This window comes from Lissotriton vulgaris, unplaced genomic scaffold (genome assembly GCF_964263255.1).
Source record: "Lissotriton vulgaris unplaced genomic scaffold, aLisVul1.2 SCAFFOLD_2259, whole genome shotgun sequence".
NCBI classification, from domain to species: Eukaryota; Metazoa; Chordata; class Amphibia; order Caudata; family Salamandridae; genus Lissotriton; species Lissotriton vulgaris.
The window spans coordinates 224,818-296,906 of record NW_028249431.1 but is presented as its reverse complement, the minus strand read 5'-3'; the positions used below and the strand labels follow the sequence as shown (position 1 = coordinate 296,906).

Below are 72,089 nucleotides of genomic sequence, written 5' to 3'. Positions count from 1 at the left end.
CTAGTGTTAGTTAAAAGTGTCCATCTGACTGCGCTTTGGCAGGAAGGAAGACTATTGAAACTTTTCCCTAGCAATTGTTGCAAACTTATAAAATGTATTTATTATGTATGCTTCATTTGTTAAAAACTGGCATGGTCAGGTTTTTAGAATGCGTTAGGGTGATGCAAACTCATGCCATCATAACTGACCAATCAACATACAGGTTTTCCTGAAATGCAACATTTTGTGTAGTCTGCCAAAATTTTGTGTATAAAAACTGACAGGGGCTGGCTTTCTCAGCTCAGCTGGCTTCTAGGCTCATTAGGGGGTGTGTGAGCTCTTGAAGAGAAGGAACAGATTAGGCCAGACAGCCTATGGGTTAGGTACGAGATCGTCACGGGTGCATGGGCGTCCGAGGAGAGTCAGGGGGAGGGTTCTTGCTTCCACGTCATATCTTGGCACTGCAGGCGCATTCCTTTGAGGTCTTGTGAAGGAGGGGCTATCTCACTCCCTGCTTGCTCTTTAGACACAGACAGATGCAGAAGAACAGCTGATTAAATAGAATTAGATGCTAAACTTTCAGTTATGCTTTACTAATTAATTAGGTCTGAAATGATTTATTTGTCTTATGCATTTATTTCTCTTTATGGGAGATTTGTTTGCAAACTATTTGATTTTTGATTAGCCTTGCAAGACTATTTTTCTTAGAAACTCCTTAAGAATTTTGAATGACATTTTGCGCCACATTTTCTATCCTATATGTAATGGTTATATGCAGACTGTAAAATGTTCTGTATTAATGCTATTTTTTCTGTTTTCCAAATTCTGTAACCTGATTGATATTTTACTAATGAATAAAGGGTCAGAGAAAACTTAACTTTTGACTAGAAAATAAAACCCTTTAAATACTCAACAACTCTCTTTATTGGCTTAAAATAATAATTGCATTTTTGACTGTTCATGATTATTAAAGTCTCCTGAAGGTAATACATGGTGTGAAGGGCCCAACACCTTTTGAGCGGTAAATTAGAGGTAGCATGAGGGTTTTGCATTGAGAAATTACCAGAAGAAATTACCGCTCCATCAGTGGCACCGGGTCATGAGCTGGAGTGGGCAGATTAATGGGTAGAGTTCTGGGTTAGGGGTCTGGAGTGATGAGTGATGGATGGGGGGGTGGTGGTGGTTTTGTGATGAGTCTGAGTAGGCTGGATATTTGGAAAGGTTGCATTTGTTGATAGATGATTCCCATTAGAAAGGGGGTTCCATCTTTTCCTAAGGTGATTGTGAGATCAGCATGATTGTTCCAATGCTAAATAGTGTGATTAAGGGGGGACAGGTCGTGGACCTCCCAGGTGAACTTAAAGGCGGTGAAGTGCGCAATCTCATCGGTGCACTTTAAAGCGAGTTCCATTGGAAAGAAATTATTTAAACCCTTTTAAATCATTTTGATGTGCTCATAGAACAAGGCTCGGATTAGGGAGTGGCCGTGCAGAGCGGGCAATCAATCAGAAGAACATGTGATAGTGGGAGAGTGTGGAGAACCACAGAAGGTGGAGTTCCAGAGGGACCAACTTAGGAAGGACAGATGAGAGTCTTGATGGACAGCGGGAAAATAATGTGAGAAGCACAGGGGCTTTTGGCAGGTGAGGACTATCTAGATTAAATTGACTCTAATATCTGGATTATATACACAGATGTAAAAAGTTCTCATGTAACAGGAATTCAAATTAACTTCATTTTAGGACAACAGATAAGAAACAGTAACTTCTTGCAAATGATTAAGAGACATTACTGTGCATCACTTTTTGTTTATTTTTTGTTGCTGCAATGAGACATAATCTCATTCATTTATTTCATCTCCCGCCATAAATAGGATCCCATAAATTAATAATTTACAACTCTTAAAATGGTTTAACACATTAGGCAAAATAGGTTACATCTACTTTTTTTATCAAGTATGAAATTAAATTAATGATGAATAGAAAACAAATTATAGAATAAATGCGAGAATACATTAAATTAAATAAACTGTTGAACTATTTTTAAACAACTGCAGTATCATTGAGGAGTACAGTTTCATCCTTGAAATTGACACATAAAAAACGTTGGCTGAACATTTGCCCTACTTTTGCATCACACTACTGTGTGCTCACATACAAAAACACCTTTTTTTTCCAAAGAAACATTTGACATAGGGTCAGCCATACTGTTGTCTTATATTACATTTTGCCATCAGATTGACACATTACTGCAGAAAATCGACAGGAAGCACAAGGTCGATTGATAGCGTGGGTACGTGACCTGGATGTTTGAAAGTCTCATGGACAAGAATTCAAATGGCCCATAATTGCCCACCGAAACAAAGTTCATTGTGGAGAAGATACACACCTGGCCTACGTGTATTTAAAGTCCTGTCACGCCATCTAGAGATTCTGGTGACACACTCAAAGCAAGGGATTTCAGTCCCCAGATATGACAGTATTGGTACAGATTGTTTACGGGCTTGTTAGTGCTTGACATAAATAAAAAAAACGGAATCACGTGTGTGTTTTGCTACCTGCTTCAAGATTTGGTGTTGCTGTTTTTACATTATTATTTGTGTCAATTTCCTTTCATCTAAGGGATAATAAATTTCGGTCTGGCCTCCTAATCGACCTGTACATTAAAGCTGATATAACAAAAATCTATTATTATGTGTCTCCAATTTTTATGAAGCATATTGGAATTCCGCCTCCCACCCTCACTCACCCTATCCGTGCACTATTTCCGCAGCTTTTATTGGCCATTGTTCTTTGCCCACTTCCTACACTTACGAGAATATTGTTTTCCTGACGCTGACCACTTAGCGGACCATCATTGTATCGGCCGTGACGCAGGTGCAGCCCACCACGACTAACTTTTTTTCCAGCATGAAAGTGGAGCTGTTATTTTCCTTCTTTTCTCTCCGCAGGACCCAAACCAGCTGCTTTATTGCGACTGGGTTATAATGCTCGGGGATTTCATACTCGGGGATTTTGCAGTAATCTTCGCATTCGACATTAGGAATAGGCGGTTCGTACTTCTTGTTGTCTGTCCTGTAACCAAACAATCGAGGCATTAGTGCAGTTTGTGGACCATCCTTCATCAACACCTGTTACCAAATTCAAAGAAGAAAATACCACAGGACCCCTGACTGAAATGAAGCAAGAATGGGGGGCTAAACTATCTCCACGAACATGCTTCTATCTAAAAAGACTGACAGCAAAGGGTAACCACTGAGGACCTACCAGTACCTAACCAAATATGCTTTGCATAGGGCACATTTTTTAGGCTTACAACAGGGCGGTTGAAGAAAAGGCAGAGGGTGGTGGTGATAGTCATGGTGGACAAGGAGGTGGAGAAGAAAGATGAGGGTATTTGGGCCATTAGGAAGGATCCATGAAATGGATTGGATTGGTTGTTCTTGATAAAGTAGGTTTGAGACCCCTGAAGACTGCTCAATAAACAATTTATCATCATTTTACGAGTCGAAGAAAGAAGCCCCCCAACCAGTTATGCTTGACTCACGTGCATCATTTCTGGTGTTCTGCAGTTGCGCACCACACTTTCACAGGCACCCACAGGAAGAAGGCTGGTTCTTCAGACCCATGACCATGCACTGTGAGCTTTCCATGCATTCTACCCTATCTGATTCCAGGGCTACGCAGGTCACAAATCAAACTGAGAAGACAATAAGTGAGTTTGTGAACCTTCCCCTGCAATGCTAAAGGCGAACCAAAACTCTAAGCGAACTAGGTTGAAGGCAATTTTTGGATGGAGTGCTTGAAACAGTATTAAAAAGTGACTTAAAAAGACAGTAGAGTGCACTGGCTTCTTCCGGAGCATCACCTTAGGATTAAACTTCAGCCCACTCTCTAACAACATCCTAAAAGATAGCTAATGTTCAGTTGTCAGCTTTAAAATAACTACAGAGGTCTCCAATAGAGGTTTATTTAGTGGTTAACTTTGCCACTACCATCAAAACGTGCCTACTTAAACTGGTGTTTTGAACTCTAAATAAAGGTGTTGTGTTTTTTTATTTCCTCGAAGGAGCATTGTCCCTTTAAAGGCATTGCAGCCATTCTGTTCAATACTGTTATAGTGTGAAAATTCAGTTCAAAGCTTTCACGTTCTTTAAAAAGCTTAGGGCCATATGTAGGTAGCCCATTTGCGCTCGCAAATGCTGAAATTCACAGAATTTCAGCATTTGCGATCGCAATTAGGGCAGTGTGCTACGTAGCACACAAAAACCCATATGCATAATAAGGAATCGTAAAATTTGCGATTCCTTATTTTGCAATTGCATTTAAGGAATCGCAAATTGCGATTCCTTAAATGCAATGTTGGAAGCACCCAAGTTGTGCGAATTGTGGCTTAAGGAATCGCAAAATACCACCAACTTCAGGTTGTTGGTAAATTGCGATTTCTTCGAAAAGTTCACTTTTTGGCATTTTTCAAAGAGCCATGTATGTGGGCCACATGTGCACACATGTTAATTCCAGGGGTGTAACAGGGTGTCCTATTGACACCCTTGCAACCCTGAAATTGCATTCTCAATTTGCGATTCTCTAATTGAGAATGGCAAATTGAGAATGTCTTCCAATTCATTCCTATGGGCCTTCTACCCCATAGGAATGAATGAGAAGGTATTCCTTATTTGCGAAATTCAATTTGCGATTAGCAAATAAGGAATAATTGGGAGTTGCAAAAAATATGCTAATTCTCCCTACATTTTGTTTTGCGATTCTTTAATTGCGATTCCCAAAAAATTGCAATTTGAGAATTGCAAAACAAAAATTACCTACATATGCCCCTACATTGTCTAGGAATTTGAGGGTGATTTGAGGACACTCCAAGCCAAACCTGAATGAGAATTAGCATATCTGTAGTCTCAACTCAACTGCAAAATTATGAGCACCTGCACAACATGATGACGTGGGCCATCTGACTGTAAAAGTGTGCAATTATGCATCATTTACAGGGAGGAGGGACAGTACCTCAAAATGGACAAAACTTTACCTTTTATACATGATATTCTTAACGTCAAACAAATGCGAACCCACCGGTAAAATTACAGCGAAAGGATGAAATTGCATGATAAAACCATTTTAGCAATTGTTTTTCGTCACATGGACTATAACTTTGACAAATCATTGCAGCTCACACTTCATTGACCTTTGCTAACAGAACAACTATTCTTATAGACCCCTATGGAGACTGCAATACCATTATATCTGTGAACTCCATCCCACTTTAATTTTAAATTTCAACCGTGTAAGTAGTGTTAAATATCTTTTAGAGCTGCAAGACTGGAAGACAGGGCAGCTGTCCTATCTTAAGAGATGCTGCTCCCCTGAAATTAATCCTTTGACCAATTAGTGTGCTTCCTTTCTATTTTACAAGAAGAGAAGCTGACCAATCAGAAGAGCTACCTCAACAGTTACTAATAAGAGAGAATGACCAACCAGAGGCCTCTCCTATCTAGTATATAATGGGCGGGATAGTCAGTATGCACTTGGGACATTGTCCCCCACTGTAGTAATGTTAGATCTATCACAAATGAAAGCATGATTTAAGAACCTGATTTGGAGAGAGGGTAAATATGTAAAGAGGAATTGCAATTTGTATGCAGAGTTCACAAAGTAGGGCTTTGATATAATTTTACAGTGGTGGAGGAAACAAAAATACATATAACAAAATAATCCTGAAGAAAATAATATTCATGTTTAAATAATAATATATATGAAATCGGAAATAAGTTTGCAATTAACTAGAACCCCAAGCCACCTAGAAGAAGTACATTGTCCATGTCATGAATTGACATTCACTTCAGGTATCTATGTAAAACTGAAGAAATGCATTATCGATTCCCCATTTCCAAGAAACAATCATCACAAGTTTTCTTTTATTATCTCTGTCACCTTGAATCCTTGTCCATTTCGGATGTAGGGTTTTAAGTCTCGCCCATAAACACTTTGTAGGTCGCATCTGGTTCACCTTATCTCCCACCCCCAAAATTCATGATTATTGTTCTCTTGGTAATGTAGTCATGATTATGGTATGTAGGTGATGGGCAGGGATTTTTTATATAATGCCCAGTTCATGCAACAGAAACGAGGGATCATTTGTTAATATAAATACATTGAGGAGTGAACTCACCTGACGGTCCATGGACAGACGGAGCGGTTTATAAAATCCCCCCTGTAACTCTTCGCATCCTTAGGGTCTGTTAAGTTGATCCTCACTGGGAAGAGCACGTCAGAATTAACGGTGGTACTTCTGCCCTTCCTCAGGCGTCCTCTTCTGGTTTCTGCCGCTGCCACAAGGGCCACCAACACCACGACCAGGAGGGCCAATGTCTTGAGAAAGAAATGAAGATTTGAAAACATAAGTTAAGGAGTTATAGACATTTACAGCACGGTTCTAGCAAGCAATGAACACTTCATGTCATTACTTAGTGTCTCCATGTACTATGTGCATTGTGGTCAGAGAGTGGAAGCACAACTGGTAACACTGCACATCCTCAGACTTCTGAAACACTAATAACCACTCATTCTACTAGTATATATCTTAAGACTCACTGTATAATTGTTAATTTTTGCATTGTTTTAGAGAAGAAACTCACAAGTATGCAGTAGATGTGCTTGAATGCATACATTTATATTTCATATTAACAAGTAATCATTTATTCTATAATGTTGTACTAATAAATTACAGATGTAGGGAGGTAATGGCATTGAAAAGGCAGAACGAGTGAATACAATTGTGCAGAGAAACAGATTTTTTGCAGTTCAATGTCAACCAGAGGCAGAAGAAGTGGGTTACAGAGATTAAAAAAGGTAACAAGAGGAATGAGGGTCTAAGTGGCTTCGGTTTTGACAATGTTACCACTTTCTTATTTGAGAAGAGAGCACAAGACTGATTTACAAACATCTCTTTAAAGGTCGTGAATCTGCTCCTTGTAACATTCCTCTAATCTTTGAAGTAGACAAAGAAACCATGAAAAGCAACAGGTTTCTGTGGGTGCTCTTACTACATCACATTACACTTCCACTCCAGGAAATGTGCAGGTGCAGATGTAACTTCTTTTTCTCAATGGCGAAACTCATTTTCCTTCATAGAACCCTCTTTACCTTACACCCCATTTAATACCGGTGTGTTTTTGTCCCTTCCCCACCTTGGCAAGCACCTATCAGTACTTTTTGCAGGAGTAGTATTCCAGGACCCTGCCAAAAGGAAGACGGGATGGAAAACCTTCATGAATGGCCACAGAGTTCCACATATGAGGATCTTCTCAAGAGTCCGTCATCACCCCTTGCCTTGTGCAGCACACAATGAAGTTGCAATTTTTTTTAATGATTGTTTATGTGCAGGTAGGGTCACTTTCCTGTACATAAGCAATCATTCGTGGTGATTTGCTGTTTCTATGTGTGCTGTACAATACAGCACACACACAAACTGCAAAAATGAGAAGAAATTAAACATTTCTCCTCGTTTCGCAATGTTAAGACAAGGTTATTTTTGGCCTTAATTTTGGGACTGCCCCATATTTACGGCACCCTTGTAAATAGGGGGAAGCGTCAATATCGATGGGTGTTGAGGTGGAATGCCCACCGCAACACCCATTGCCCCCCCCTTTCATGCTAAGTGTAGAGTGAAGGAGGGCCTTATTGACAAGGCGACGTTAAGCCACCTTATGTGGCTTAACGCTGCCTTTTTAATAAGGAAAAGGGTTTTTCGCCACTGGAATGTCACAAAAAGTGATGTCCCTGTGACGATAAGCCCTTGTCAATATGTCCCTGAATTTTCCGTAGAAATACACAACTTATACCCAAATAATACCCAATTAAACCCCAATTAAAACATACTCCTGGCTCTTAACAAGTGGGTGGAGCCAAAGACCCTCTCTAGTGATGCTCACATAATTGTCTGGCTGCGCTGTCAAGCCACACCATAAAAACATAGATAAAGGAGTAGATTTTCTGAAAGGGAGTGTAAGACAGCACAACAACAAATGTTGTTGCGCTTCATTGCGCTGGGGGAATGAGAGCAGCACAGAGCTATATCCAGTAAGACATGGTGCTACTGCTCTCTTCTTCAGCACTCATGCACAAACATAATGTCTAGCATAGGATTTGTACTAGAAAGGGACTCTACCGCTACAAAATACTAAGCCTGCACAAACTTTAAAACCTTTCACTCATCGGATACATGCTTTACATTGCAGATCACATACAATGTCTGGAAAGTTAGGAGAAATTAAAAGATTTCTCCTACTTAGCTCCTGCTTGAAGGAAGTGTTGGCACAGAGTCCTGTCTAACAAATTGAGTACATAGGGCTTTGCATGGCAAGCTGTGAGTTGTAGCTTGATAACACTCAAATATCAGCAGTGCTAGTGCTATGCCCCTTTTTGCTGTGTTGCAAAGCAAGGCAATGCCTTATATGAGTTACTTCAATGGCTTCTTTCCATCCCAAAATGTTTTCCAAAGCCAATTGACTGCCCAGCTTCCTGTTTGCCTCAACACCATGAAGGTCTGAACTGCCACTTCACCCAACTATTGATTTCCTATTTTGTCTTGAAAAGCATTAACTCCCAAAAGATCAGTCGATGTGTTCAGATTACTAAAAATATTTCTAAATGCTTCTTTTTTGGGCATTTTGTGTCTCCCTTCCTTCATACAAATGTTAACCTTTAACCTGTGCACTGCCTTTGCATCCGAAGTAGATGTAGACCCCTCTATGCCTTACTGCGACTAAGCTCAAACATACAGTGATTACGATTCTTTAGCATGGCTACCATGACTCCCTCCCCATGTCTACCCCAATCATCATTTCTGGCCCTCATGACTCTCCATTAGAAAGTTCATCATATCAATAAACTACACACAATGTACAAAGATTTGTTCTCTTCCATCAACCATAATACATTCTGAGACTATAGAATGTTTGACCCTGCTAATACCCTCTTAATGACTCCCGAGCCTTGTCACTCACCATCAGCGTTCTTCTCTGAAACCTCATGGTTGGTCGTTTTCTTGTGGTGCTTCTCTTGGCAAAGTATTTCTCTTGTGAGGAGGACACCGGGATAGTGCAGACCTGGCTGCACGGCCTCTTATAAGAGCCAGGTGTCCTCCCACACAAGGCTCACGCAAAGTCACATGCAGTCATAGGATGACACAGATTTTTTGCGCGGATCCATTTACCGATAAACTCCCAACGAGATACTTAAATTTAGAATACTACAAAAAAATGACCTGCCTCTCACCACATAACCCAAAAGCATCACAAGAGCTAGTTAACCTCATTACCTCCATGAACCTTCATTTCCCATCACAAAAAAGCAAAGAATAAAATAAAAAGCAATGTCAGCAGCGAAGTTCCGGCGTACTCTTGGAGAACGCCCCTGGTTGACCTCTCTGAGAACATGGCTGCCCTAGATTCGTACTGTGCATCCAATGTTTGACCACTAGCGTTGGTTTGCACCCCTCAAGTTATGGTACACACCGCCTGCAGACAATGTTCAGAGTATGTCCAAGCAATAAGCCTTCTCACAACTTGATTAAAGCAACTCTTCAAATATAAATATTTACAGAATGCCAAATTTTTTGTTCTTTTTACCACGTATTAGACAATCCAGTTTCACTGTCTAGTTTCAGTTGAGTCTCACATTTACACGTTACTGATCACACAATCTGAGTCTCATTAGTCTAAGGAAACAGCTTTGTTTTTCCTTCAATAGCTAATTATACTATATATTTTTATTGGGTTCACTGTAATTAGGTATTTACTTTTTAGGTCTGGCTCACAGTGCAGCTGTCTGCAAGGAGTCTTGTATCTAACATACATAGCCGGTTTCACCCAGTGTCCTTCAGCCATTGACTTCTTTGTGAAAGCCCTCGTCACCCATTGCTTACGGAGATTGTCAATCCCATTTTGCCTCTGCCCAGAGAAGTATTCATCTCTCACTGCTATGTTATTGGCTGTTCGGAATATCATTCCGCCTCCAAAGAGTGCTTCTATTGCAATAAATGACCGCCTATTTTACACCTGAAAATTGTTATCAAACATCATACTTTTTGCCCCACTTCTTTCTTTCCCACATGTGTTTTGCACATGAAGCAAGATATATGAGGTGTAGTAGCATTGTACTGTAATGCTGCATTCCTTAATTTTAGCACCAGTCTCTGCATATAAAATATAACAGTTGTGTGACTATTCGTGTTGGCTCTGTGTATGTTCTCAGTGCATGAATACCTTCTGCAGTGTTGGTGGTCTAGTCATGAAGCATCTGAAAGTCAGACCTGTTAACTCCCCTAATGCTTGTTTCCTTTTGATGACATAATTTCAGTTGCATTACTGCTTTTAAATAAATAAATGTGATATATGTGTTCACATTTCTTATTGATACAGTTTTAGCCTTTTTTTCAAAACTCGGCTACAGCCCACTTTCTGTAGTTAGACCTTTTGTTTCCAATACATAAAATACAGTTCGAGTGGGTTTTAGGTCAGCCCCCTAATCATTATTGGATGATTTTGAAGTCTAACTCCGTTGTCTGCTCTTGATTCAATGGCTTTCCTCCCTATTCTTCTGTTGTTCCCAAGTGGAGCATTTTGGTCTCATTTTGTTTTCCATCAGAAGGCTGGAGGCCAGCCATTACTTAACATTGTTATCTTGCAATGAACTCATTGTTTTTTCAAAGAAGCAAGCTTGGCTTTATTGTCACTCTCATTGGCTTGTTTCTTACGGGTCACCTGCCATTGGCATTCTTTCTCATCGTGTGTGTGTGTGTGTCTCTCGCCTGGAGCATGGATGCACTGTTTGTGACCTTCCCCTGCTCATTTTTGTAGGTGCTACTTTTTTCTTTGGGCTTAAGCACTCTATCAGAGTGAGGCATTTCTGCTGGCCCCTCATGTACTTCTGCCCCCTCTGTGTACCTCCCTTGTACTGTTGCTTGCCCCCACCCTCTTTCCCTCCTTCCATTGATGTCTGTGTTGTTAGTTGCCCCCACCCGGCCTCCCTCCATTGATGTCTGTTGTTGCTTACCCCCTACCTGCCCTCCCTCCTTCGCATAATGTCCATGTTGATCCATGCCCCAGTCACTCCCTTCCACTCTCTGCAGTTTGTGTGCTTGCTCCCATCCCTCCCTACTACCCTCTGTTGTCCTTGTTGCCCCCAGCTCCTCCCACCCACCCTCCATTGCCTGTATTACCCAACTCACCCTCCATCCCTCCTTGTTGCGTGCTGGCCTGCCCTCCCTCCATAACAAACAAAAAAGAGCGTTTCTTGGGGACCGCTCTGGCCGCGTCATAGCGTTTTTTACCCACCCCCTCCTTTGTCAGTGTTGTCCACCTTAAGCCCTCCCTCTGAGTTATCCTCCATCCCCTCCCACGTGCCCCTCCAGCAACGAAATCAATGCTATGGCGTGACCAGCACTGGACGCGTCATAGGGATTTCTTTTCTATTTCTGCCTTGCTGCACATACGCCTGTCTGCTGTACAACATGGCTAAAAATCATTGACAAGGCCAGTAACCCTGTTACAGATAACACCTGTGTGCTTTCTTTGTGCTTGTTTATTATAGATTGTCTTTGGCACTCCATTGAAGTGCATGTCTTACTTGGCTCTTTCCCCCCACTTCTTTCTGTTCACCACTCACTTCGTTTGAACTCTCCCCTTCCCCTACTTCCACCATGGGGTGGGGAGCATTGGAGGACGGGGAAGTTCATTTATTTATTTGCTTTTAACAAGGTCTCCACACTTGAAAGTGTTGTGAACGCGTGCTTCTAATTGTTTGGCTTGTGCACACTTTAAAAAAAGTTTTTTAACTTTTAATTTACTGGTCTAACATGACCGTCCAGTCCACCATGTTAGATTTGAAAATTAGAAAATGACCGCCTTTCCTCACTTTACATGTGTGCCCATGTATCACAACATTTTTTTTAAACAATTGCTCTGGAGCTGCAAAGTACTAATGGGCTGCTTTTTTTTTCTTGAATGCTTTTTTGTCATTTTCATCCTTTATTTACCATCATGTTAAAATGGTAAATTAAAAATGGTCGATGGATGCAGATGCATAGGAAGATATCTTAGAATTGATTTTGCTTACTAGAAAATTCACCACAAAATAGCCAGCCATGCATTCGACTAAAGGTTTGAGTCCTTTGTTCAGACTGAAAGAAACTCACAACTTTCTTTCTTGTAAAATGTCTCAAACCTCATGCGCTTTGCACTGCTATGAACTAGGGGCCTCATTTATGAAAAGTGACGCATCGCTGCGTGAAAACAGCGATGCGTCACTTTTCATTGCGCCCTCCTTGCGACACCAATGATGCGTCATATTTACATTATGATGCATCATGGCGCAAGGAGTTACAGATACGTCAGTATTTCTGACGTATCTGTAAGCGCAAAAGTGACGCATTGCTGGAGTGTGTCACAAAAGCCCCATGTGAAAGGGCCTGCGTCAGTCCTGCGCCTGCTGCAAGGCATGGGCAAGATTTTGACGCAACGGCGTCCTAAAAGTGATGCAGTGAAATCTTATAGATTTCACTGCGTCACTTCTACAACCCTTTCTTGCGTCAATACGCCCCTTTGCATACATTATACCTGGCACAGGTATAATGTGGTGCAGGGGTTTACAAAGTGATGCATCTACCTAGATGCGTCACTTTGTATATATGGCGCAACAAGGCGCATTTTTTACGCCACTGGTGCGTCACAAAAAGTGACGCACCGGCGGCGTAAAAGTGACGCAAGGGCTCATAAATGAGGCCCCACGTTTTTATCAGTCTTGATTGCAAAAAGTGTTCTTAGGTGAGTAGCAAGTGGGAATGTACGGAAAATCCAAAAATGGTCACTTTGTAGCTACTTGATGAAGCGAGTTTTAAAAATCAAACGCGTTTTGATTCGCGGAGTTAAACTTCCATAATGAATTAATAATATTAATGAGTTTATGCATGATTTGTACTAATTCAACCTAGTTTAAAAATGCATTCACAAACACGAGGGTCTAACATTATGTGCTCTTTTTTTAATTTGCGAGTACGTTGAAAAATAATAAACTAACTTTGTCTATTTGTTTTGTCAACATTAATTGCGGCTGTTTAAATAATGGCATGTGCTTATCTTAAATGTGCTTTCGTCTATGTCGTGTTTTTTATGTGGCAGAGGCTCGTGGGGAATCCTGAGGCTCGTGTGAAGAAGGTTTTTATGACTGCTGCTGATTCGTGCTTAAAGCTAGATAACATAAACTAATGGGTTAACATTAGTAAAGGGGGTGGGTAACAGAACGACTTTCATTACTCAAATTAATTAATGTTTTGTGTTTCTTTGCAAACTAGTTCTTCGAGAAAGAGGCCTAGTTTTTAAAATGGGTGTTTGGAATCCTGTCGTGATGAGCCGAGCACAGCAAAAGAATGAAAAAAGTTTGTCACATTCATAATCGTCAGTAAACAAAATATGAGGAACTGTGCAGGATGTGCTCCGCGTTGAATAACTTCCAAGGACAGGATGCGGCAGAAAAGCCAAGCTGAGGAAGCAGCAAACTGTTTTTTAATAAGTTGTAGGAATAATCTCGGAAGCTAATGTCGCTTGTGAACAATAGACTAAGCCGTTATAGAAAAGCACGATTTTGGAATGAAGAAGCAATGATCTCATGTGGACTGACGGTTTTCAGCCAATCAAAGAGCTGGATGTCTTTAAAAAAGTATTCTTTTATCTAGTTTTAGATAGAGAAAAGGTATAAAACTTGGCCTCTTGGGAGGAGCTTTGCTGGCTCGTTCCTGAATCCTGAAGGGCGTGAGATGCTGTCGGACTATTGACTCACGTAAGGGAAACCTGAACTTATGTCTTTTCTTTTAGGTTCTAATAGGTTTAGTCAGGGAAATAGGTTTATGGAATGAGATTCTTTCTGCTTAAATACTTTTCGTGCTAATTTGTTTTGAACTGACAGTCTAATGTGCCTTTACTTAATAAAATGATTGCTTATTAAATCCTAAATTAAAAAGATTTCTTTATTGAAATGCTCTTTATTTGAAAATAAAGTTAATAAAAGAGATTTTGAAATGACAAGCTGGTCTTGTTTATTCTGAGTCTAGTTACCATCAGTTGATTCATTACCTAGGTGACTTAATTAAAAGTTTCCATATATAAACATGAATATGATAAACTGCAGTTGTATATAAATGTAAATAGTTATATGAATAGTTTCCGATTAATTAGGTCACATGATTCAGTTGGCCAATTCTTGTCTCAGTCATTTATGGGCCTTGTGAAGAGTCTATGATTAATGGTGAGTATCATGGTGTAGTGTAGTACTTTTGAGACAGAATTTCTGCAGGCCCGCTGGATCAATTATCTGGTAGCAGAGTTACGGTTACTATGGTAACTGGCATGCTACATGTAGAAACATAGGATACATGTCTAAAACATGTTAAGTTTGTCCAGTTGTTATATGTAGTCGAAAGGTCTTTTCCAGCAGTGAGAAAAATCCTACTGTGCCGGCAAGAGTAGTGTGACAAGTGAGGTCACACAGTTCATTTGTTCTGTTTCAAAATAGTGGTATTGATATATAACACTAGTGTTGTGGACGTACAGCACAAGTTTAGGGATCTTTAGGTGTGATAGGTTGAATGTATAGTGAGGATTGTCTATGAAATCGTAGCTTTCGAGTATAGGGACAACTGTCCTGTTTTAAAACTTACTGTGAAAAGAGTAGTAGAATTTATCCAAGCTTGAGTGAAGGGTAAGAAAGCATTGTTTCTTATTGGCAAGTGAGGATTTTTATTGGCGGGTTAAAGTCCTACCAAAAATATCACGTATGAATGATTAGGGATTCTTTTGTATGATTGCATTGCGTGTAAAATATTTTGTGAAAATAGCGTACCTCCCACCTCATCTTCAGTAAATTTTTAAGAAGACTGGCTGGATTGATTTTGTCCCATTTAATGGTATAGCCATTAAGAGCCCCCAATTTGATGGGTTGTTCATAATTTATTCTGGGGTTATTTTGTGTAGTAGTGGGAGAGGGTAACACGACAGATAGAGCCAAGGGATAATGGTCACCATATAGGTGATCAAGAGTGTCCCAGAAGGATATTAATGGGGAATGCATCTTTGAGAAAAGAATAAAATCAATAGTGGAGTTTATTTCTCTGCCATGGAAGGATGGTTTGAATGGTCTTGGAGGGAGAGATAAGTCATTTGCAAAGTCTAGGTTAAAGGAAGCCATGAAATTATTTAGTGACTCCCCTATTTTTTAATGTGAGAAATGATTAGAAATGGCATCATCAGGTTCGGTTTCCTGTGTGGGGGAGAAGTCACACATACCCCTTGAGACATTTTGGCAGATATGACAATTAAAGTCGCCCATGAACGCTGTCGCACACTCGCCCCCACATGTTTCTTTAATTGATACAACAACATGGTGTAGGTCATCTAAGACGTTCTCCAAATGCTCTAAGGGCATGTTATTATAAAAATTAATAATTAGCAGTGTCAGGGATGAACCAATGTCCATGACAATTATTTGGTAAGAATCCCTGAGTACCTTTTTCCGAATCCTGTGCCCTACTGCAACACTAATGTATGTACACAGGCCCCCCCTATGTCTACCCTGCTTACTCGCTATCGCTGGTGAGTGGAAGGTCTGGTAACCCAGTAGATGTATCGGAGTAAGCACCCAAGTCTCCTGGAAACACAGGACTGAGTAAGAATTTACCACATCCAGCCAGGCCGGTTGTGCAATTTTTGAGGAAATTCCTGCCAGATTCCAACTAAGGATCTCTAACTTGGCAGATGGTTTCCTATTTTCCACATAGGTAGACAAAGTATTGGTGATGTTTTTGCCGGTCTATTGGGGACGATGTATTTACTAAGAACATTTTATTTACCCCCTTTACCATCCCTTTCACTGGATTCCTACAACCCAAATGGCCCTTTGTGGGGGATACTTTAGAAATTATACCAGATGTTTTCTCCCCACACGGGTAATCTACTTTCGTTGGGGAGAGTCATTCTATGTCGTCCAGACCATAGAGTGGCTCGTAGTGATTATAACAGAGGAAATTCCAAGAGGGAGTTAATGGTGGAAAGCATTGACCATAGCCCGCAGATTCATATCTAGGAGTCGGGGTGAATCTATTTTCCCACATATTCTCTCTATCGTAGTAGGGGTTATAAGGTGGAAGTATGTTTTCCCTCACTCCATACCTTGAAGGATACATGTTTTGGGTTGGTCTTCTGTGCTGTTGGAAGGAGAAATTGTCAAAATGTGGTTTAGGTTGGTATGGTTTTGGGGGCATTAAAGCTTCAGGATAAAAATATGATAGTGATTTAGGTGTAATCGGGCCCTATTAAAATCTGAAAACCAATCCCTGATATGTGTGGTAACTCTAGGGTCTTTAAATGTAATAATTATTACGTCCCCCTCTATATCTTTGGGGCGTATGCCCAACCAGTTTGTTCTTCTCACCATGATGATATCGCCATTTAAGTGAGGTGGTAGTGGCCTGTTGTTTTTAAGCCACAATAGGACCTTATTTTTAAGACTAGTGTGATTTTCATATGCTCCTGAAGATGGTAATGGCGGAACTCCCGTTAGAACAGTGACATTTTGTGAAGCAGCTGGGGGTAAGTCCACATTTCTTTCACGTGGCGGTCTTTTAAATTTAGGATCAGTCTTATTCATGCCCAAATTGGTTTTTGTGTTCCCCTTCTTGCTGAATCCATAAGGGAATTTATTTGTGCAGACTGTGCCCGTGTGTTTAGAGTCGGTTTGGATTGAACAAATGGAGCTTTGGTTGCTGGCCTCAAAGTATCTGAAGATGTTTGTTTAGTTAGAGTTTTTGAATCCTTTATGGTTTTGTCCTCTTTGGTCATTTTCAACGCTTTAGACATTTTCTCACCATCTTTTGAATTTGGGACGTTAACTGAGTCCTTACTAGTTGAAATGTTTTGAGTAGAACATCCTAAGAGGGTATCCAATTGGATTCCTATTCTCTTCACTCTCTCTACTATTGGAATTATTAACGCTTTCACTAGATGTTCCATTGCGTCAACAAAATCTTTTATAGATGGTGGAACTTGAGAGGTCAGAGTGTTTCTAGCTACATTTGGTGCCCTTCTACTATTTGAAGTAGTTCTTTCCTAAGTGAGTCCTTGGAGGGCATTAGTTTGTATGCTAAAGTGTCTGCCTGGGCCAGGCCTCTTTTTCTACGCTTTTTTGGAGCCGATCGGATAGTTCCCTGTTTCCTTTTAGAATGGTTAGAGGGGGTCGAAGGTTTAGCTAACGTAGGTATGGGAGGCACTGGATGGGATTGTATTCGCTGTTCAACTTCCGCGGCTATTGGTACTTCCATTATGCATAGACTTGCATCCTCGGAGGCCTTAGGTGATTTAGGGGTTACAAGGTCAATGATTGGATTACTACTAGGGAGGGGTAGCTCAGGTTGGTATGAGGCAGATGTATCGTTTTTGGGGGGCGAACTAGGCTGGAATATTAGGGGGATATTGTCCGTATTAAACAACTCAGCGTCTGTGTTTTCCAGGGTTAGATTTTCTGAATGGACCTCAGGAGTAACTTTAGAACAAGAGTCTAGTGCAGTGTTTTTAAGATGCTCAATGGATAGTCGGCGAGCGACACGGCGCTCTGCCATTGCTAAGTCTCTATCGACTTCAGCAGTGGTTCTGAAAAAGAATTTATCCAAAGGACCCAAGATGGAAACCCCTGCTGTAGGAGTAAGGGCATCCGCAACAGTCATAGCCATGATTGGTTTTTTTTTCAAGATGGTTCGATGTAAATAACCAATACCCAAGTGCGGGGCTGCTCACGTTAAGGGGATGGCCAAGCTGAGCCTTGTCTGGCCTTGGAGGGCCGTAGAGGGCCCGACCTTTGCCCGGGCTGCGCTCCGGGCGTCCGGCTCACGTCCCGCGACGCTGAGGGCTCGCTGGATTTGTAGCCCCTCCTGGCGCGTCTAGCGCGCCAGGGAACGCGCCGCCGCAAAGGCTGCCGGGATGTGAAGTCCCGGAGCGGCGGCGCGGCTGGTGGCGGCGGTAGCTGTGGTCGTTTGGTGCGGATCTTCAGGCTGCCAACTCCTCTTGTGCCTCGATCCTAGATTTCACTCAGGTATGGATTTTGGTCCCCCCCCGCTCCACCGAGGGCTCTCTGGATTTGTAGCCCCTCCTGGCATGTCTAGCGCGTCAGGGAACGCACCGCAGCAAAGGCTGCCAGGATGTGAAGTCCCGGAGCGGCGGAGCGGCTGGTGGCGGCGGTAGCTGTGGTCGTTTGGTGCGGATCCTAAGGCTGCCAACTCCTCTTGTGCCTCGATCCTAGATTTCACTCAGGTATGGATTTTGGTCCCCCCCGCTCCACCGAGGGCTCGCTGGATTTGTAGCCCTTCCTGGCGTGTCTAGCGCGTCAGGGAACGCGCCGCCGCAAAGGCTGCCGGGATGTGAAGTCCCGGAGCGGCTGCGCGGCTTGTGGCGGAGGTAGCTGTGGTCGTTTGGTGCGGATCTTCAGGCTGCCAACTCCTCTTGTGCCTCGATCCTAGATTTCACTCAGGTATGGATTTTGGTCCCCCCCGCTCCACCGAGGGCTCGCTGGATTTGTAGCCCCTCCTGGCACGTCTAGCGCGTCAGGGAACGCGCCGTCGCATAGGCTGCTGAGATGTGAAGTCCCGGAGCGGCGGCGCGGCAGGTGGCGGCGGTAGCTGTGGTCGTTTGGTGCGGATCTTCAGGCTGCCAACTCCTCTTGTGCCTCGATCCTAGATTTCACTCGGGTATGGATTTTGGTCCCCTCCGCTCCACCGAGGGCTCGCTGGATTTGTAGCCCCTCCTGGCGCGTCTACGCGTCAGGGAACACGCTGCCGCAAAGGCTGCCGGGATGTGAAGTCCCGGAGCAGCGGCGCGGCTGGTGGCGGCGGTAGCTGTGGTCGTTTGGTGCGGATCTTCAGGCTGCCAACTCCTCTTGTGCCTCGATCCTAGATTTCACTCAGGTATGGATTTTGGTCCCCCCCGCTCCACCGAGGGCTCGCTGCATTTGTAGCCCTTCCTGGCGCGTCTAGCGCGTCAGGGAATGCGCCCCCGCAAAGGCTGCTGGGATGTGAAGTCCCGGAGCGGCGGCGCGGCTGGTGGCGGAGGTAGCTGTGGTCGTTTGGTGCGGATCTTCAGGCTGCCAACTCCTCTTGTGCCTCGATCCTAGATTTCACTCAGGTATGGATTTTGGTCCCCCCCGCTCCACCGAGGGCTCGCTGGATTTGTAGCCCCTCCTGGCACGTCTAGCGCGTCAGGGAACGCGCCGCCGCAAAGGCTGCTGAGATGTGAAGTCCCGGAGCGGCGGCGTGGCTGGTGGCGGCGGTAGCTGTGGTCATTTGGTGCGGATCTTCAGCCTGCCAACTCCTCTTGTGCCTCTATCCTAGATTTCACTCAGGTATGGATTTTTTGTAAAGAAGACATGTATTAATCGAAACGTTATTTTCACTAATTGCAAAGCCAAAAAATGTTTTCTGTTTAACAAAATAAATGATGAAAATGAAAAGTAAATAACTTTTATAACACATTCATTGTTTGCTAAAAGGTTACATGCAAGTCGAAATTAAGTAGCGAACTTTAAGGGTCAGCATTGGCAGTGCAGTAAGGGTCCGGTGATAAACTCATCACCTATCTTGTTATTTGATTACTAGGGGAATAGTATCCTCTTCCCTCTCTGCACGCCCAGTAGAAAACGACAGAATTATTGAACTTTGGATTCAATTTCGCAAAAGCTTAGAGTGCACAGTACAACCCTTTCAGATTTGTCAAACCAACTGTACAGCATAATCAAATGACTTTGACCAGTTTCTCGATTCAACCGTATTTAGAGCCTCATTAGGATGGCGGACGGACCTGCGTCCGTCCGCCACCCCCGAGGTGGAGGGACTATCCGCAGGTGCAGCGGCAGTCCCTCAGGTGCAATTAGGAGGTGACCGCCACCCTGGCGGTCACATCCTGTATCTTTAACCTTGCGGCGGGTGCTGCTTGAAGCAGTAGCCGCCGCAAGGTTAAAAATGCATGTTTAACATTTACATGCACAAAGCGGCAGGCACCACGCGGTGCCTGCCGCTTTGTGCATGTAAATGCTGGGGGTACCATAGGTACCCCCCATGTGCACCCCCAACCCCCGACACCCTGGGGGCCCGCAACAGGCCCCCAAATACCAAAGACCACATGCTTTTCCACGGCAGAAAAGCCGCAGTGGAAAAGTATGTGACGATGCACATCCTAATTTGGCTGACGGTGTCTTGCAGACACCGCCACCAAATGGACCTCCACACCCCGCAGATCAGCGGCGGACGGACCTGCCGTCCGCCGCTGGTCCCACCGCAAACCCACTGCCATCCTAATCTGGCGGTGGGTGTATTCTGTGGCCGCGGCAGTGAATCCGCCACCGCCTGCCCGGAGGATGCGGATTCACCGCCATCCTAATGAGGCCCTAAATTAGCTTTCTTAATCCCCAGCATAGGTTTGTATTGACGCGCTTCAGGCTTGATATTTTTCATCGGTCGACAAGCTTTCCAACTATTAACAACTGGTCACGACAATTAATGTACTGCCCTTGAGATGTCTGAACAATGACCATACATGCACTATTTTTTTGCAAATTTCATAAAGATCTGGGTATTTCCTTTATCAAGCCTTTACATTTTAGACAATGTAGGCTGGCGTATTTATATCTACAATTACTTCCAAATTGTATTCATGTGTGGTATTAGCTATATTGGTGATGTTGATTTGATTTGGAAAACTATAGTAGATGTCAATCATGTGATGTAATTTTCTTCCAGTTTCCATAACTACAGATAAACAAAAGTATTTACATCACTTTCTGTTGTACGAAGGCGAGTGCGTTAAATACTTATTGACAGCGGATTCAGGGGCATATTACCAAGCAGTAGCGATAATTATCGCTATTGCTTGGTTAGCGGAAAAATTATATTGCCGCACACCGACGATTTTTACCGCTGAGATACCTTGATATTATCAAGGTTTATCTCAAAAAGCGGTAAAAATCCTGTGAAATGCATGAATATCGCTGGAAAATCAGCGATATTCATGCATTGTCGTGACAATGCTCTTAGCCATGTTATCCACCTACCTTTGGATAACATGGCTAAGAACTGCTTTTGGCAAGCGTTCGCTTTTGGAGATATTCACGCTTAGCGCGAATATTTCCAAAAGTATATAATAGAAGATAGCGATGTTAGCAACTGTTTCTTTAGCGATAATTATCGCTGACATGCAAAGTGGGCCCCAAGATGATCACTATCTCCTTAAAGCTGTCGCTAACTGGTGTTAGCGACAGCTAGGTAATAGGGCGATAAAATTATCGCCGCTTTAGCGGGAAAAATTCCTGCTAAAGCGGCGATAGGGCCCTTAGTTTCTTCTCTCTGTAAACAGTAAGAAGCAGCAGTTTTCTCTCAACGGCGCTGGCGTATCAAACTGCCTGTATGCTACATAATCTCTACCTGCTGCATGAGTGTGCCCCCACTAATTTATTAGTATTCATGGCAATGCTTCATACATCTCTAAATTACTTCCATGACTCATTGCAACGACACAATGCCTATATTGCTCTGCAAGATCTTATATTGATTCCATCTCTGCCAGACGCCCTGTGCTGCTCAAACCTATCACTACAACCCTGCGTAAAGCCATCTCACTATTTCAATCCCGGCTGAGTAGTCTATCCCTGTATTACTTTGTTTGGTGACCGTGATCCCACTCTCTGCGCTGCTCCCGACAGTACCGGACACGCTACTGTGCTGCGATTCCACCATACCTGGCAAGTAGAGGTGTGCGAGCCACTGAAAGTTCGAGCAAGACGCGAGTCTGAAGCCTGGCTCTGGTTCAGCTCAACGTCCTGTTGGACCCTCGAGCCCAAAACGAGACGACCTTTCATGTGGCTTCTGCGTCTCTCCCTCCAAGTTACTTCCAGAGGTATCGACTAGGGACCCTGGTTCTAGTCTCAGAGTCGGCTCAACATCCTGTGATTTTGGTCATATCACTTAATCCCCTCATGCCTATTAACAATAAATGTGACCATGTGGAAATGTAACTGGGGCTCATGTAAAGAGCATCATTTTTGCATTCTCTAACAAACTACAGAAAAATGGACAGATGTGAAAACAGTCTAAACATAAGGAAAGATATTTGGAAGCTCATTCACTAGCTGATCTGTAAAATGTGAAACCAGAAATAATTTTACCTTCTCTGCTGAAATTGTGTGATTTTAGGCAAGTTACTACACAGTAGAAAGGTAAGCATGATTGAGCTATTATCTCTCACAGTACTCAAAACATATGTGTGCAAAAGGTCAGTTTAAATGCACGTTTTACATAAAAGTTTAGAATCTAATGCATGACAGCAAACCCCATAGATGACATGTTCTTCCAACTTCACCTGTATGTCTCCAACAAATCACACAAGTCTGAATGCCTCAAGTCCACACCAGTGGCACCAGTGTGTACTGCAAATATTAAGTAACTACATTAAGAATAAAAATACCATCTATTTGACAAGTGAGGAATACACAGTCAATAGGATGAAGGAAAATTGCGCTATGACTGTCCAAGCTATTATCGATGTGACTGAAGAGGACCAGGTGAGAGTCGCTCGCGATCCCGGGAACAGAAATGGTCCACTGTTATATCCTTGTTTTACTTGTTGCCTCGTTGCTTGCCCACCCGCCTCTCTCACCAGCGTTAACCATTTTGTTGATAGTTTTTTTTTTTTTGTAACCTGGAAGAGATCTGGGGGCATATTATCAAGGGGGTTTATCTCCGCTTTTTTGGCTTTAAAAGCCAAGAAAGCGGAGATAAAATTATCTCCCTATTACCTAGCTGCCGCTAACACCAGTTAGCGACAGCTAGTAGGAGATAGCGACCATCTTGGGCCCCACTTTGCATGTCAGTGATATTTATCACTAATGACATGCAAAGTGGGCGTGCCAAGATGTTAGCGACTGAAAACAGTCGCTAACATCGCTATCTCCTATTACCAACTTTTGGAGATATTCGCGCTAAGCGGGAATATCTCCAAAAGCTAACACCTGCCCTGAGCAGTTCTTAGCCATGTTATCCAATGGGAGGTGGATAACATAGCTAAGAGCATTAGCTCGGTAATGCATGAATATCGCTGACTTTTCAGCGATATTCATGCATTGCGGCGATTTTTATCGCATTTGCGATAAACCTTGGTAATACCAAGGTTTATTTGCGGTAAAAATCGCCGCAGCCCAGCGGTAAATATTTGTCTCTAACCAAGCAATAGCGATAATTATCGCTATTGCTTGGTAATATGCCCCTTAGTGATTTGCCCAGAATCACAAGATGTTGGCCGTCATGGCAAAAACACTGACAAAGGCAATTGCTTGCATTGGTGAAACATATTGACTTTGCAAAGGCGTGATTACTTTTTCCCTGTAGGGATCCGCAACCCAAAAGATATTGCTTATTTTAATCAGTTGGTGCGATTGGACAAACTATTTAAGCTTCTCCATCGATATTGTCAGTCCGCTGCCACCTTTTCGGATCATGGTATTTCCGGCGACGGATTCTCGGTCCTCGACTCGAGAGTTGCCTTTCAGATCCCTGTTACCTTCAGATCCCCTTCCTTGTACTCCAAGGCACTGACTACCCCACCTTCCCTTCCTGCACACTCTCCCACCAGAGGTGGCCTAGACAATGAAGTCTAGGACCCGGCTCAAGCCACTGAAGTTTAGAGCCCGGCTCGAGCCAGATGCCTGGCTGTGGTTCTGCTCAATGACCTTTTGAACGTTCAAGGTGAGAACGAGTGGAGCATTAATGTGGCTTCTTCTCAGAGGTCTAACCTGAAAGGAGAGGAGGGAGGTTTAGACAGGCTGACCATAGAGACGCTATAGATTGCTGTGACCTCTGGGGCCACAGTGTTTTACTAATTCGTGCCAGTGCTTCTCCAGAGGAGTTGAGGTCTCTCCTTGAAGTCCTTCTCTTTGCTAAATCCAGGGAGGGTCAGCTGGAGGCAGCAATGTTATCTGCATAAAAATTGAGTGTACTGGGTCTAGATTGGTTTAAGGTATAACTCATTTATTAGCACTGTGTTCTGTGCCCGCCCTGCAAAAACTAAGTAGGGGTCAGTGTCCTTTTGCTGTTAATGGGGGAAGAGATGAGCTATCCATCCACAGGATGATTTGCACGCTGTGAAACACCAGTTCAAAACCGGCTTCCCGCTTGACTAAATTGTGTGATCCTAGACAACTAATTGACTGTACTGTGCCTCTCTTTCATGTACAACTACACATCTCTTGCATGTACTTAAATAGACTGCAATGCTACACCATCTATAATAATACAGGCGTATGCAGATGGCACAGGAGAATTAAACAGCCAACTTATCTCTTGGTTCACTGAGAACATCTTTTTCAGGGCTCTTGTTTACAAACTATAATTTCTAATAAATAATATTCTATGCAATGCTTTAATATATTATCCTAAAGTGAAATGCTTCCATGTGGTAAGGGATACATATTTTTGGAATTTTGAAGGCTTATCATATTTCTAGAGTACATTTGTTGCCCGAATTACGTGGCAAATAATTTACTGGCTCGGCTCGTGATGTGGGTCTTAGAGCCAATCCTGAGCCTCGGCACATTCCTGGCTTGGTTCTCAAATTTAGCTTTATGGCTTGCCCATCTCTTACTCCCGCCCTCACTTTTATCTGTCGTTATTTACCTACATCAGAGTTGAGAGGCTTTAACTAGAAGCAAGTAGTACATGGGTCCTCTACCTGCTGCTTCCTACTTCCGGGGTTTCAGACTCCTGTCAGATCCCCTTCTTGACATCACAGCCTCTGTCACTTCCTCTGCCTTAGTCATATAATGTTGTTGGATGGTGTCAACATGTTCTAAGCACTACATCCAGGCGCTAGTGATCTGTTCAGCTGCTGCATCCTACCACTGCCCCCACTGCTTATCTTCACCCTTGATCTGATGGAGCTCAGAGAATAAGGTGACACATGATGGGAGCAGACAGATCCGATGGGGCATCCCAGGCTGAGATGAGGAAAGGAAGACCTGATGGTCAAAAACTGCTGGTTAGTGTGGTGCTCTTTGTTGCATCTCAGAAGGTGGATCAGCTGGTAATGAAGCAAGAAATGTGTGCTAGAACACACTAGAGAGGATGAGTGTTAATAGATGGGCCAGGTCAGTGTGTGGCTGAACAGAAAGGGCAACACGGGCATAATGACACAGTGATTAGACAATGCTGGTTGACGGGGTAGGGTGGTGAATGGGGGCACGCTTGGGAGGGTAGTGGTGTTAGGGACTGCGGTTGTTAAAGGGAGACTCTGAGTAGGCTAACTGGCTTAAGTGGATGTGATTCGAAAAAGTGGCTTGTGTGATGATGCATCCTAAGAACTGTGGTGAGTGATATAGTTAAGAAGGCTGGATAGTCGGCCAGGCTAGAGTCAGACAGAGCCGCTATGCCATCTGTGGTTAGACGAAGGTGAGTGTTTGCCAGGGAGGGTTGGTGATGGATTTCAGATCAGTCTGGTTGGTCAGAATGGACTGGTTCACTGGAGAGCATCACAGGATGTTGAGTAAAGGGAACAGGGCTGAAGAAGTTCGTATGGGGAGTGTGGGTCATTTGATGGCTCTGGGTGGGTCATGTAGTGACTGCTAGAGAGGCTGAAAGGGGTGTGGGACGGAATGAATAGGGTATATGAAAATGAGGAAGAGAGGTGAGAGAAGCGTCATGGGTTACAAAGAGTACATTAATGAGGCAAATTTGGGAGAGATGGATCTGGGATCTGATTAGTGGGTGATGAATGTGAGTGGTTGTTGAAACTGTGCAAGGTGGGAATGGTTGTGAAGCAAAGTAGAGATACTCAGAATCCCAGGTCAACTGCTGAACTATAATCACTTGATCAAAGTTATAATCTTTGCCATTATGCTTTAGTAGTGTGTGAAAAATCCTAGATCATTTCTGCAGGAAAATGGCAATACCTTCAAAAACATAGGGTGATACCTCGAAGAGAATGACACTTCAACTTTTTCAAATGCCATACCTACTGCTAAAAACATGCAAATCCACTGGAAAAATAGGGTGGAAATTAAAATATATACAGATAGTGACATCGAGTAATGAGTCGAAGTCGGTAGATTGATAGGTAGAGTTCTGGTTCATGGCTCAGGGGTGATGCATCCGTGAAGGATGATGCGTAGGGCTAGTGTTTTTCTGATGAGTCTCAATGAGCTGGGTCGTTGCAGAAGATGTGTACATTGGTGGAAATCTTCCAGATCCACATATGAAAGAGTGTTCCTTTTTTCCTTAGATAATTGTGTGATCAGTATGATCAACATGTTTAAGGAGGGACTGGTCGGAGACCTCACAAGTGTACTTAGAGGTGGAGAAGTGCTTGGTTCAAGTAGTGCACTGTGAAGTGAGTTCCATCGGGAAGAAAGGATTTAAACCATATTAAATCCTTATGAGGTGCTCATAGAACAAGGTCCAATTGGGGAGTGGCAATGCAGAGAGGCATATCGATCAAAAGGACATGTCATAGTGGGAGAGTGGGGAGAACCACACAAAGTGGAGTGCTAGATGGACCAACTTAGGAAGAACAGACGAGAGTACTGACGTTCAAAGGGGATGAATGAGGCAAGCACAGGTGAGTGTGGCCGGTGATGACCATCTAGATAGAATTGACCCTAAAATATGGATTATATCATGTAGCAGTATTTTAGATTTTTAGAAGAGAGTGATAAGAAACACTTACTTCGTGCAAATGATTAAGAGACAAAATTGTGCATCAGTTTTTAATTATTTATTGCTACAATGAGAAATATATTTAACATTCATTTTTTTCATCTCCAGCCATAAATAGGATTCAATAAATAAATAACTTACAACTCTTAAAATGGTTAACACATTAGGCAAAATAGGTTACAATATAAAAAATTGTATCAAATATTGTTGTTACCAGTGAAATTAAATTAATGATAAATAGAAAACAAATTAGAGAATAAATACTAGTCTCCATTAAATAAAAGATAATGTAGAATTATCTTTCTGATATTATATATCTGTTTCAAACACCTGAAGTATCATTGAAGAATACAGTTCTGTCCTTGAATTTGACGAATAAAAATATTTGGCTGATAAATTGCCATACCTTTGCATCACAATACTGTGTGTTCAAATAGAAAAACACATATTATGTCTAATGAAACATTTCATATAGAGTTAGACACACTGTTGTCTTATATTACATTTCGACAGAAAGCACAAGGTTGATTGATTGCGGGGGTACGTGACCTGGATATTTGAAAGTCACAAGTACAAGAAATCAAATTGCCCATACTTGCCCTCTGAAGTCAAGGTTCATTGTTTGAGAAGAATCACAACTGGCCTCAATGTATTTAAGTCCTGTCACACTATCTTGAGATACTGCTGACACACCCAAGGCAATGGATTTCAGGAGCCAGAGCCCAGAGATGACATTATTAATGCAGGTTTTATACTGGCTTGTCAATGCTTGAAAAAAGAAAAAAAACGGAATTACTTGTGTGTTGCTTCCTGCTGCAAGATGTGGCGTTGTTGTTTTTACATTACTATTTGTGTCAATTTCCTTTCATCTAAGGGATAATGATTTTTGATTCAGGCCTCTAAACCCACCCGTATATTAAAGCTGATATAACAAACATCTATTTTTTGTGTGTCTCCAATTTTCATGAAGCGTTTTGGAATCCCCCATCCACCCCATCCCCAATGCTTGCACTATTCCTGCAGCTTTTATTGGCCATTGTTCTTTGTCCACTTTCTACACTTTTGAGAACATAATTTTAATGAGGATGTCCATCGTCCATCGTTATGCTGTTGGGCGTGACGCAGGTGCATCCCACTACAACGGTCATTGTTTCCAGTGTAAAGGTGCAGCTTTTCGGTTCTTTCCGCAGGACCAAGATCTGGTGCTTGATTTCGACTGGGTTCAAATCGAAGCCTCCGCAGCTATCAGCGCATACCGCCTGAGATACATGCGTAGGGTACCTCTGGTTGTCTATGTCTGACCTGTAAATAAACAATCAAGTCATTAATGCAGTTTGTGGACCATCCTTCACCAACACCTATTACCATATTCAAAGAAGAAAATAGCACAGGACCACTGACTGAAATGAAGCAAGAATGGGGGGAGGAGTGGGGGGTAAGGAGGGTGGCTAGAGCTACTCTATCTTTAAGAACATGCTTCTATCTAAAAAGATTGGAATTGGAATTGGAAGGCTCTTATATAGCGCATGGCTACTCGGAAGCATCCCAGCGCTTGAAGATAGATAGAAGGTGATGCAGAGATTAGAAAATGGAGAAGACTGGTTTATGGCCTAGGAAACAATGCTGTTTTTAGTTGTTTTCGGAACACCAGCAAGCTGGGTTCTAAACAAAGTGGTAGGGCGTTCCACAGTTTTGCTGCATTTCGGGAGAAGAGGCGGTCCCCAGACCGGGCTTTGTTGGTCCTGGGCGTTATAAGGAGATTTTGATGGTTAGAGCGAAGGTGCCTAGATGGAATGTATGGTCTGATCATATCCTTCAGAATGGGGGGGCCGTTCCCATAGAGAGTTTTATGGACCAGACAAAGAGTCTTAAAATGGATTCGCTCTTTTATTGGGAGCCAGTGTAAGGCCCTTAATGCAGGGGCTGCGGTGGTACGACGGCTGGTTCCGGTGAGTAGCCTTGCTGCGGAGTTTTGAGCTATCTGCAGTTGACGGATGACTGAGGTGGGGGCTCCTAAGTAAAGAGCATTCCCATAGTCCAGCCTGGATAGAATGAGGGACTGGACTATGGTTTTCTTCGCAGTTTCCGGCAGCTGGGGAAGAATTTTCCGGATGGTTTTTATTAGACCGAAGCACGTAGCCACTGTCTTTTTTGCCTGAGTTTTAAAAGAGAGCTTCGTGTCGAGCCAAAACCCTAGGCTTTTTATCTCCGTTTTGGGGGTGGGCCCGGGTCCCATGCAGGAAGGCCACATAGAGGGGGTGTTAGAGGAGGCCTTTCTTCCGAGCAACATCAGCTCGGTTTTTCCTCCATTCAGTTTTAGATGGGAGGCATCCATCCATCCTGCGACTTCACCCAGGCAGCTACAGAGATTGTTTTGAGGGGAGTCTGTCTGGGTGAGGGAGACTACTAGCTGGGTGTCATCAGCGTAGCTCACCAATTGGATTCCGAAGGGGGTTACTACCTCTGCCAAGGGGGCCATATACACATTAAACAGTGTGGGGCTAAGGGAAGAGCCCTGTGGCACCCCACACTGTAATGGTATTGGGAGGGAGCAGTTGGTATCTGAGAAGACCTTGAAGAATCTATTACTGAGAAAAGATTCAAGCCATGCAAGAGCTTTGCCTGTGACTCCAATTCTGTCTAGGCGGGCGAGTAGGACACGGTGATTAACCGTGTCGAAGGCGGCGCTGAGGTCCAGGAGGATAAGACCGCGCTGCCACCTGCGTCCAGAATCCTCCTGGATACCTCAACCACCCTCAGCAAAGCTGTTTCAGTTCCCTGTCCTTTTGGAAACCTGTTTGTGTGGGATGAAGCAGGTTTTGAGACTCCAAATATGATGCCAGTTGTTTGTTGACCCACTTTTCAGCAAGCTTGCTGATACCGGGGAGGAGGGAAATGGGGCGGTAATTAGAGAAGTCATCAGGGTTAAGATTTGTTTTTTTTAACAAGGCCTTTACCATGATAGCCAGCGATGACTTGCCAGCACCTAACCAAATATGCTCTGCATAGGGCACATTTTAGAGTATCACAACAGAGTGGCTACAGAAAGTGCGGAGGGTGAGGGTGGTGGTGGCGGTTATGGTGGACTGGGTAGTGGAGAAGACTGATGAGGGTATTTGGGCCATTAGGAAGGATGGAAGACCGGGGAATGAAAATAATTGGATAAATTGTTCTTGATAAAGTAGGTTTGAGACCCATGAAGACTGCTCATTAAACAATTTATCATAATTGTATCAGTCAAAGAAAGAAATCCCCCAGACTGTGGCAGTTTAGGTTGACCCACATGCATCGTTTTTGGTGTTCTGCAGTTGCGCACCACACTTTCACAGGCACCCAGAGGAACCATGACCATGCACTTTGAGTCTTACATGCATTCTACCCTTTCTGATTCCAGGGCTACCCAGGTCACAAAGAAAACTGACAGGCCAATAAGTAAGTTGGTGAGCCTTCCTGTGCAGTGCTCAAGGCTAACCAACACCCTTAAAGACACTAGTTTGAATGAAATGTTTGGATGGAGAGCTTGAGAACAGTGTTAAAAAGTGACTTAAAAAGAGACTAGCATGCACTGGCTCCTACTCGAGCATCGCCATCGAATGAAACTTCAGTCCATTATCTAACAGGATGCTAAAAGATAGCTCATTTTCTGTCATCAGCTGTAGAAGAACTAGAGGTTGTACAGCAAACGTTTAGTTGCCACCACCATAAAAACGTGCCTACTTGAAATGGGGCTACTAACTCTAATTGAGGTTATTCTTTTTTTTTAAATTTCATTTTTAAAGGGGTTGCAGCTTTTTTGTTTAATGCTCGTATAGTGTGAAAACTCTGTTCAAGGCTTTCATGTTCTTTAAAAAGCTTATTACATTGTCTCAGAATTTGAGGGTGATTTGAGGACACACCAACCCAATCCTGAAGGAGAACCAACACATCTGCAGTCTTAACTCAACTGCAAAATAATTAGCACCTGCACAACATGATGACATGGGCCATTTCACTGAAAATGTGTGCAATTATCGATTATTTACAGAGAGGAGGGACAGTACCTCAAAATATGCAACACTTTACCTTATGTACATGATATTCTTAAGGCCAAACTAATGCGCGCCTACCGGTAAAATTACAGCGGAAGGATGAAATTGTATGATAGCACAATTTTAACAATTGTTTTTTGTCTCATGGATTATAGCCTTGACAAATCATTACAGCTCACACTTCATTGACCTTTGCTTACAGAACAACTACTTATATAGAACCCAATGGAGACTACAATACCATTATATCTGTGAACCCCATCCCACTTTAATTTCAAATTACAATCCTATAAGTAGTGCTAAATATCTTTAAGGGCTGCAAGACTGGAAGCCAGGGCAGCTGTCCTTCCCTAACAGATGATGCTCTTCTGATATTAGTCCTCTGACCAATCAGTGGCACTGCTTTTCTACTTTACAAGCAGAGAGACTGACCTATCCGAAGATAGTAAATAATAAGAAAGACAAGTTTATATGGATGTATGACAGAACCACGCATTCCGTTGTCACTTATAGTTAAAATGCATATTCCTTTACCATTCACAACTTTATATTGACATTTGTAGTAAAGGCATGTGTGGTAAAAGAATATGCATTGTAAAGTCTTGCGTGGTAATGGTTATGTGTGGTAACGATTCCTGTGTTTTAAAGGCCGCGTTATAATGGTAATACCTGATAATAGCCACGTTGCAATGGCTGTTTACCAGTTTATAATGAGAGAGATAGTCATTATGTTGCACGTGGGGCATTGTCCTCTACTGTAGTAATGTTAGTTTTATCACAAATAAAAATATGATTTAATAACCTGATATGGGGATAGGGTAGATATGTAAAAAAAGGAATTACAATGTGTATGCAGAGTTCACAAAGTAGGACTTTGATATCATTTTACATTGGTGGAGGAAACAAAAATATACATAACAAAATAATGCTGAAGAAAAAAATATTCAGATTTAAATAATAATATATATGAAATCTGAAGTAAGTTTGCAATTGACTAGATCCCCAAACCACCTAGCAGAAGTATATTGTCCATGTCGTTAATTGACATTCAATTTCGCTTCCCCATTTCCAAGAAGCAATCAACACAAATTTTCTTTTATTAACTCGGTCACCATGTATCCTTGTATTTCGGAGGGAGGGTTCTAAGTCTCGCCCATATACACTCTGTAGGTCACATCTGGTTCACCATATCTACCACCCCTAAAATTCATGATTATTGTTTTCTTGATAATGTATGCATGATTATGGTTTCTAGGTGATGGGCATGGATTTTTCATATCACTCCAAATTTATGCCTCAGAAACAAGGGGTTATTTGTTGAAAAGGAATACGTTGTGGACTAAACTCACCTGTAAGTCCATGGGCAGATAGATCGGTTTCTAATATCACCCATGAGTTCCGACTGATGCACAGGCACTCTCGAGCTAACCCTCACTTGGTAGTACGTGTCAGACTTGCGGGTGGGACATTTTTCCTTTTGCTCGTGAGCCTGCAGGCCTAGTATTTTTGCGATAACTCCGACACTGGGACTTCTGCCCTTCCTCTGACGTCCTGTTCCAGTTTCGGAGGCTGCTGTGTGGGCCACCACGACCAGAAGGGCCAATGTCTTCAGAAAGAAATTAAGTTGGGGAAATATAAGTCAAGGTGTTGTAGACATTTACGCGTGTGTTTCTAACAAGCGATGAAAACTTAATACCATTACTTAGTGTCTCCATGTACTGTATGTGTTGTGGTCAGAGAGCGGAAACAAAATGGGTAACACTGTACATTCCGGGCTAATAACCAATTACTCCACTATATGGATACTACTAGTATATACCTTACAACTCACTGGATAGTTGGTAATTTGTGCATCGTTTTGGGAAAGGAACTCACATATACGCAGTAGATTTGCTTATATGCATATATGCATATATTTCTATTTCCTATTATGAAATAATCATTTATTCTATAATCTTGTACTGGTAAAATACAGATGCAAGTATGCAATGAGAATGTAAAAGGAAGAACAAGTAAATAAAAAGAAACATAGAAACAGAAAACATTTTGCAGTTCAATGTCAACCACAGGCGGAAGAAGGGGATTACTGAGGTTAAAAAAGGTAACAAGAGGAAATAGGGTCTAAGGGCCATATGTATCATCAACCTGATTTGCGATTCTGAATTAGTGATTTTTTAAAAATCGCTATTTCAGAATAGCAAATTGGGATGTATGTACAAATTCACAATTTTTTTGCGAATTCTTAGTATTCCTTAATTGCGATTTGCAAATTGCGAATCGCAATTAAGGAATACTTTCCCATTCATTTCTATGGGTCAGGAGGCCCATGGGAATGAATGGGAAGTTATTTTCAATTTGCGATTCGCAATTTGAGAATCGCAAATTGAGAATAATTTCAAGGGTGCCGGGGTGTCCAAAGGACACCCTGATGCACCCCTGAAATAAGCATGGGTGCACATGTGGCGCACATACATGCCCTAAGGGCATGTATGTGTGTCACATGGCACACATTGCATTTTTCAAGGAATTCCCAAATTACCACCAACTTGAAGTTGGTGGTAATTTGCGATTCCTTAAGGACAATTTGCATATTTTTTTGCTTCATACATTGCATTTAAGGAATTGCAAAATTAGCGATTCCTTAAATGCAATTGCAAAATAAGGAATCGCAAATTTTGCGAATGCGAATTTGCTTGATACATATGGCCCTAAGTGGTTTCGGTTTTGATGATGTTACCACTTACTTATTTGACAAGCGAGCACAAGACTGATTTACAAATATTTTTTCAAAAGTCGTAAATCTGTTCCTTGTAACATTCCTCATAACTGTGAAGTAGGCAAAGAAACCATGAAAAGCAGCAGATTTTTGTGAGGACTGTTACAGCATTACATTACTCTTTTGCGTATGAGTACCTGTACAGGAAATGCGCATATGTAAATTATTTTTCTTTTTCTCTTTGTAGGGAAACTCATTTTCCTCCAACGAACCCCCTTTACCTTACACGCCCATTTATAACAAGCAAGCACCTATCCAGACATTTTGCAGGGGTAGTATTCTAGGAGCGTGCGAAGTGGAAGACGGGATAGAAATCTTTTGTGAATGGCCACAAAGTTCCACCTTTGAGGATCTTCTCAAGAGTCTCCATGTCTATCAATCCCTAGCGCCAGCTATCACCCCTTTCCTCCTCTTGATGATGGCAGACTTATCCATGCAGACAAGTCCACCAAGTTAGAGTACTTCTACACATGAGTATTTGAATTTCTCTTAGTAAACAAATTGAGTTTATCAGGATTTGCGTTTTTGGAAAACAAATCCAAATGTTTGTGTACCTATGTGTGCACAATATAATAAAACCAACAATGTAATCTTGTTGATTTTAGAATTTCTAAACCCACAACATAGTAAACGAGCATTAGGAATGCCAACAGGTCTGGCTTTGAAGGAAAGGTGTATGGTAGTGTGGAACCTTACCAGTAAGGTGCATGGTATTGTAGATGTATTTGTGTGGAAGCAAAGAACTGTAGAATAATATTGGTTTAGGGTAACAGATGGTTTAGGGGCAGTTGCACTGTCAAGCCTGATCTAAACATTTAGTAGGTTAATGACCGCTCACCTCTCATCTGTGTTTTTGCCAGATGAAAATATCATAAAGTATCTAGTTACTTAAGACACTTTAATAGCATTACAATGTCAAGTGTGTGCCCCTGAAAGTTCTATCACAGGCATCTAGAGGAATAAAATGATTACAGCTGTTAGAGGCCACCTACTTTTCTGTGGTAATAAACAACTTCTGCCTAATCAAAACATACTCCTGGCTCCCCACATGTGGATAGAGCCAAAGCCCCTCTCTAACATAACATGCATTTGTAAAGCACATGTTCACCGAAGGGTATCTTGGCGCTTAATGACAGAGGTTTATTTTTACCTAATGGTACTCTTTTTATCTACTACAGAATGATGAAAGACTGAGTGGACCCCACAGGATTTGAACCTGTTACCATGAGGTCAAACACCGACCCCTTCAGTGGGCACATTAGTCCTCTAACCAACAGACCTGGGATTAGCTCTAGTGATGCTCACATAATTGTTTGACTGGGCTGCAGACTACTATGAGGTAAATTTACTGAAAGGGAGTGCAAGACACCACAGCAACAAAAGTTACTGGATTCATTGCTCCAAAGGGAAGAGAGTAGCACAGAGCTATATCCTGTAAGATATGGTGCTGCTGCTCTCTTCTCTAGCACTGATGCACAAACGTAATGTCTAGCATAGGTTTATTTATTTATTTATTTTCTTATATAGCGAAGGATTCGACCCCCAGAGGGATATCTCCGGGTCGTGTACTAGAAAGGGACTCTACCGCTACAAAATACTAAGCCTAGACAAAGTTTAAATCCTTTCACAAGTTGGACAATCCTTTACATTGCAGCTCACATGTAATTTCTGAAAAGTTAGGAGAAATGAAAAGATTTCTCCTACTTAGCGCCTGCATCAAGGAAGTGCTGGCATAAAGTCCTGTCTAACAATTTAAGTAAATAGAGATTTGCATTGCAAGCTGTGAGTTGTAGTGTGATAACACTCAAATATCACCTGTGGGATGCTCCGTTCATCTATGTATTGCAAAGTAAGGCAATGCGCTACATGTGTTACGTTAAGGGCCTCTTTCCAGCCCCCCAAAAATTCCAAAACAAATTGGCTGCTCGGCTTCCTTTTTGCTTCAACACCATGAGGGCTCGAACTCCCACTTCACCCAACCAACAATTTATTTCCATATTTGTTACTTGAAAAGCCTTAACTGCTAAAAGATCAGTCTTTGGAGTGTTTAGATTTCTAAAGAATGCCTCAAAATGTTTCTGTATGGTATTTTGTGACTCCCTTCTTTCGTACAAATGTTACCTATACGCTGTGTGCACTGTCTTTGCATCAGAAGCAGATGTAGACCCCTCTACGCCTTTCCGTGACTAAGCTCAAACATACAGCAATTACAATTCTTTAGCATGGCTACCATGACTCCCTCCCCATGTCTACTCCAGTCATCATTTCTGTCCCGATCAAACCTCACCACGAGAAAGATCATTATATCAATAAAATGCGCACATTGTACAAAGACTTATTCTCTTCCATCACCCATAACACATGTGAACACTATAGGATGTTTGCCCCTACTGATTCCCTCTTATTGACTCCTGGGCCTTGTCACTCACCATCAGCATTCTTCTCTGAAACTTCATGGTTGGTCGTTTTCTTGTGGTGCTCCTCTTGGCAACGTGCTTCTCTTGTGAGACACGGTGATGGTGCAGACCTGGTGCGCGCCCTCTTATAGGACCCACGTGTCCTCCCACACACAGCTCACTCAAAGTCACATGCAATCACGGCATGACAAAGATTTTCTGCGCTGACCCATTTACCGATAAATGTCCGCCAAGATATTTAATTTTAGAATACGATAAAAAAGACATGCCTCTCACCACATAACCCAAAAGCATCACAAAAGATAGTTAACCTCATTACCTCTATGCGCTTTCATTTCCCATCTCATGAAGGAAAATAAAAAATAAAAAGCAATGTCAGCAGAGAAGATTCAAGCCTTCTCTCAGGACAATGCCCCTGGTTACCCTTTCTAAGAACAAGTCTGATCTAGATTATTCTTTTAATCGCTTGATAATTAGCAAATTTATTTTCATTGTCTACAGTTTCATTTGAGTCTCACATTTACACTATATTGATCACACAATCTAAGTGTTATTACTTGAATACAATAGCTTTGTTGTTCCTTTTAACAGCTAGCTATACTATAAAATTTCATTGTGTTCAGTTTAATTAATTATGAACCTTTTAGGTCTTGCTTGACAGTGTAGCTTTCTGAAAGGTCGATTGTTTCTAATATACAGAGTCAGCTTTGAGTCAGTCTCCTTTAGCCCTTGACTTTTTTGTGAAAGCCCTCTTCAGTGATTGTCAATCATGTTTTGGCTCCAACTAGAAAAATATTTATCTCTTATTGTTATGCTATTGTCTATACCATTCTACCTCCAAGCACTGTTTACATTGTAATGCATGAGGGTCTATTTACATTTTAAAATTATAATCCAGCATCATACTTCTTTCTTTCACACATGCTTTTTGCACATGAGACAAGCTAGATGATGCATAGTAGCATTGTACTCAAATGCAACAGACAGTCTCTGTATTTAAAAATATAACAGATGTCAGGTTCCTACATGTGTGACTATACATGTTGGCTCTGTGTATGTTCTTAGGGCATGCACACCTTCTGGAGTTTTGTCGATCTGGACTGTAGGGAAGTCAACCCTGTTAACATCACCAATGCTTGTTTCCTTTTGATAACATAATTGCAGTTGCATTATTGCTCTTGAAATAAATAAAAGTGATATATATGTTCACATTTGTTAATGATACAATTTTAGCCTCTTATTTTAACCTCGGTTACAGACCACCTTCTTTAGGCAGACCAATTGTTTTCTTTTTTGTTTTTTTGTTGTAAGACTTTATTGGCAGTTGTCAATTACACAATACATCATTCGCATGTTCAAATATCGGTTGCCACGCCATAGTCATTTCGGTGTATACAATTCACAGCACTTTAGCCGACAACCTTCCGGTCCGGCAGCAAGTAAGTATCTTGTGTTCGAGACATTCCTTCAATAGATAAAGAAATCAATTGTCTTACTTTTATCATTTTTTCTTAACCAAACCACAGACTCATTAGAAATAATAAACAATATCACAACATATCTTTATACAGTCAATTGTTCATATCAGTGGGTTTTCCCTATGTACTATTCTAGTGAGCTTCCAAAATCCCCCTCTTTCAAGCCCGTATCCCTCCCAGTATTCCATCAGTGGGTATGTATCAAGCCCCCAACTCATTCTCCTCATCGGAGCTGTTGTCTTCCTCTTCCGGTAGTGTCTCACACAGATCACCCCTATACTTATTCCAAGGTAACCATATCCTGTTCCATTTGCGAGGGTTGGCTCTTATTTTATAAACCGCTCGCTCGGTCACCATCAACCTATCCATGTGTTTGCACCACTGTGCCGACGTCACTGCGTCCGCTGCCCCCCATTTCTGCGCTATATCACGCTTGGCCGCCATCGCTCCTATCGTCACCCACAGCTGCCCCTGTCGTCAGACCAATTGTTTTCAATATATAAAATATACTTTAAGTGGGCTCTGGGTCAGCCCTTTGCTCTTGACTGGAAGATTCTGTTGTCTATATCAGTTGTCTGCTCTTGATTCAAAGCCTTTCTGCCTTGCCCACGAGCTGTTTCTTTTAGCCATTTTGTTTTCTATCACTGGGCTTGAAGCTACCTGTTACTTACCATTGGATGGCTTCACTGTCATTCTCATTTGCTTTCTTCTGATTGGTCATCTGCCATAGGCTTCTTTCCTATTTGTATGTTTGTCCCTCACCTGGAGCATGGATGGAGTACTTTTGTCCTTCCACTTCTCATGTTTATTAGGTGCTATGTTTTTCTTTGGATATAAACACTCCACTAGAGTGCACTACTGCTGCCCCCTCTGTGTCATTTCCTTGTCCAGTTGCTTGCCATTCTTCTGTTGATATCTGTGTTGTTGGGTGCTCCATCTGCTCTAGCTCAGTTGATGTGAGTGTTCTAGGGTGCCCTCTCCCTTCCTTCTTCGAATAATGTCCATGTTGTTTCATTTCCCAACCCCTTCATTCCATCTTCTGTTGTTCCTGTCCTTGCTTCTATCCCCACCCTCCCACCCTCGTTTTCTGTGTTGCATCTGACTCCTCCCTCCCACACTCCAATGCCAGTGTTGCCTCCCAAATCACTCTCCCTCCCTCTTTGTTGCCTGCTGGCTTTTCCTCTCTTTTTAACACAGAAAAAAATGTTTTATGACGTAGCAATATCATAGCACTTTTTTTTTTTACCCAATCCATTGTCAGTGTTGTCCCTCACCGTCCTCCCTCGGTTTGGTATCCCGCACACCCCATGTCCCGCCAGCAAAAAAAAAAAGCAGAATAACACAAACAACGCTGTCCGCGTCATAGTACTTTAAAAAAAAATCAACACGGATTAGAAGCAGCTGAACTGCTCACAACATGGCCAAAACAATATTGACAAAGCCAATAACTCTGTTGCAGATTACGCCTATGTGCTGTGCCAATGATTGTTTAATTAGGATTGTATTTGACACTCTTTGTTTCTTTGTTCTTTCCCCGCTATCCACGCTTTGACCGGATCCGTGCCCTGAATACTCAAGTCTCTTAACCAATCCAAAAGATTAGGGTAGGCAACCGTGTCGAAGGCCACAGATAGATCGAGTAGCACAAGCAAAGCTGCTTTGCCCAGATCGATACTGTCCTGGATACTCTTGGATACTTCAAGGAGGGCAGTCTCCGTGCTTTAGCCAGCTCTGAAGCCAGATTGGGAGTCATGAAATGATTACTAGATTCCAGATAGCTGGAGAGTTGCTTCTGGACTATTTGTTAGAGAGGTAGCAGGGAAATGGATCCAATTTTTTTTAAAACAGCTGGATCAGCATCCGGTTTTATGAGGATCGGCAGAAGATAAGCTGTTTCCACACTGCAGGAGGAATTCCAGATCTGATTCAATAGGGTATTAATGCTAGGTGCCAGGAGTTTAAAAAACGGAGTCGGGCAAGGATCTCCGGGTGACCCTGATTTCTAAGAGTTTTTGAAGAGAAGAGGGAGAGGGCGGAAAGTGGTCACTACATCATTGCTGACCGGTAGGGCCGTAGGCTCTGAGGTGGATTGTGGGGTGGAAATTTGGTGTATATAGTGTGGATTTTATACTGAAAAAAGTTTGACAATCCTGTGCACAGAGCAGCGGTAGGGAGCAAAGTACTGGCAGTGGCAGAAGGCTTAGTGAACTATTGAACAATTTTAAAGAGCGTTTTAGCTGAATTCCCGGCTTGTCGGATTTTATTGGAGAAATAGTCTCTCATAGTGGAGCACTTGAGTTTGTGAAAATCTTTCAAGGCTTTTTTATATGCTATCTTCGCCGCGGGGTCATGAAATAATCTCCAAGCGTGCTCTAATTTTTTGCAGTGGCTTTTCTCAACCCGGTGCTCAGGGGAGAACCTGGGGGCCGTTGGTCTCTGCCTAGAGGAAGAGACAGGTCAAAGACAGGTCTAAGTGGGGCAACAATGTCTAACACTGAAGATAACCAGCTATTGAAGATTACTAAATCGGAGTCTGGGTTGCCTTACAATTGGAGGGGAGAAGTAGTGAGTGGTGGTGTCATGCTTTTTATAGTGACGTTGCGCCACAGCCTTCTATTTTCTAAGATTTGATGGGGTCTGGACATACCGGAGTTCAGTGCCAGGCTGAAAGGTACTAAGAAGTGATCCAACCAGGTGATCGGTAAGGTGTGCTCAACTATCAGATTGGGACTGTTAGAAAAAATGGGGTCTAACGTATGGCTGGCAGAATGCGTCGGGCCAGCTGTGTCAGGTTAAGGCCGTCAAAAGTATCAGCAAAATGTTTGGCTTTGGTGTAGTTGTCATCATTCATGTGGACGTTGAAATCCCCTAGAATAGTAAAATGTGCATGCTTGAGAGAAAGGTCAGCTGCTGCATCATACAATTCTGACAAATGCCCGACTGGGGAGTTAGGGGGTCTGTAAACTAAGATCCCGGCCATTGTGAGGCCTGGGGCGAACTTGATACAGATGAACATGGCCTCTAGTGGCTTCATATTCTCAATCTTCCTGTGTGAAATATCCCAGCCAGCTCGGAGGATCACCACCACACCTCCCCCGGTTTTGAAACTAGCCCTGTTGACCCCTAGCAGCCGGTATCCAGCCGGAATGGCTTGAGTGAGGTCAGGGTTAGAGCTGTGTTTAATCCAGGTCCCATGAGTGTGTCTCCAACGAGAGCCATATTTTTAGGTAGGGATCTGCAGTTAATCAAACAGGCCCTGATAGGGGGAGAGTGGGTCTGAGTCTGATTAGTGGAGACATTGTTTAAAAATGGCGGGTAGCTGTGTTGCACAGGACCTGACAATAGAGAGTACTGGCAAATGTGATAGTCTGTTAGTGGAAGCGACCCCATGTAGTCAGGTTTACAGGTATGCTCACAGCTCATGATCTTCATATAAAGTAATTGTTCCCTGGACCAGTGGATGTGTATACCGGGAGAGCCATGGTCAGCATCACTGGCGCTGGCCGAAGCCCAGATGCGCGCAGCAGGCGCAATCCTGGTGCGCCAACAGCGCACCAAAGGCAAGCGTTTGGCACCATTTAAATATCTCACCATGGGCGGGAAGCAGCTAGTGCGCTGCCCCAAAATTCGCCTGCTTCTGCCCACACTGTGATTTCCGGGATGGGAGGGACAGAAGGGAGAGCCTGTCCCCAATCGGGATGAACATAAGTCCGAGAAAGGCCCACAACAAGCTCAAATTCAATACAGTAGGTAGCGGATGCAAATTAAAACACAGTTATTGAAATTAGCAGCAGCATTTTAAAACAATTAAAAGGTTTAAGAAAATGTGCTTGCAACAGCGGCAGTCAGCAGCCTCGAGTGTGCAGCGCTGCGGCCCCATTTAAATATCTCACCATGGACGGGAAGCAGCTAGTGCGTTGCCCCACAATGTGCCTGCTTCCGCCCACACAGTGATTTCCAGGATGGGAGAGAGAGCCTGCCCCCGATTGGGATGACAATAACCCAGAGAAATGCCAACAAGCTCAAATTCAATACAGAAAGTAGTGTATGCAAATTAAAGCACAGTTATTGAAATTAGCAGCAGTATTTTAACACCTTTTAACGGCCGTTATTTCGTGGCAGTGCAGCAGTTCCGCGGAGTGGGCGGGGCCGCATCGACCGTTGGACGTTCGCAGCACCAGCGAGGTTGTGCATGCGACGGCCAACGGCAGCAGGAAAGAAGTTAAAACAATACAAAGGTTTAAGAAAATGTGCCTGCAACAGCGGCAGTCAACAGCAGCAATAGTTATTTGTGACGTCGCTGCGCATGTTTGCGTGACGGCATCACGTTGGCAGCCATATTAAGAAAGTTAACATTAAGGACAGTGTCTAAAGAAGCCATAGCCGCCATTTTAGAAAAGTCATTACGTTGGCAAACTGACACAACAGCTGAAGGGTTTTGCTTTCTGCGTTTTGACAATGAAGGGAGATATTTTTTGAGAAGCAGAAGCGTGTGAAGTATTAAGAGCGATTAAAAAAAAAAACAAAGAGTGAGGATCACTAAGGATCAGGTTTTATACATAGGTGTTTGGTTGATTTTGGTGTCATTTTGAAAATATGAGTGAACATGGTGAGAAATCAGGAAGTTATGGCCATGCATGTTTGAAGAAGATGGTTCAGGAGGAAGTGAGGGCCTCTGTTAAAGATGTTTTTGAGTCAGTGTTTGAAGGAAAAGGAAAACAGTGGATGTGTCAGGGGAATAAGTATTGGTCCTTAGATGAGGATGAAGGAGATAAGGAAAGAAGCTATGGAACAAGAAGAATGAAGTTGAAAAATGTTGAGAATTGTGACAGATTACTGTCATGTCAGAGAGGTGAGCCGAGCACCACAGTAGAAGGGGATGTGCTATGCGGCACACGAGAAGGTGTCCTTAGCGGCACAAAGGAGAATCAGGTTATTCCTGATGATGATTTCAGCCAATACTGTGGGAACGATGAGTTCGTCCTGGACAATTATGACAATGATGACTGGAATATGGACATGGATAAAATTGAAAAAGATAGAAAAGAAAGAGGAATTATTAAGGACCAGCAAGGGGAGATTATGTTTAGTCGAGAGATGATTAGACATCCTAGGAGTGCCGATTGGTGTCCATTTCTGCTTGTATCAGATTTCGTTACGCTGTGGGTTAAGAGGCCATTATAGAAGGAAACTAGGGCTGTCATGAGGGCAGAGTGCAAATGAACCATTGGTTAGTAAAATTGGATTCAAAAGATGCCTATTTTTCAATTCCAATGGTAAAGGAGAGTTTCAAATTTCTACAATTCAGGTGGTTAGGCATCCTTTATCAGTTTACACGCCTTCGTTTTGGGCTGGCATCAGCACCTTGATATTTTACGAAGGTGATGAGACCAGTACCAGCGTTTCTCCGGGAAAGAGGATCTTGGATGCCAATGTATCTGGAAGATTTTTTGATAATGTCACAGAGTCAGGAAGAGTTGAGATGGCAACTAGGTTTGGTAATAGTTCTGTTGGAGTCTATCAACAGAGAGAAGCCGGTGTTAAAACCCAGTCAGAGTTTGGAATTTTTAGGTTTCCAGGTGAACACAGTGGAAGCATCCTTGAGATTATCAGAGAAGAAGGTGGTAAAGATAAAGACAGAAGCGAAGGGTATTCTAAAAAGACAGTCTATAACTTTGGCAAGAATAACTGGGTTGTTTTCATTCTCAATAGAGCGTATTTTTTCCAGAATCGTTACATTACATGGCATTTGCAGAGATTAAAGACGGAAAGTTTGAGGAAAGGTTTGTGATACAGGAAACAGACGCCACTTTCAGGGAAAGCACAGGAGGAATTGATATGGTGGATAGACAATCTGAATGCTTGGAATGGCCAAACGATATTTGGAGTATGTTCAGATTATGTGTTGGAAACAGACGCAAGTCTTTTTGGTTGGGGGGCTTGTCTGGGTCAACAGGAGACTGGCGGATGGTGGTCTTGTCAAGAGAGTTTGGAACACATAAATGGATTGTAAATGTGAGCAGGGCTTTTTGATTTATATAATTTTGGGAAGGAATTGCAAAAACTTCAATGTTTTGTTAAAGATCGCCAATGTTTCGGCAGTATGGTATATAAACTGAATTGGGAGAAGCAGGTTTGAGGAATCTGACTCTGATTGAGAGGCAGATTTGGAGTTTTTGTCTGGAGCAGAAAATAGGGCTCCAAGCACAGTATTTTCTAGGACTGCACAATACAGTGGCAGATTGGAATGCAAGATATCACAGGGATTACAGCGATAGGAAGCTGAATGTGCGGATCTACCAAAGAATACATCAGATTTGGGCCTCCAAGAGGTGGATTTGTTTGTGTGAAGGCTGACTTATCAGTTAGACCATTATTGCAGTTTGAGGCCGGAACCACAAGCAGAGGAGGTGGATGTTTTTCAGGAGGATTATCCCATATGCATTGATACAGAGGGTATTGTTGAAGGTCAGGAAGCAGAAAGGTCAGATAGTTTTGGCAACTCCTTTTTGAACAGCTCAACCCCGGTGTACAGGGCTGTTGGACTTAACGGTAGAGGAACCTTTTTTGATTCCAAATTCAAGGGAAATATTGTTAGTGTCAGAAGAAGATTTGAATCCTTAGGTCGCGGAATGGGCTTTGAGCCTTTTTGTTTGGAAGATTTCAGGAGAGAAACCCCATTTGAAAGGCTTTCACAACAGTCTCAGGAGTTGCACAAATAATGTTGGAACAAATTGGTGTGTAGGTGAATCGAGAGTGATTTAGATTCCGTTGAGGCACAGAGCTTTCTAATTTCTTATTGTTGTTGTTTGAAAGAGGTTTGACTTATATGACTATAAATTGTTACAGGTCTGCAGTAGCAGTGGGTAATGGTGTTGCTGGAGGTTGTTTGATAGGAAGAGATCCTTTGATTTGTGGAGTGATGAAAGGAATTATGCTACAGACACCCCCCTAGTTCTAGGTACACATGTCTGTGGGATGTAAAACTGCTGTTACAAATGTTTGAGAGTTGGACAGTGAATACGTATTTATCTTTATGACAGCTGTCCAGTAAGATGACCACTGTGCTGTGCTTAAAATCTTTCAGGCGAGTTTCAGATGGAAGAGCTTTGGAGATAGGTAATAGATTTTATAATCCGGATGGAGTGATATTTTAGATTACAAAACATACGAAGACTATTACTTTTATTTTTTACTCAAAATCTGATTACCATTCCAAACTTTGTGTGTGAGATGTTTGAGGAAATTGAAAGTAGAATGGATGAGTACAGAAGGGGTGGAGTAAGTCAACTGTTGATTTCTTATGGTAGGCCTTACAATCCTGAAAACTCAGCAAAAATGGCTCATTAGAGAAGGTGCTGTATGGTTGAAGTGGGTTTTGTTTTGCAGAAATTAACTGTGCATTCAGTAAGAGAAGCTATGGTAAATAAAGTATTTGTATCGTATGCTGACGATACCCAGCTTCTGTTCCCCTTCCATACCATGACACCGGCAATTAAACATGCATTTGCCAACGGTATGAGAGCAGTATCTGACTGGATGACCTTCAATTGCTTATAATGTAATGTGAGCAAGACGGAGGTCGTACTTTTTGGAGAAGCCCCCCTCCTATGGTCGCCTGAGTGGTGGCCCGCGGATTTAGGAGCTGCTCCTTGCCCTAAGCAGATAGTGAAAAATCTGGGAGTGCGGCTTGACCAGGCATTATTACTAAAGGAACATGTGAATCTGGTGGCGGGAACCTGCTTCAGGACCATTGGGCTCCTGAGGCGTGTGTTCCCATTCCTGGATGATTGCTATAGGAAAACACTGGTTCAGACATTGGTCATCAGTAGATTGGACTACTGCAATGGACTGCTCCTCTCAGCCAACGAGGAGCAATTGAGCAGTTTGCAGGTGGTCCAGAATACTGCGGCCAGATTAGTCCTTGACGCTCCTAATAGGTTCCCGTCATGCCCTCTTCTGCATAAGCTCCACTGGCTGCCCATACGCCAGAGAATTGAGTTTAAAGTCTGTTGTGTAATTCACAGATGCCTTTATGGATCTGGCCCTAAATATGTGGCTGAATTATTTCAGCCTTATATTCCGACCCATTTTTTGAGATCTAGCAACTTATTATTGCTGCAGATTCCGCGAATTAAGAAGGCAAAACAAGGAGGTCGTGCATTGTCTTATAAGGGCCCCACTCTCTGAAACACTTTGCCCCTAACCTTAAGACAAATTACCAATCTACATAAATGAATGAATGAATTACACATTTGTTATGCGCACAGCTACCCGTAGGCATCCCGGCGCCCTTTGCTCATTCATTCACAGAGTTAGGCAAACAGGTGAGTTTTAACTAGCCTCCTGAATTTTTGATGATTGGGTTCCAATCTAATGGAGTCAGGAAGACTATTCCATAGTTTGGTTGCCTGTAGCGAAAAGCGTCTCCAGCCTGTATGTGTTCTTTTTGTTTTAGGGATCACTAGCAGATTCTTATTATTAGATCTGAGGGTCCGTTGAGGGCAATAGGGGGAGAACATGGCTTGAATTAGTACGCGGCCAGTCTTATAGAAGGCTTTATGTACCGTGGTTAAGGACTTAAACTCCACTCTCCTTTGCACTGGGAGCCAGTGTAACTGGCGCAAACCAGATCTGGCAGAGGTCCGTCGTGGGATGTCCAGTAACAGACGTGCGGCACAGTTTTGGACCGTCTGGAGGATTTTAATAGCGCCTTGTGGAGCTCCCAGATAGAGTGCATTGGAGTAGTCAAGGCGCGATAATATCAGGGATTGTACCAGTATTCTCCTGGAACTGAACGGGAGGAGTTTAATGGTTTTCCTCAGTTGTCTCAGTAAGGCATAACAGATCGCTGCTACCTTGCGCACCTGTACTCCAAGATTAAGGGCAAGGTCGAGCCAGACCCCCAGGCTCTTAATTTGGCTTTTTGGTGGGGGGGGGGGGGCTGTCCAAGGTAAAGTGGCCACCAGTTGTCAATGGTGGACGGAGGCTTCTGTCCCAGTAACATTACCTCTGTTTTCGCACCGTTCAATTTAAGAAAGGATGTATCCATCCATGCGTGGATATCCGTTAGACAAGAGGAGAGATTTTTATAGGGGGCATTCTGAGACGCTAGTGAGATGATCGATTGCGTATCATCTGCATACGTCACCAGCTGTACTCCCCAGGGCAGAATCACCTCAGCCAAAGGCCTCCTATAGATATTAAATAGTGTAGGGCTGAGGGAAGAGCCCTGGGGAACACCACACTGGAGACGCATTTGGGGTGAAGAAGCGTTGTCCTCAAAGACCATGAAGGTCCTTTCCGTTAGAAAGGAGCGCAGCCAATTGAGCGCTTGCCCCCCAACCCCTACTTCTCTCAGCCTCTGCAGCAAGATGTTATGATTCACGGTATCGAATGCCGCACTAAGGTCTAAGAGAAGTATGGCGGCATTGCAGCCGGTGTCAAGGATCTTCCTAGTCTCCTCTACCATCGTAATAAGGGCAGTCTCTGTTCCCTGAAGGCTCCGAAAGCCAGTTTGCGTAGGGTGCAGTACATTCCTTTCCTCCAGAAATGCAGAAAGCTGGGCATTTACATACTTTTCGGCAAGCTTACTGACTGTTGGCAGCAAGGATATAGGCCGATAATTTGCCCAGTCATCTGGGTTAAGGTTTTTTTTTTTTAGAAGAGCCTTTACTCTGTCTTGTTTCCAGGAAGGGGGCACCGTGCCAGAGGCCAGTGAGGAGTTTATCACCTCCTGTATAAGTGGAGTCACCGTCTCCGATACCAGCTGTAAAATCGTAGGGGGTGCTGGATCCAATGGGGACCCAGATTTTAAGTTTTTAAGCAGTCCCTGAGTAGTCAAAACATCCATGGGAGGAAATTCTTTAAACTCCGCCATGTCTTCACCCACAGGAGTAGACGATTCTGTAGGGGCGTGGGGGAAGGAGGAATAGATATTTATCACTTTTTCCGAGAAAAATGTGGCCAGCTCATTAGAACGTAGTTGCGCTTTGTTGGAATCGGCCAGTGAGGTCGGTGCTGTAATCAATGATTTAAAGATTTTGAACATTTCACAGGGAGCATTGGCTGAGGTATAAATTTTATCCTGGAAATACTTAGATTGTGTAGTTTTAATTTCCCGTTTGTATTTCCTAAGAGCAGTCTTATAGTTCTCCTTCATATCTGGAGTGGAGTTCTTCCTCCACTTTCTTTCCTCCTGTTTACAACACCGCTTGAGTGCCTTTAATTCTTCGGTGTACCAAGGTTTCTTATTCTCCCCACGTCTGTGGGAGCATTGGGATTTAGGGAGGGTAAGGTCTAGGGAATTTTCTACCCACTGGTTGAACTGGGCATTAGCTTCTATAGGGTCATTCTTTAAACTAGGTAGGGATTCCCTAAGATTAAGGTTCCAGTTATCCACTGGGAGCTTAGACCATATCCGGGTTATTCTCTTAGATGTTGTTGCAGGTCTGTCTTGTTCTGTCAAAGGCAGCGTGAAGAGTAGCAGATAATGGTCTGACCAGGGGACCCTGATTGAATTGGTAAATTTAAGGTTACCCAGATTAGTATAGCAGTGATCTAAGGTATGTCCTGCTTTATGAGTAGGGCCTAGTACCAGTTGAGTGAGCTGAAGTGCTTCCAAGCTAGAAGTTAATTTAAGACATGCAGATGAATCCGGTTCGTCTAAATGTATGTTAAAGGCACCTAAAATGGTGAAATTGGGGGAAGCACTCGCTAGGGTAATAGCGTTCGTAAATAATTCCTCACAGAATTGCCCATATGTGCCAGGGAGTCTGTAAACTAACAGCCCCGATAGTGTGGAAGTGGAGGAGAGGGTAATGGTAAACAAGAGACCTTCAGCTCCAGAAATATTTACTTTCTCGATTCTAGCTGCCATTGCCCTACTAAGGATAATACCAAAACCTCCACCTCGTGTATCTACCCGATTCTGCCTCAGGAAGGTGTAGTCAGGGGGGAGTGCCCGGACAATGTCAGGGTCAGAGCTTTCGGAGGCCCATGTCTCCGTGAGAAATAGTACGTCAAGTTCCTGCTCCTCCACAAGAAGGTGGAGCTGGGTAGCATGTGCAGGAAGGGATCTGCAATTAAGTAGCCCTAAGGAGATTGGGCAGGAGGTGGTCTTATTATGGCCAGACGTCTCAGAAGTGAAACGATACCTACATCCTGTGCAGGGAGGTGAAATTCTGGTGTGTATTCGTAATTTGCTGCATTGCCCAGTTACATTTTTCCTTAACGCTAATAGATCGTTGCGACTATACGTTAAATGAGGGAGTTTGGGCTTGGGCGACGCAGAGTGACTGGGCCCTGGGTCCGTCCTGGCCCGGACGGGCCCAGACGGGCTTACCTCAGGTGCACCTCCGGCGCAATTACGGCGCGTCCGCATAGCGCGTCCGCTGCGCGGAGGTAGAAGGGCGTGTTTAACTAACAGCACCGAGTGCCTGTGTACTGATGAGCTAGAGCTCCAACTGACCAGGGGAATACCTCCCCAAGATGGCCGACGCCCAATTCCCCTCGCCTCCCAGTTCGAAGCTGGCTCGAGAGCCCAGATCTGTCCCAATGGAATTGCGCTAGTAATTTTAAAAGTGCCACTAAGCAAAATGATAAAATGCAATTTTAAAAAAACGATCTTTTCACTTTTTTAAAGCAATCTAATCAGGCTATCTACGATGTGTAGAGGAGTGAGGGTGTAAGTGTAGCTCTTCCGGCAGCCGCCTGCGAAGAGTGAGCAAATCATGCCTTTAAGAAATCCCTGAAGACTCATCTGTTTCCGGCTGTGAAAGATCTAGGGCTTTTTTATGACTATGGTATGATCTGGCATCTTGGAAGACCTTAAAAGCGCGGAGATACCTATTGGGGTCGATTCTGGCGCTATATAAGAAACAAAATAAATAAATAAATAAAATAAATAACCGGTGGTCGTTTAGAAAAGATTTTTAAGGGAGCAGTTTGGTCTAATGTGGATGTGTTTGCAATGTTTTATTTGAAGCCAGTGGACCATGTGCCATCAGTGGTGTTGTCACAGCTTTAAACATGCATAAATCTAGCCTCCAGTCTTGACATGAAAAGTAGATTCTCCAAGTTTGTGAATAGAGAATCTGGATTTCATTAAAGACACCAAGGTTAGCATTATCTCTCTCATCTTCCCAGGAAGAATAAATGTGGAAGAGGGGGAAGGTATATTATGTTATATCTGACAAAAGGATGTGAAAAATGTTGTGAATTGCTTTTGGAGAACAGTATATATTTGCCAGATGTTGTTTTCTTTTAGATACACAATAAGGAAAGAGAAGAAGTTGGGGTGACAGTATTGATCGCTAGTTTTCATGGCGGTTAAAGTTGTTGGAACAGAGTTTCATACATCAGTCCATATCCAAACCTATCCATCCATTTTCAAACATATCCATCAAACAAATCCATCCATTCATCCCTTCACTCAAACATCCATCCTTGCACTTATCCATCCCAGTTTTATCCATCCTTTCAGTCATCAATCCATCCATCTTTCTGCTCAACAATCCGCTCTTTCACTTCACCCATCCATCCTCACCTTTCCCTCATTCATTCATCCTTTCATTCAGCCATCCATCTATACTCCCGATCACCTATCCATCCATTCTTTCACTCATCCATCCATCCAACCTTTCACTTCATCCATCCATCCATCCAGCCTTTCAATCAACTAATCAGCCAGACATCCATTGATCCATCCATTCATCCTTTTGAGGAAATATGAATTTTTATGGTCAATTGTGTCCCCTATCGTTGACCCCAACGGCTCCATGTACGTGCTTCAAGTACATGTATGTTCCCTCCACTTCCAGCTATGAAGACGCAAATACATTTGCGTCCAACGTTAACATGTCCTCTTTCAGATCCACCATGAATGGGTCGAATATTCCGTACCTAAGTATGCCTTGCCACCGTCTTTATATGGTGCACCTTTCACGTTTTTCGGCTCTGGCGAGTTAGGCCCTGATTTCTGCCATCGAGCCTTTTCCTGCCTTCTGCCTCTGAATGCTACAGCCTGGACCTGCATCTGTATCCATGACCTTTGTCTTACTCCCTGCGCGGCTAGCGGTGCCTGGCTCGGCCTGCTTGCCTGCCAAGACTGTATTTTGCCTTCAAGTTATCTGCTCCGCCCCTCGAAAATACATCCCTGTCTAGTAGTTTAGGTAAACATCCTTCCAGCTGCAGAGCAAAGGGCCCGGCCTTTCTGTCTCCGTGCAAGTAATTCACTGCTCCTGTTACCATGGTAGGCCCATGCCCCCTCGCATCTCATGTAGACACGTAGCTGTATATGCACGCACTAGCAGTCAGTATAGAATAGCCTCTGCCCGAGAGACCTTTCCTTCCAGATAATACAGTTCCTCAAACACAAGATATTAGATATGATTTGGGATTAGGTTGTTCTGACACCCCAGACTTCTGTCTCCTCATGTAAGGCTAAATGTCAAATCCCCTTCACCCTCCAAGTTCCACGTCAATTACACGTCATGCTGCTGCGCGCGCATCTCTGCCATGTATTTCTGCTGACACTGCAGGATTCTCTTATGGATCCACCCACCTGTGACACCTCGATATGACGTTTCTAGTACACGCCCTTGTGCACGCCTTCTGTTACGCCTTATTCATTACGTATGTGTGTTCTTATCTCTCCTCTCAGCTGTTACGCCTTCTGCATCCATCACCACTGTAATGCATTGACTATATATATGATAATCTGTCAATAAAGTATTGTCTATCCCTTCCTGAACCTTCGTGGTGATGGAACATGATTGCCTGGTTCGAACCAATTCCTTTTTAAGGAATAAAACCCCTTTTAAAACCTCAGATGCCACGGACTCTGCCTCTTATTTTTTCTGAGTTATTCTTATTGAACTTTACTACATAAATTAAGTATAGGTAATTTAAATTTACCACATAATTGGCGCCCGAATAGGGACCCCTCCCCCACCTTACGCGCCGGCGGTGCGTTGCAGGCCCGGTCCCCTGCCACAGCCGTGACGGACAACAACGCGTACCCGCAGGATTTCCTGTACCTCCCTCAGGCCAACGGAGGTGACTGAGGCTGCGATCGACACCCAGACGAGGCGGTGAGGAGTGCGGAGGATCCCGACCAGAGCCCAGCTGAGAGAGCAAGGTCCGAGGTATTCAGAGGCCCACCAGGTTCCGAAGTTCCGAAGTACCTACGTCACGAGTCGAGTCGAGTCCAGTCCGGTCCAGTCCAGTGTCGAGTTTCCGAGGCCTTCTGTTCCGTGCTTCCCGGTGAGTACCGTTGCTGGGGACGCATCTAGACGAGCGCATTAATTTGTGCCGGTCAAGACGGGTTTGGGTACACAGACCCGGTCTGCACTGTTTTAGCGGTGTATCTGTACTATTTAGCAGTATATCCGGTCTGCACTGTTTTAGCGGTGTATCTGTACTGTTTAGCAGTATATCCAGTATGCAGTTAGCTAGTTTTATCCTAATTATTGTTGTTCGTTTTAATATGTTTTAATGTGCTTTAAATGTCGTGGTATGAGTGATTGTTCGATCTTCATTACTGTGTTTATTGTATTAACTGTGTTCAAGTTCGAGTAAGTATCAAGTAGCAAGATTCAAGATGCCTTTATTTTCCAAACTAAGACAAATAAAAACTAGAAAAGGGATACTCGAGGAAGCTGTTCCCATCCCACCCAGGGACACTCCCGGATATTTTATGTACCATAAGCACGGCCTAGATGCCGTATTATACCTTGACTTGTGGGTGGACTACACCAAGGATTTAGAAGAGAATCAGAAATGGCCCGCTACGGGGACATGGGATGCCGATTGCATCATGAGAGTAGAAGAAGCATTATGGAAAAAGAAAGCCAGACAGTCACAGAAAGATGCCATTGAATTATGGCGTAAAGAATCGCATAGACGCACAGAGAAAGCACTCAGAAAAGCAGAGAAAAGTAGAGCGGATTCAGAAAAAGCCCGAGAAAATGTATTAGTTGAGGAAGGTATACAAGTAAAAGCAGAACAAGTAGACCGACAGCGAAATACTCTTGCGAATGGTATGTATCCTCTTTTGGCCGCGGGTTTACCTAAGGCCACCCCGGAAGTACCGAAAGATCTGCCACCTCCATTAATCCCGACTAAATTACGTCACAAGACCGCAAAGGACATGTTCCTTTCTTCCTATTTAGACGATGTAGCCCCCGAATATGTCAATGTTCCGCCGGCACCCATACCACCCGCTGACGGCACTCCACCCCGAGATAATCTACCCCCACCTCCGCAACAACAAACTCCTCCTCCCGTTCCACATCCTCCGCCTCTTCCCCCAGGCCTTCCTGCACCTATTATTCCTAGCATGCACCCACTAAACCCTTTTTACCTGGCACCTCAGGAGGTGCGACAGGAGGTTTTCAAACGCCGCCACCAACACATCGACTGACTTACAGGGATTTAGCACAACAACGTACACCTCAAACAGCGAGTTACGACATACTTAAAGAGCCTTTTACAGACTGTAGATATGATTCAGTACCCGGTAAAGACGACAGAATGATGCTAGCATCAGTACGTCTACGACGAGTTGCAAACTATTTAATGTTACTACCAGGAATGATTGATCATCTAGACAGAATATATCACTTTGTCCAAACGGGGGAAGGTCCTGAAAGTATTGGCGAGGCCATGGCACACCAGAAAGTTGACACTCAAAGGATGATATTACGTTTTTTCATAAACTGCTTGATAAGAGACCAAGATAGGCCTGGTGTAGACCAGGAAGAAATGAAAGCACTTAACAAATGGGGTCAGAATATAGCAGACGGAAAACATGATAAACAGAGTTGTATAGACAACATGTACCGAAGGATCCGAAAAGCAGTAGAAAAAATACACGAAAGAAGACCGCCTGAAATAGAAATAGATTCAGACAAGATTGAATCCTCAGAGGAACAACCAGAAACGACAACAGAAACATTGCAATTACCAGCTAGAGAAATGATAGCATATGTAGGTAAGGGAAGACCCTTTAATAATTCAATGCGTCCGGTACGTCCAGAAAGTAAGAGACTTTTTCAAGCAGCCATATCAAATCCAAAGACTCCTGAACATTTGTTTCAGGCTACCGATAAAATACTTCAAGAACGAATGGGGTACCATGTACTCGATTCCATGGATGAACAAGAATTAGCCAGGTCAGCAGTACAATGGGCTGACAGTTCTGATAAATATAGTGATGACGCGTTAGCGCAAACGTTTTTGAATCTTTCCCCAGACGAACAGCGTCTAGCTGGTACGTACATGATACAACACCTCCTTATATTGTATAAAAGCCAACACTCTGATCCTGGTCCCCTACCTGATATATTAATAGAACTACTCATGAATAAATGGAGAGGCCTAGGTACCGATTTAATTAAAGTAATTCTAGAACATCGGCACAGATATAGTGCCTTCCTGTGTCCACAGTTTGCTCCAGCTCCATCCATAGAAAGAAAAGCGTATTACATAGACAGACAGAATCCCTTACGAGAAGTGCACCCAGTCAGGAATGATGATAATACTTTTAGACGCGTGTTTGTGTACACGCCCATAACTAAAATAGAACTATTGGAAATGAAGAAATTAGTGCCCAGCCATGACAAAGATCCAGCAGGTTTTCACAGTGAAATAAAAGACATGTTACTCATGGGTGATTATACATATCCTGACATTATGAAAATATTAAAAGTTTTGTTGCCTGCTGGTATTTACGAGAAACTCAAAGAAAAAGAATGGGTGGTGGGAGAGCAAAAGATTGATTGGGCTGCATTAGAAAACGAAGAAAACACTCGAACTCCAGGCCTAGGGCTTGGGGACAAGACTAAAGCATTACCAGGATTGTTAGTACAAGTATTGCCACGTTTATTAGCAACGAAAAAGGAAGACTGGGGTGCAATCTCAGCCTGCAAACAGAAACCCGATGAAGACACTAGTGATTTTTATTCCCGATTTGAGAAATGTTTTGGTATTAATAGTGGCCTGAAAGCAAGTAGCGAGTCATATCCACATCTTTTTGTAACAAAATTAGTCGAGAATTCCTTGCCCCAGGTTAAGAATAGAGTACTGAAAGTCGAGAGCACATGGCAAGCTAATACCCATTCACAAATGTTACAAATGTTACAGTACCACCAGAATAGAATTAGAGAAGAACAAGAACACGAACAAAGACGTATGAAAGACACAAAAATGAAAATGCTAGTTGCTCAGTCAGTTCCAGCTGACGGTCATAAAAAGGGTATGACACAGTCCAGTAATTCAGCGGCTCCTGTTAAAGGGACATGCAACTATTGTAAACAGCCAGGTCACTATATAAACGATTGTGCAGTTCTGAAACACAATATCTCTACGGGTAAAACCAAAGAGAGACCGCGTCCACCTAGACAAGATCAGATCCAACAACAAGTACCCCAGAATGTACAGCCTATGCATGCTTCACAACAGACAGTACAGACCGTAGCAGTACCACAGCCACAGCCTATTGCCGCAACACAAAACACGACACAACAAATGTACCAGTATGCACAAAATGATTATCCCGATTATCAACGATACACATGAAACAGCCTAGAGAGGGAGGTTGGCTTGCCTCTGATTGAGGTTCCTGTAGATCAAGAGGGTCCTTATGTACATAGTAAAGTATTAGGGAAAGACAGAAAGTTTTTAATTGATACAGGGGCAAGCAGGACAACTATAAGTCACGACGAGGTTCCAGGGGCACCCCTCTCAGGCTCACAGAATGTTTCCCTTGGATTTTCAGGAAAGGCTATTGTTAATGAAGTATCGCAACCACTTCCCCTTGCAGTTGGTCCATTGACACGTACTACAGATTTATTGCTTACAAAATCATGTCCAGAAAACTTGTTAGGTATAAAGACACTGAAAGCTCTAGGAGCTGTAATTTGCTGTTCTCCGGAAGGAGTAAGACTGTTTTTACGTGACTTTAAGGGTCACTATGTGTTGAGAGATATGGACCACAGATTACAGAATGTCCCTGCACATTTATGGGCACAAGGCCCCACTGATGTAGGATGTATGCACATTACACCATATCGAGTCACACTCAAGCCAGGAGTGGTATTACCACGAATTCGACAATACAAGTTACCCCCAGATGCTGTGATGGCTTTACTGAAAATCATTGACGAGCTCATTGCACAAGGAGTGGTTGTGGAAACCGACTCCAATGTATGTAATTCCCCCATCATTCCGATTCTTAAACGTACTGATCCAAATGCACCCCCAGTTTATCGATTAGTTATCGATTTACGAGAATTGAATAAATGCATTGTACCACAGTATCCCGTGGTTCCAGACATCTCTTCATTATTGACAGCTATTGATTCAGAAGCAACGTTCTTTACTGTAATTGACCTCAAGAACGCCTTCTTTAGTGTCCCAATCGATCCGGAAAGCCAATATTTGTTTGGATTCTGTTTAAATGGACGAAGCTTCAAATTTGCACGCGCACCTCAAGGATTCACAGAAAGCCCCAGCATCTATAGCCAAGCACTGAAAAGACAACTTGACAGTATTCACATGCCTGATAACACTGCCCTGCTTCAGTATGTCGATGATCTGCTGATCACCGCCCGAAGCGAACCTGAATGTGAACGAGCATCACTGACGGTTTTGCATTTTCTGGCCGAAAAGGGGCACAAGGTGTCCCCTTCGAAGCTGCAATTCTGTGTTCAGCAAGTTGTGTACCTTGGGCACTTGCTGTCCAAAGGGGGGAGACAGCTCACACCTGACCGCATCCAGTTAATTGTAAACATGTCACCACCCAAGACACAAAAGGAGGTGCGGGCCTTCATAGACCTCACTTCTTACTGCAGACAATGGATTCCCCAGTACGCATTTCTAGCAAAACCACTCATACAGTTGACAACCCAGGAGGCAGCGACATCGACTGTCCTCCCTTGGACTCAGGAACATACACAAGCTTTTGAAGACTTAAAAAAAGCCTTATGCCAAGCACCTGTTTTAGCAACACCATGTTACAGCAAGCCTTTTACACTTTTTGTCACAGAACGCAAAGGTACTGCATTGTCAGTACTCACTCAGGAACAAGCAGGTTCACACAAACCGTGTGCTTACTTTTCTAGTACATTAGATCCGGTAGCCCAGGCTCTGCCTGCATGCTTGAAATCAGTAGCAGCGACAGCTCTAGCAATCAGACAAAGCGATTCCATAGTGTTAGGACACCAATTGACAGTGCAAGTTCCACATTCCGTGGAAGTTCTTTTAAACCGAACACAGACCCAGCACTTGACTATAGCACGACTGACAGGTTATGAATTGACATTGTTTCAGCCACACATAGAAATCAGACGCTGTAATACATTGAATCCTGCTACACTTTTGCCATTAAGTGGAACAGACCCATTGGCACATGATTGTATTGAAATCATTACTATTACGACGAAACCCAGACAAGACTTGACAGACACTCCATTACCAGATCCAGACCTGACACTTTATGTGGATGGTTCATGCATGAGAACAAGTACAGGAGAGTTAGTGGCCGCCTACGCAGTCACGACAGAAACCGAAGTTATAGAAACAAATTGTATTGACACCCTGTCAGCTCAAGCAGCAGAGCTCATCGCTCTGACACAAGCCTGTATTCAAGCCAAAAATAAGAGAGTTAACATATACACAGATTCACGTTATGCATTTGGAGTTGTACACGACTTTGGAGTGCTCTGGCGAGAGAGAGGTTAGTTGACTTCTCACGGTGCCAACATTCAACACAGTCCCCTCATTCAAGCTCTGTTAGACGCAATACATCTGCCTACTGCCATATCCATCATGAAGTGCAAGGCACATACGAAAGTCACCGATATCATTTCCCGGGGTAACGACCTGGCAGACCGAACAGCCAAGCAGACAGCTCAGAATCAGACTCACGCAACTGACTTGACAAAGACAATAGTCCAGACACCGACACACTGCATGACAGTTAGGGATCCCGCCCTTGATGTAATTGACATACAGACACATGCTACACCAGATGAAATCAAGAAATGGACTGAACTAGGAGGGATCCAACAGATCAGGGATGGATGACGAAGGGAAAATCTACATGGTTTCTCCCCGACTCTATGGTTCAAGTCATTATTAATACAGTACATAGTCCAGCGCATCTAGGAGAAAAAGCTATGCTAGACAGTATTCAAAACATTTGGTTCAATAAACATTTACGAGCAGCAGCCAAACAGAAAGTGCGTACTTGCATGATTTGTTGTCAGTTCAACCCAGGTAAAAGCATTCCTGTAGAGCAAGGTGGATTTCATCCTCCCGATCACCCTTTTGAAGTCCTCCAGATGGATTATATCCAGATGGAACGTTGTCGAGGATTCAAATATGTCCTCGTAATTGTATGTGCACTTTCCCGTTGGACAGAAGCATATCCAGTCCCAGATTACACTGCTCCGACCACTGCCAAGCAGCTGGTTCGTGAATTTTTCCCACGGTATGGTTTGCCCCGTATCGTATACTCAGATAACGGTCAGCCATTCTCATCCGAGCTTGTGAAACAGGTTACACTCCTGCTAGGATACCAGTGGAAATTCCACTGTGTCCGACATCCCAAGGCAGCAGGTCTCGTGGAACGCCATAATCAGACTCTGAAAATTCGTCTTGCCAAAATCTGTAGGGAGAAAGGCGTTGACTGGATAGTAGCTTTACCAGTTGCGCTCTTTTATATGAGAATGGTCGCCCATTCTAGAACAGGGCTATCCCCGTACGAGGTGGTCTTTGGTAGGCCACCGAATATGTGGGGGACGCCTTTGCCTCGAAAAATCACAGATGTTGACTGTAATATGCTGACAGATTACCTTGCCTCCTTGATGTCTGCACTACAATCTTGTCGTTCACAGGTAGCTGCAGCCTTTCCCGACAACACCGAGGTGAAGCCCCATGAAGTTGTTCCAGGAGACCTCGTATTCGTAAGGAACTTTGACAGGAGGAGTCCGCTGGAGCCCCGTTGGCAAGCCCCTAAGATAGTACTTTTAACCACAAGGACAGCGATTAAAGTCGAGAGCCGCAAGGGCTGGCTTCACTCGAGTCATATTAAAAAGTTTCATGGACTGCCGCCAGATCTGAACTTTCAGCCCTGCCCTCCTCCACAGACTGACTCAAAACTCCCCCTGGTCGAGAAAACTGCTTCTCAGGAATATAAATTAAAACTGAGGTCTAGCAAGTCAGACAGTTTAATTGTTTAAGTCCTCCCCTAGGTGAATCGGTTAGACGAGTCTCTGACATGTATCCCCTAGACCGCAATAGAGAGAGAGATAGACAAAACAGCTCAAGAAACATGAATATTGTAAATCACTTCGTAGTCACTGTATTGTGACACTATTGATTATGTTTTTTCTAAGTCTTTTGATTATTGCTGCAAGTATACTGTTACATATATACTACCCTATTTTCAAACGTGCACATTCTGCCTTCAATGTCACTGCCGAGCACTCTTTCAGTGAACTGCCCCCGCATGAGTTATCTTACCGACTTGCGCTGCGCAACAATACATTCATTAGCATGTTACATCATTCCCATCAGACCAGCAATGCTACAAATTGTTGGATATGTGGCCGACTCCCTCCCTATCAGAAATACAAGGGAGTTCTGCCCCTCTTTCCGTACCCGTTCACACACAATGGTTCCTGTGGTGCATGGTTTAGTTTGATTAATTCTTTAGATTCAAATACCGTAGTTTACCAGGGCAACTGGATATGGGGAGACCTGAACGTAGTTTTGCATAAAGCCTGTTACCCTAACAAGGAGGGTCTTCCCAAAAGGACAGGGACTGATCTAGAAAATGAAGTATATGGATTAGGTAACTTTACACTTAACCTCATGATTCTGAATGTTGAATCCGAAGCTGCACCAGTCTTGCCTGCTATGTCAGTATTACCAGTCAAAGGTGAATTATGTGTTAGAAAGAATGGTTCAGAACACCTGGGTCATAGTAAATGTACTACTGTGGTCGAATTCAGTGATCAAGGCAAGTCTACATTTAGAGCTTCCCGTCATTCCTATTTCATTTGTGGTCATACCGCATATATACGCTTACCTCTAGATTGGGATGGCACCTGTTACATTGCATTCCTTCTGCCACCTGTTTTCCTAGCCCCTCCTGATTATCACAGGAACTCCCATCTAGTACACAATAGACCCCAGAGAGATCTCCCGATTGTCGACTACACTGAAACGGCATGGGAGCAATACACGGACTTCAATAAAGGTTTCTTTCCCTACTTAGGTGCTGTCTTTAATAGTAAACTGATACGTAAATTAACCAGAACCCTCAAAGCAGTAGTGAATGAAACTACTTCTGCCCTAGGCAACTTAACGGAGGAGCAGTCTGCGATGCGGATTGTTGTTCTCCAAAATCGTCTTGTCCTTGACATCATCCTGGCCTGTAGAGTCATCGGATCGAGCTGCTGTGTTTTCATTCCAGAAAACGCGCCATCAGTATATAGAGCCATAACCCGTCTTCACAAGATTGCAAGTCAGATACACCAGAATCCAGGCACCTGGACTTGGTCCGGTTGGTTCTGGAGCGTGTTGTCAGCCTGGGGATGGAAGGTCCTATCCTTCCTAGGTATTGCCCTTCTCATAATATTCAGTTGCTGCCTATGTCTACAATGTGGGTCAGCGATTTGCGGCCTGTGTGCCACATCATGTATTCCTCATTCAAGTCCACATTCAAAATACCGTAAGAAGAAAGAAGAGCAAATGATGTTACGTGAACAGATTGATAGATTAATGAGGATTGATATATCATGAAGGGTCCGTAGGGGACAAGGAGGGAATGAGGAAATATGAATTTTTATGGTCAATTGTGTCCCCTATCGTAGACCCCAACGGCTCCATGTACGTGCTTCAAGTACATGTATGTTCCCTCCACTTCCAGCTATGAAGACGCAAATACATTTGCGTCCAACGTTAACATGTCCTCTTTCAGATCCACCATGAATGGGTCGAATATTCCGTTCCTAAGTATGCCTTGCCACCGTCTTTATATGGTGCACCTTTCACGTTTTTCGGCTCTGGCGAGTTAGGCCCTGATTTCTGCCATCGAGCCTTTTCCTGCCTTCTGCCTCTGAATGCTACAGCCTGGACCTGCATCTGTATCCATGACCTTTGTCTTACTCCCTGCGCGGCTAGCGGTGCCTGGCTCGGCCTGCTTGCCTGCCAAGACTGTATTTTGCCTTCAAGTTATCTGCTCCGCTCCTCGAAAATACATTCCTGTCTAGTAGTTTAGGTAAACATCCTTCCAGCTGCAGAGCAAAGGCCCGGCCTTTCTGTCTCCGTGCAAGTAATTCACTGCTCCTGTTACCATGGTAGGCCCATGCCCCCTCGCATCTCATGTAGACACGTAGCCGTATATGCACGCACTAGCAGTCAGTATAGAATAGCCTCTGCCCGAGAGACCTTTCCTTCCAGATAATACAGTTCCTCAAACACAAGATATTAGATATGATTTGGGATTAGGTTGTTCTGACACCCCAGACTTCTGTCTCCTCATGTAAGGCTAAATGTCAAATCCCCTTCACCCTCCAAGTTCCACGTCAATTACACGTCATGCTGCTGCGCGCGCATCTCTGCCATGTATTTCTGCTGACACTGCAGGATTCTCTTATGGATCCACCCACCTGTGACACCTCTATATGACGTTTCTAGTACACGCCCTTGTGCACGCCTTCTGTTACGCCTTATTCATTACAGATGTGTGTTCTTATCTCTCCTCTCAGCTGTTACGCCTTCTGCATCCATCACCACTGTAATGCATTGACTATATATATGATAATCTGTCAATAAAGTATTGTCTATCCCTTCCTGAACCTTCGTGGTGATGGAACATGATTGCCTGGTTCGAACCAATTCCTTTTTAAGGAATAAAACCCCTTTTAAAACCTCAGATGCCACGGACTCTGCCTCTTATTAGTTATTCTTATTGAACTTTACCGCATAAATTAAGTATAGGTAATTTAAATTTACCACACTTTCACTGATCCATCCATCCACCCTTTCATGCAGACATCCATCTACCCTCCCTTTCACATATCCATCCATATTTTCCTCACTCATCCATCCACCCTTTCTCTCATCCATACATCCATCATTTTACTCATCCATCCATTCATTGTTCCTCCCTTTCACTCATTCAAACTTACATCCACCCTTTCACTCTTTCATCCAAGCATCTATCCATTCACTCTTTCACTCACCCATCCATTCACCAATTAACTCACACATCCATCCATCCATCCCGTTGTTTCACTCCCTCATCAACCCTATTACCCATCCAAGAATACATTCACCCTTTCAGACATCCATCCATCTATCCATCTTCCATCCAGTATCCATCTACCCTCCCTTTAACTCAACCATCATTTAACTCATCCATCCTTTTACTACATCATTCATCAACCCTTTCACTCCATTCATTCCACCCAGTCCTTCACGCCATCCATCTATCCATCCATCGATCGATCCACTCCACTCATCTATCCATTTGCCCTTTCACTCACAATCCATTCTTTCATTCACTCATCCATCCTTTCTCTCATTATTCATCCATTTCCTTTTCACTCACCCTTCCATCCATTGTTTCACGCACACATCCATTGATCAAGCTATCCATTCATCCTTTAACCTACTAACCCTCCTATCCTTTTAAGTTAATTATGAGCATGTGTCTGATGAGTTGCAGACAGAAGAGGTCCATTAAGAACCGCACCCCCTCTGTAGCTGCTGAAGCGGGGGGTTAACAATGCTCCTTGACACACGTAACCCCATTTCCATGTTAACCGTAGCACTTTGAAGCTCAAGGTAGGCTCCACTTAGAGCATATTAGTAAAGCTTCTCAAAAAAGCTCAAAACACCAATTGCATTGCTACAATGATCGGCATTGTTGCATTACTGTTACTTCCTAACATATACAGATGACCTTATTTACCATGGAGAATGTACAAAGTGTGATGTAATGTATGCTGTAATTCCACCTACATTTACAGATTCAGTGCTTGCGTATGCAGTAAATTTGTATGTCCAAATACCACATGTGATACAACTGTGCATGTATCTACCCCGTGTGGAAGACACCAAACAATAATAAGAGTGTTCTGTAGTTCAAAACATGACAGAGAATTTCCACAAGAAACACAAACTGGTTATTGTGATCCTCTAAATATGAGGTCAGGATGGGTAGAGGAAATAGCCTCCTAAGAATAAAGACAATGGAGTAATCACACCAGTATCCAGGTGCTATGGCCCATCACTTGATATGTCTGAGCACAATAACCAGGGTAGATGGCTCATTACTAGACTTAAGAGTGTCAACAGAGATCTGTATGCCATAAAGTGATTACCCACAATTTTGGCAATCCCTAAGGGTAGAATATTGCTTCTCTATCACAATGCCTCCATAATTCTCAGTGGAGACTTCAATCTATCCTGTATGGGACCTTAGACGGAGAATAGAGCCCAGATTTACCATTATTTGGTGCAACGCAACACAGCAAGACAACTTGCTGAGTTGCGTAAAATGGACTGAGCAGGAATGTGCCATATGCTGCAAAGATGCCTGCATTACTGGCAGGATTTTTCTTGTGCAGCAAGGGTTACCTTCCTACATTTAAACAGTTCTCAGACGTAGTTTCCTCATTCTTCACGTGCTGCAGAACACAGGACATGCAGAAAGTGGAAATAACTTAAACATAATTCCTCTTGTTATGCCTGTTTGCAAAGTGTAATATTTCGACACAGTTTCAGGTTTACTAAGCTTGACAAATTTCGGATTGCACCAATATCCATGGGTGGAAGTGTGCAAGCACCCACACTCCACCCACAGAACTCCTTCCTAATGCAGAGTAATGCAAGGCAGCAACTGGCACTGCCTTGATTTTTTCTAGATTTACTAAGTCACACAGAGCAACACAAGGTGATTGTGTGGCTTATTAAATGTGACTTAAGGGCTTGGTTGCCTTGTGTCACCTGGTGTGATGCAAGGGCAACACATGCCCCTAGGATATCAGGGCCAAGATGTCTAAATTCAAGCCATCAAAGGTTCACAAACAGGTGTGCAACCTCTGCTCCACCAGCACATTCAATGACATCTAAAGACTACACAATCCAAATGGGAATGAATTTACCTTCTGGTCTCCCCCTCTGCACAGCATAGTCCCACACAATTTTAAGCCTTAAATCTTTGGGAGCAAATGGCAAGTGAAACAAAAATAAATATAAATTTGAATAAAGAATCTGCAGTAGGATTCATTCACGGAGAAGCATGCAAGGCGATGAAAAGCAGAGGAAATGAAGGAAGTAAGTTATTGAGACCATTAGGCCATATCCCATAATAGAAAGTGAAGAAAAGGAAAAGGAGAAACCAAAGAGGTGAACTCCATAGGTGAACTCCTTAGCACAAGACCACTTCCATATAATGCAGCTGCTGCTGCACCAAGTGCTACCGCCCCGGTAATGACAGAGATGGCAATGGCTGCAGACTCCTCTATGAAGGTCCACACAACCCCAGTCATAAAGAAACTGCTGTCCCATCCTTTACCCTGACCCCTGTGCCTGTAGTAGTAGGCACCCTGCTTTTGTCAAGTGCTGCAATCGTTTTCCAGGCAGAGCCAACCTACCCCAAGTATACCTCAGGACTCAGCAGCAAGACCTAGAGGAATGGCATTAGTACTCTACAAGGAGGGAACTTAGTAAGTGGGGAGACAGAAGGTCAAGCAACCTGTACAGACTCAGCAATTAATTAGCAGAGTGCAGGGAAAACCCCACAGTGAATTAACATCGCTCAGCTGAAAATAAAGGAAATCATTTTAAAAAATGTGGGAATAGATTTCCTTGGACACTACAGGGAGAATGAATTGCTTTACATGAGCAAGGACGCAGCGATAAAGGCAAGGGAGGCACATGCAAGGAAGGAGAGAGTGGCAGATGAATGTGGAATTGATATAACCCCCGAAAGAAGTTGCAGAAAAATGGGAATGGAGTGACACCAAAAGATGTAGAGAGATGTGGTCCAAGAAAGAGAAGGTCAAAGTGATACAGAAGAGAGAGGGATCAAGGAAGATGAGGAAAGAGCTGCAGGAGGAGTGATAAAGGAGTATCCCTTACAGGGTGGAGTATATGTACAAGTCCCATGGTCATGGTCAGACCGCTTTCATTACATGGACACCTTCCCAAAACGTCGAGCAAATCCTGACAAGTGGTATACTGAGAAGGAACACAATGTCATCATCTCCAAAGTTTTGTGAGAAGACTTATATGTATTTTTTAAGGTGGCGAGCCCAAAGGATCTGTATGCAGAATGTAAAAAGGCAGTTGATTGCCCAACATAAGAACCTCCTCGGGTGGCATGGACAAATGCCCCTTCACCCATTGTCAAATTCAAATACGGTTAAGTTATAAAACACCTAAAGATGAAAGTTCCTCAAAAAGGGAGATGAATAGGCCCAAAATTTCACTAAGGTCTCATGAGCCAAAAGAGTCAGTAGATGCTTACTTTGAAAGATTGATGCAGGTGTATAAGCAGCACAATGGGATGAACAACCCGCTAGGAGACAACATGAGAGCAGATCTTGCATCCTTCGTACAGGGACTTAAACCTGAGATTAGCAACCAAATCATGCAAGGGGTCCTTTGCTGGCAGAACAAACCAGTTGACAAGATCCTACAGCATGTAAAATGCTGCAGTGACATGCTTTAGGCAAAGCAGAAAGGGCTCAAAGATAAGTAAATGATATTCCAAACTTAGTTGGTGCAGAATGGTGGGTCTAAGGGGACAAATGTCCATGCCAAGGCTCTGAGTTAGATCCCAGCTATTGAATGGCAATGCAAGATGTCTATATGACGCTAATGCAACGCTATGGGATATTACCCGTCACAAAAGCCGCCCCGGCGAGACATAATACACTAAGTCCGAATAAAATAAGATAAAGTCTTTTAAATGCCATATACAGTTGGCTGGACTGCCCGTTAGGCTCACCCGTATTCGAGACATTGGTTCCTGCTAAACAGAGCTAACGTCTACAAACAACCAACCCTTGATATGCCGATACACTAGTCCAAGATGGCCGCGCCGCGATCGGCCTAAATCACGTGACACGCGACATAAGGCGGAGACGCGCGATACACACCGATTCGCTGTGTTTAGGTTAAATAACCCTGACCGCCGAGCTCACATATCTACTCGAGCTCGGCGGAGATGGGTAGGTCATGTAGCCCGGACACAAGAGATTAGAGGTGAGTGCTAGAGCGGTAAACGAGGGATGGGAGGATAGGAGCCCCTTGGTTTTTTAAGATTTGTTCTCCTGCTAATAACTCTTTGGCGGTAAATTTTGTCCTAACTTCAGCTAATACCCAAGGGCTCATCCTTGATGTTCAGTCCCGCCGACCCCTCATGTGGCAGTTAGTACTTGACTAATAGGTGAGTAGGGGTTACGAGCCATGCATATCTTTAGCTCCTCTAGTCACAGAGTTTGTGTGTGTGTTTTCACCTAGCCACCTTAAGTTACAAACGGTGTCTCTCTCTCTCTATCTATATACAATGCCTGCACATGGTAAGAACCCAGGTGGACAGTGATTTTAGCCTGGATAGCTGCTGTACATACTTTTTTAACCTTTTAACCTCCCCCACCCCACAAACTCCCCCACCAGCTCAGTGGTTGTTGTGTGTGCCCCACCATTTACACTATGCACATACAACTGACAAGGCATGCAGTGGTTTTTGTTTAATGCTCAATTATACCAATAGCATGCCACACTGTTCACAGATCCTTTTCATGACGTGACCTACTTTTCATATTGCAAATTTGTTTTTAACCCTTGTTGTTTATCTCTTCCCTATGTATAGGCATAGGACAACCCACAGAGGTAAACACACACCACTACACACATGACACTAGCATGTTGTTTTTCACCTTTTTAAGGTCCTGATGAATCGCGGGCAATTATTACCCATTGCGAGAAACATGTCGACCATCTTCACCCCTAGCCTCATCTAGGGTCACCTGACCTTACTTGTTGACACCTAGTGAGCTAGTCCCTTGTTTTTAATTGCAGCCAGGGGACCCCCAGAATAAAGTGAATTCCGGTACCCCTAGCTACATTTTAATATCCCTTTTCACTATCACACACCGCCTTGCCCACACACCCACACCTCACCATAAGGCTGTTGGATAAAAAGATCTCCGCCAAAGAGCCCCTCTTTGAGGTGAGCCCGTCGGGGATTGCACCGCCTCCCCGACGAGGAGCAACCGCCGATGATGAAGCATGACACCCTTCTGGGTGTGTGAGGCAAATCCATCCAACAAAATGGATGCCCCAGGGTGTTACTCCTACACCTTTGGTCACGCCAGTTAAATCTTCCCTAGTTATATATTGGAACAGTCCAGCAACCCCTCGTTGTTGTAATGCAAGATGTCTCCCTGACTACAGTGGCAATGTTGCAGGAATGGAGAGAGGTCAAGGTAGTATGTCAGGGACCAGTATAAGTTCCCTAAAGAAGTTTAACCTGTGTAACATTTGCAACAAGGTGGGGCATTGGAAACAAGAGTGTCGCTACAACCCAGACCGAATCATAACAGGTCCCCAACCTAAGTCCAGCAGGGCAGCAGGCAATTCCCTCAATACCTAGACCCTCTATGGCCACCTTAAAGGTTCCTAAATATGGTGTATTGCCAAATTCCTTCAATTCAATGCAAATGCAAAGAGGCACTATACATCCACAACTGAACCATAGAGGTACTCAAAATACAATGATGTCACAAGTTGGCCCAATCTCCATGTTGTTCGAGATTCCCATAGATTTCAATCAGGACCAAAGACTGTGCCTGAGGGGAGAGGAGGAGTGCTCACCTGGTGCAGTCATGGAAGTGGATCAGAGTGGACGTATGTGGATGGAGAAGTGAACGGGCATCCTGTAGCTTTCCTAATAGACCCAGGAGCCCACGTTCAATGGTTAGAACTGTTGAGGTCTCTTACATACCCCTCTTCGAAAAAGAAGTCGAACTTGTAGGTATTCCAAACCAACAACGTACCAACCAAATTATTGCCCCTGTTCCAGTAAAAATAGGAGACATCAGAGAGCAACATCAGTTTGTGATTTGTGACTCTAGCCCAATGTACATGTTGTATCGGGACCTTCTTTACAAGCTCCACTGCGTCATCAGCGTCCAATTCAGCCACACAACGCAGACGCCATGGACCGACCACCACTGCGTACACTTCGCCATCAACAAACCCAAGGCAACCCAACCAAACCCACGCCCATCACGAAGGAACTGGAGCAAGTTTACCAATGAGAAATTAACTCCACCCTCACCCGAGACAACCATACCTGGGCACCCAACGCAAACGATGCAAATGACGCAGCTAGTGAACTCCACACCTGGATCTCCAACTGCACAGACGAGCTCGCCCCGCTATGCAACCCCAGGAAAGCTGGCTGGTTCAACAACGCTCTGCAAGAAGCCAGACAACACCTGCAGATGCCTGAAGAAGAACTGAAGAAACACCAAGACAAAAGGAAACCACACCACCTACAAGGATGCCATGATGGACTACCACAACCAGATCAGAGCCACCAAGAGGAACTTCATTCACAACAAAATCGTGACCAACTCCAAGAAACATTTCAGTGTCGTTCAAGAATTCACCAACCCACGCAGCGAAGCCACAGACATCACCCAATCCCAAGACCTCTGCAACAAGCTTGGAACCTATTTCCACCTCAAGATCAAAAACCTTTTTGACAACTTCATCGACCATCCACCAGGCGCCACGGACGGCACCCCGCCCCCCAGAAACACCAGCCAGCCAACCATCTCTAACTGGACACCGATCACGGCTGAAGACACCACCTCGACCATGAAAAGCATCCACTCTGGGGCCCCCACTGACCCCTGCCCCCCTCACATCTACCACAGAGCCGCGGCCGCCATCACACCCGAACTACAACGCACCATCAACACCACCTTCTAAACAGGCACCTTCCCAGATGACTGGAAGCGTGCAGAAGTCAGACCCCTGCTCAAGAAGCCCATAGCTGACCCCACTGACCTCAAGAACTATCTGCCCATATTGCTCCTCCCCTTCATAGCCAAAGTTGCAGAGAAAACAGTCAACAGGAAACTGACACGATTCATTGAAGAGAACGCCATCATTGACCCGTCCCAATCCAGATTCTGAAGCAACCACAGCACAGAGACCACCATACTCGCCGCGGCAGACGACATCCGCACCTTCCTGGACCAAGGCCACTCCGCAGCCCTCATCCTACTTGACCTATCAGCATCCTTCAGCACCATCTCCTACCGCACACTAGTCGCCAGACTACGCGACTCACACATACAAAGAACAGCCCTGGACTGGATCCGGTCATTCCTCACCGGAAGAAGCCAAAGGATCAGACTCCCACCCTTCCTCTCAGACCCCACAGAAATAAGCTGCGGAGTCCCACAGGGTTCATCACTGAGCCCACCCTCGTCAACATCTACATTGCCCCCCTCCCAGCCATTGTCCTACAACACGGCCTCAACATCGTATCCTACGCCGACGACACCCAGCTCATCCTCCCCCTCACCAAAGACCCCACCACTGCCAAAGTTAACTTCCAGAAAGGAATGCAAGATGTCGCAGTCTGGATGACCAACAGGTGCCTGAAGCTCAACGCAGAGAAGACAAAAGTCCTCGTCCTCGGTACCACCCCTTCTGCATGGGACCGCACCTGGTGGCTTATTGGACTCGGAAGCCCACCTACCCCCTCAGACCACGCCAAGAATCTCGGCATCGTACTCGCTCATCACTCATCATGAACCGACAGGTCAACGCCGTCACCTCCAGCTGCTTCAACACCCTTCACATCCTCCGCAAGACCTTCAAGTGGATCCCCCTTGAGTCAAGGAATACAATCACCCATGCACTCATCACCAGCAGACTGGACTAGGGAAATGCACTCTATGCCGGCATCAACAAGTCCCTACTCCACAAACCTTAGACAGTACAGAACACCGCCGCCAGAATCGTCCTCGGCATCCCCCAACACAAACACATCAGCCAACACCTACGAAGTCTCCACTGGCTCCCCATGGAGAAAAGAGTCACTTTAAAAATCCTCACTCCCGCCTACAAATGCCTACACAACAACGGACCCAAATACCTACACAACAGAATCAACTTCCACGTACCCAAAAGAAACCTCCGATCTTCCAAACTTGCACTGGCCGAAACCCTGCGCATTCATCAGAGCAGGCCAAAGAGCCTTCTCTCACTTTGCAGCCTGGAACGAGCTACCGGCAGACATCAGACGCACCCCCTCCCTGAACACCTTCAGCAAGACCCTCAAGACCTGGGTCTTCAGCTAAACAGATCTGCGGACCCCCCCTCAATGCCCTAAGACCCTAACGGGTGAGCAGCACACTTACAGTTCCCTGATTGATTGATTAATCTATGCACGCATGATGGAGTCGGAATTGAAACCATGCAGCTGATGCCAAATATAGATTCATCGTCCCGGAACATGTTGTCAGGTTATACCCGGTCATCACAGAGGAGGACTTGCCAGTGGTTTTGAGAGAGACAGTTAAGGAGGATGTCTGGGATTTCCCAGGAAGAGAGATTAGGTTGCTTAAAGATGCTAAGTTCCTAAAGAAACCCCTCTGACCCAATGCCACTTTCCAACTGATTCACTCTTATAAAATGATCCCTGAAGCTATTGCAGGGATCATCTCTGTCATTGAGAGCATGATAGAATGAGGTATCCTGAAGGGAGTTATAGGGAGTCTGTATAACTACCAAATCATGGCCTTACAGAAAGCAAACAAAAAGTGGGAGATCATCCAAGACCTCCAAAATATTAACCATAGTCATTCTATGTTATCTAGCGGTACAAAACCCTGACGTGATCTTGTTCCAAATGACCCCAGAGCCAGAGTGGTTTACGATCATTGACTTTTGTCAGGCCTTCAACTCGGTTCCATTACACGAAGAGAACCAAATAATATCTCTTTGCGTTCCGGTTTCAAGAGAAGACGCTCATATGGTGTCGTGCTCCATCAAGGCTATGGTGAAAGTCCATCTTATTTCGATCAGATTCTCAAACAGAACATAGTATCTCTGCAGTTACCCTGCAGTTCAACCTTAACACAATACATCAATGATCTCTTGATTTTCTCGATGACCAGGGAACCTTGCAAGCAAAACATGATCGCTCTGCTCATCCATATGGCATGAGAATGGGCATTAATTCTCTCCCAAGAATTTGCAGAACTACCAGGTCATGTACCTGGGACATCAGATAGAGATGGGAATGAGGCAAGTGTCCGACGAACGTATGGAGATAGTCCTTAAGATTAAGTTCCCAGCTATCCAGGGAGAAGTGCAAATATTTTTTGGTTGGCTACTGCCGACAATGGATCATGAACTTCTCCTTTGTGGGAAAGCCTTTCCTGAGGCTGATGCACACTGATGTCAGTGAATTCCATAATATATTAAAGAATTCATGCAGTTTTGTCATGAAAAGACTGGTGTACTCAGTATGTACCAACACAAGGGAGACTAAGTGACCAATTGGGTACATTCAGCTACTCTTGAACTGGTGGCAGCAGCATTGCCTGTTTGTCTGAAAGCAGTTACAGCAGTGAGCCTAAGCATCCAACAGACTGAGGTAATTGTTGAGAGAGGGAACGATTTTACCATATACATACCCTGGGTCATTGTTATCACTTAACTAGCATGAACCCCTATGTAGGCCCTTCTGTTGAAAATTATAGGCCTTGGTTAGATAGGCCAGAGTACTGCCATTTTCTGTTAAGCAAGCACAGAAGGCATATCTGATCTTGATTTTATTCAGCTCCACCGACTGCAAGGCTTCTCGCTCCAGTTGAACCCCCACCCTACTCGTGTGCTAAGTTCACGAATGTTAAGGTTCAACATCCCCCCTATTATTTCTAAGGGTGGGCGTAGTTCGCGTAGTAGCGCTACGCGAAGCGCACTTCGCACTACGCGAACTTCACGTAGCACTACGCGATCTGCGTAGTAGCATGTTCGCACTGTGCAAGATGCGTTTTCAATGATTGCACAGTGCGGACAAGCATCCGGCACTGTGCAATCATTGAAAACGGCATCTTGCACAGTGCGAGCTGTAGTTTTCTGCTTCTCGAGTAGATTATTACTCGAGCTGCAGCTTTCTCAACGCGAACTGGTAGTTTCTCAATGAGAGCGGTCGCGAGCATGCACAACCACTCACAATGAGAAACCTTACCTCCCTGCGTTGAGAATCTTGCCGGGATGTAATTTTGCTTGCTCGCGGTCGCGAACATGACGTTCAGGACCGCGAACAAGCAAAAAATGAGCGCTTTACATACGCTACGCTGCACTACGCATGTTCGCACTGTGCTACGTGCAGCTCGCGTAGTGCGAAGTTGCGCAAACTTCGCAAACTCCGCGAGCGTAGCGTAGTGCTTCGCCCAGGCCTAATTATTTCAACACATAATGGGCCACATTCTAAGATTGTGCATGAGAAAAGGGGAACTTCCCACTGCAGCTACACCAAGCTGGAGTGATGGAT

General features: G+C 43.8%; 1 protein-coding gene across 1 annotated transcript; it reads right to left on the bottom strand.

Annotated features, from left to right (window-relative positions):
* Positions 1–27,851: 27,851 nt before the first annotated feature.
* On the bottom strand, positions 27,852–36,035 carry LOC147663570 (interleukin-17F-like). Its single transcript, XM_086950353.1, has 3 exons — positions 36,009–36,035; positions 32,153–32,409; positions 27,852–28,077 (listed from the first exon to the last, which is right to left on the bottom strand). Exons 1-3 carry the CDS (start codon positions 36,033–36,035, stop codon positions 27,852–27,854), a joined length of 510 nt encoding a protein of 169 aa, XP_086806479.1.
* Positions 36,036–72,089: the final 36,054 nt, after the last annotated feature.

Coding starts and splice junctions, on each gene's coding strand:
- LOC147663570 (XM_086950353.1), bottom strand. CDS start 36,035: ATGAAGTTTCAGAGAAGAATGCTGATG. Junction 32,410..36,008: donor TTCAGAGAAGAATGCTGATG/GTGAGTGACAAG, acceptor TTCTTTCTGAAG/ACATTGGCCCTTCTGGTCGT. Junction 28,078..32,152: donor ATCTGCCCATGGACTTACAG/GTGAGTTTAGTC, acceptor GTTTATTTACAG/GTCAGACATAGACAACCAGA.